The sequence below is a fragment of the Mixophyes fleayi genome, chromosome 4, assembly GCF_038048845.1.
Source record: "Mixophyes fleayi isolate aMixFle1 chromosome 4, aMixFle1.hap1, whole genome shotgun sequence".
Lineage (NCBI taxonomy): Eukaryota > Metazoa > Chordata > Amphibia > Anura > Limnodynastidae > Mixophyes > Mixophyes fleayi.
Genome location: NC_134405.1, coordinates 198,790,640 through 198,862,728, shown reverse-complemented (window position 1 = coordinate 198,862,728; position 72,089 = coordinate 198,790,640). Strand labels below are relative to the sequence as shown.

General features: G+C 37.3%; 1 protein-coding gene across 1 annotated transcript; it reads left to right on the top strand.

Annotated features, from left to right (window-relative positions):
- Positions 1 to 22,172: 22,172 nt before the first annotated feature.
- LRIG3 (leucine rich repeats and immunoglobulin like domains 3) lies at positions 22,173 to 50,908 on the top strand. The gene is made up of 19 exons (XM_075209098.1): positions 22,173 to 22,640; positions 31,885 to 31,956; positions 32,554 to 32,628; positions 37,056 to 37,190; positions 37,456 to 37,599; positions 37,822 to 37,965; positions 39,531 to 39,674; positions 40,251 to 40,394; positions 41,480 to 41,560; positions 41,743 to 41,814; positions 42,369 to 42,440; positions 43,092 to 43,255; positions 44,550 to 44,870; positions 44,979 to 45,260; positions 45,797 to 46,249; positions 46,873 to 47,028; positions 47,389 to 47,532; positions 47,628 to 47,882; positions 50,282 to 50,908. The coding sequence occupies exons 1-19, from the start codon at positions 22,420 to 22,422 to the stop codon at positions 50,509 to 50,511; spliced, it is 3,309 nt and encodes a 1,102-aa protein (XP_075065199.1). The 5' UTR covers positions 22,173 to 22,419; the 3' UTR covers positions 50,512 to 50,908.
- Positions 50,909 to 72,089: the final 21,181 nt, after the last annotated feature.

The following is a 72,089-nucleotide window of genomic DNA, read 5'->3' as shown; positions in this document are numbered from 1 at the left end:
ATGTGGGGATCATAATACAAGTAAATGATGTGAAATGAAAGGAAGGTAAAGATGGCCCTCAAAAAATGTAACAGATATAGAGAACACTTGATATGAAAGATAGCCAATTAACAATTGCAGCTGCTAGTTGGGAAAGAAGCATTATCAGCCACAAATATTAACGCAGCCATTGGCCACTGGTATTTCTGTGCAGCTACTAGTGGTCATGCTTGATTGGAATAAGGGGAGACATTGGAGGATAGAGACATGAAAGATTTATTTGTCAATGTAGAATTCTTAAGAGTCAGCTGCTGACAACCGTGACTGACCTTAGCTTCACTGAACACTACAGTGATCAGAAGGGTCGTTCACATGACCACTCCAGCCAAAACAGGATAAATGTTTAAAAGATTATTCTGTTCATCTCAACAGCAGTTGAATGGACAGCAGGCCATGTGGAGGGACATTGTAGGTGAAACACCAATAAACACATACTTTTGTACAGTGACATTATTAGGTTTACCTAACTAGGGTGCATGCACAAGTTGCTCTCCTATATTGCCTCTTCATCCATTCTCCATTGTGTGCCCCTAATATTAAGTAGAACAGAATTGTACCTTTGTAACACCTCAGTGGAACTAGGTAGAAACAGAAAGAAAGTACTATAAACATAGAGGCATTTACACAATGTCGGAAAAATGAAGGATTGAACATAGACACATCCTGTACAATTTTTATTTCTAAGTTCCACTGTGAATTATATCTGATTTGTTGTGAACATCAATGTGTGTGTCCCTAATGCACCTCATAGTGATAATACAAGCCCCATATAAAGTGCACTTCTGTTCCATTCAATATGTCGCGTAAAGGAGTACAAAACGAGGGTCAGTGAAAAGCATGACATCTGCTCTCGCTGAAAAACAATTCATTGTGTAAGGATTTTATTGCTAACCAAAACAACGATATTCACATTAAACAAATATAAAACTACTGAAGCACAGTACTTTATTATAATATATATATATATATATATATATATATATATATATATATATATATATATATATATATATATAAAGTGTATGTGCATATATATATATATATATATATATATATATATATATATATTATATATATATATCTTTTTTTTAAAAAAAACAGTTTGTATTCCCTTTTTATGTTAACTTTAGATTGTAGCATTGTCTGACTTGCAGAGTGTCTATTTACCTAAGCACAGCTTTACTTTAGTCTTTTATAACTATGCACTAAAGCTAAATGGAGATCATTTAACATTTCAATAAACTGACCTTTTGCAACTCAACACCCCTTAATGGAAAAAGTACTTATGGTTGAATTCTCCCACAGGAACTCATTTTGGACAACATGTTGATTAACTCATTTGCTTTATAAAGGTTTTCAAGTCTTTCTAGGAGAGGTATTGTAGATAAATGGATTCTAATGCAACAATGTTACCTAATCTGGTTAACATAAGTTGAAATGAGTATTTGCTTGGTAAGGTACTATAATGCTTTTTAATGAAATTCTACCATTGTTCCTATAAATCAAATTATAGTTCAATTAAATTAAAGTTGTTGCCTCTGTCTAATTTTTAGATGAATGATTGACTGTGTATCCAATTTGAGCATAAGCTATTTCTAAGATATGAAAGTAAGTCGGCCCCAAAATAAAGAAAAGTGAGCTCCAGCAGAAATGCTACAGTTTTTATTAGTCATATACAGTAATCTGTAACTCTTTGGAAATAGGACGCTATCTGATTCAGTGGTTACTTTGAACATAAAAGTGTTATATATCATTGCAACCAATTGATCACAGATTAGTGCATTAAAGGTAGTCAGGGTTATGTGTATAAACACTAGCTTCAGTTAAGGATGACAAAACGCATTGGGTCAGTGGTTCCCAAACTGCGCGCCTAGGCTCCCTGTGGTGCCTTGGAAATCTCACAGGGGCAGGCGCGGGCTGGGAGAGGGAAGCCAGGGAAGCACACAGGCGGCCGCATCTCATGACAGGGGAGGTGCCCCTGCACAGGGGTGCCTCGGCCAGGGCCAGTGGTAAGCAAGGCAAATCGATTTTACATGTGATCGATGGTCCGATCGCTCGGTCCATGGACTGCATACACACTAGCCTTGTTTAGGACGATAAAGGGAAGAGCGGACGTCCCTTTAGCAACTTTTTACAGCCATGTTGTCGTGAACAATAACTGTAATTTCATACTCCCTGTTGTGGATTAGTCGGAAGTTTATACACACTACACAACGGAAACGAGATTGGAACGAAAATAATAAACGGTACGACCAACCAAATGAGGCGACAATCGTCCATTTGGGCAGACTTTCGACCACCGTGTCACTGCACACACTGACCCGACTTTTGAACGAGCGGTCGTATGTCGGCTGATTTAGCCGATTATTGGATGAAAACTGTGTAGTGTGTACCCAGCTTTAGGCATGATGTTGGACATAACAGCAGTACCAGAAAACTACCACAAATGTCTCAATAAATAAAAGAAAAACTGTGTCCAACAATGGGGTATGTTGCACCTTGATAAGCTGGTTTAACATGAATTAGACCTATGTAAACAGATTCATATCTCACAATAAAATGTAATTTACAGGGATCCCCTCCATTATTGCTTAAATGGTTGTTGTAGTACAAATGTGTTAACAGGTCTAAGCATATTCTACAGGACTTGGTAATATTTTTTAAGAGAAATAATTTTCTTAAAAACTGAGTTGAATTACACAGTCAAGTTTGATCACATTGTACAGAAAGAGATCTTAGGAAAAATAAAAGTCTTATTTGCAGTTTTTAACTAACACCATTATCTCCACATCTGTAAATGTTAATCCCATATGTGGTGAAGGATTTAAACACATGACTATACCACAGTGAGGTGCTAATTAGTAGAGCAATGATTTGGCAGTGATAATCAAAAGCAACTGGACAATCCATGAGTTGTTTGCCTAGATAACACATTGTTATGAGCTAGTTTAGATCTATGATTGAATCAATAATAGTTAATAACATTTTTTGTACATTAGATAATCAATTGTTCTACTAAAACAAACTAGAATAAATCACTTAACACTATAAAATATACCTAATATTAACAAATAGTAACAAAAATAAATAATTCCATTTGTTCTTTTTTGCTTTTTGCAAAGAATGAAAGTGTATTATTAAAATGAACAGCTGTTGTAAATTAAATATTGCGCTGGGGAGGCAGTAAACATACCATGACACAAGGAGTGGTAGTATAGCATTTTTTTAGATACATTTGAATTTTTAAATGCAACATCTATTTCTCTTAATTCATATGAAACTGGTGATAATTCACATAATATATACCATATATGGACATAAACATATTGCATGATACATATATATTACAAATCACATTTTATGTAATGGAGAGGACATTCTTCTACCTTAGGTTACAGTCAAGATAAAGTCTTACTAAACAACAAACAAGGTAACAATTCATAAATATATGAATGCATAATATAATATACAACTAATCGGTATCATATGAAGCAATGAAATGATCTCTAAGGTCCAATATTAGACCTAATACTCATGGAGCTTTCTGAGGCCTTGAACACAAATATCATCCATTTAGTCCAACATGGCTCCCATTAAGACAATCCGTATATCATATCTACCAAAATTATTTAAGACCTGTATACATGGGCATCCTGTACTCTAATTGCCAGGGATTCAAGTTCCGGAGAGTAAGGGGATTTAAAAAGTAAGTAGCCAAATATGCAGTATGTAATCTATAATGCCTAGGAGAGAGGGGGTAGAGGGCTTTTAATATGGATGTATGGAGGAGGAATGGGGGCAGGGAGATAACAAGGGGTAGTTGTCAGGGGTTGGGTACTAATAAACGGCGACGGAAAATCCGACAGCACTTTCTCCGAATTTTGCGACCTGGCCACTCTTCTTATTAAGGTGGAAATTTAAGGCAGTGGTGCATGTACAATCTTTAGTGAACATTGTACACTCGCCGCTGCCTTAAATGACCACCTTAATAACAGTGGGCAGGTCGCACTTCAACATGAAGTTCTGTTTAAACGCCGGACTCTTCATTAGGCAAAATTGTTTCCAGCAGTTATTGCAAGCAGTCGTTATGAACTGAAGGTAGGAATCCTGAAATTCGTACTTCTCTTATCGGTGAAAGTGCTGTCAGAATTTCCGTAGTCGTTTTTGTGACTACCACCGGTTGTCAGAGTCACTATTATTGTTGTGGAAAATTAGGTAATAAAATAATTTAAAATATGACCAAACTGTATGTGATTGGGCACCTCCTGAAGGGCAGGGAGGGACCTGGTAGTCAGTTATAGAGTGACGTAAGACATGTACCTCATTCCGGTAGCCTATGATCTTGGGACAGGTTCATCATATATGGGACAGTTATCTCATGCTCCCATTTCTACCAGCAACAGTTCAACAGTAAAAGAAAATTCACCCCGAGTCAGGCATGTACCATTATGTGAGAGACAAGAAGGAGGTGAGAGTGATGAACTTTGTGACAACATATTTGTCTGTGTCAATTTCAATATTAAAATTTACTCCTGGTAGTGGTTTGGGATATGGTGGACAAGAATGGAAGCAGACAAATGATCCAAGAATTGAGTGACGGGTCCAGGAGGATTGTAGAATAGCAGTGTATTTGTCATAACACAGTGAACTTTGAATGTGGTAAAGAAATAGATGTGTGATTTAGGGTTGGGCAGGGTGCACCCCCTCCCAACTATGAATATTACACATACTTTAAATTAGCCACCCTGCAGCATAACATGGTTTTGCTACGATACAAAGATTATAACGTCTAGCTGGAATCACTCCCAACTTTAAATTAGACCCTATGGGCCTGGTTGAAGTCCTGACATGCACCCGTGCGCGTAGAATATGTTGTCTGATTTCGCACTGTGCATGCCCAGATACCTAACTTACGCAATTGTATGGAAATCATATATGTACTCATATCGTATTTTTCGCTCCATAAGACGCACCTGACTATAAGACGCATCTAGTTTTTACAGGAGGAAAACATACACTGGCCCCTTCACTCACACAAAATACACTGGTCCCTTCACTCACACAAAATACACTGGTCCCTTCACTCACACAAAATACACTGGTCCTTTCACTCACACAAAATACACTGGTCTATTCACTCACAGTGTCACTTGCCAGTGTGGTCTAATGATATTTAAGTGATGGTTCCACACAGAACCCGTGTCCTGTTATACCAAATAATCCAACCGCTACAACATGTTGCTGTAGAAAAAAATCCATCCAGATCACACTAGAGAATAATAAGTAATCAAGTAGGTAGTTCTATTATCAGCGCTATTATCAGATATGGAACGAGCTGGATATAGTGATACTAGCTGTTTGCTCTCTGCTCTCAGTCTCTTCCAACCGCGCGGCAGTTCCGGGGGTGTGCCTGCATCAGTCCGTGTACAGGTCAGCTGACTGGCAGGCTGAGTGTTAGATTGGGGATTCCCGGCGTTCGTGTCGGGTCACAGATGACTTCGGGACTTTTTCAAGGGTAGCGTCTTGTCAGCAGTATTCGCTCCATAAGACGCACACACTTTTTTCCCCACTTTTTTGGGGGGAAAAAGTGCGTCTTATGGAGCGAAAAATACGGTATATGCACTCTACTAATGTAGGCCATGTACAGTAATGGCGTGTTTATATATTGATGCAGCTAATTCAAATCCTGTGATTAGCAAAATGGGTAATATTGATAAAATTTAAATTTGATCCTGTTTTTTTTTAGTTGGTTTGTTATTATATTGTTACCAGACTTGAATCAGTTTTTTGTGTTTATTTTTGGTGTTGCCAACAACCTTCGGGTACAAGGTTCAGTAAAGGGGGTAAAGTGCAGTACCCCATATATTATACTGATAATGGAAGCACATCATTTGAACTGATGAGACATGTTCACATATATTTTTTGTCTCAGATTTATTAATTTATTTATATTTTTATGGTTGATTTTATTAAAAGATTGAAAACCAATTAATTTAACTGTTTGGAGTAACATATAAAAACAGCAAATATAATTTTCTGGACATTAAAACTGTCAAAAATAAGGAGTGTTTCATTATTGTATAGGGAACATACTGTAGCAAATACAATTTTGCATGTGACCAGTCATCACGAAATATCACTGAAAATAAGACTCCAAATGACAATATTTATGGGTTGTGGGAAATCATAGCATTAAAAATGATTTCCACAGTATATTCATCCAGAAACCTTAAATATACAAATGAGAAGATTTTGTTGCATTCTAGAGAGGAACTGTTGTAGAGATCAAATGGCTACAACCGGCGTCTAATGAAAGGAAACAAAGGTCAGATGGGCAGGGCTGGTGGGCGTTGCATGGGAACCTGAAAAGAACCAACCCCTCTGGCGGCATTTTCACTTGGGAAAAAATCTAGTTCCAAAGCTGACCTCCTCCTCTATAAATTCATCTTACAACAATGTCATTTCACCTGCCAAGCAAACCTACTTCACCTCTTTAATATCTACTCTATCTTATAAGCTCTACACATATTTGCCAACTTCAACTGACTTCTCTATAAAAACCTGTACCAGCTCCCTCTTCTTCCCTTATAGCACATGATTTTGCCAGCTATTTCAATGACAAAATCCACACCATTCAATAAGATTTTCTCATACATGATCACACACACCCTACTCACCTTCTCATACAGTCCACAATCCACCCTCAATTCATTCTCCCCAGTAATTGAGGACAAAGTCTCTGAACTCATCTCATCATCCCACACTACAACCAGCCATTTCAACCCTACGTGCCCGCCTTTATCCTTTATCTCACCTTTTCAACCTCCCTCTCTCCACTGGCACATTCCCATCCTTCTTTATTCTCAGCTTACTAAATCCTAAAGAAACCATTCAGTGAATTATATACAACCCACTTTTCCTCCTGTTACTCCCTTCTTGATGCTCTGCAATCAGACTTCCACCCCAAACATTTCACTGAGACTCACAAAAGTGATCAATGATCTATTTATAGAAAAATTGAATATTGTCCCATAGATTGTAAGCTTGCGAGCAGGACCCTCTTACCTCTGTGTCTGTATGTATTACCCAGTATTATCTTATTAATGTTTGTTCCCAATTGTAAAGCGCTACAGAATTTGCTGGCGCTATATAAATAAATGTTGATGATGATGAAAGTCCAGGGGTCAATTCTCCTTTATCATTCACTTGGATCACTCTGTTGCTTTTGACACTGTTGATTAAACTCTTATTTCTCTTTTCAGACTATGCTGTAAACTCTCTCATGAGCAGGGTCCTTCCTATCCTTTGTTTCCATTTCTGCATGTGTCCCTGTTTCCCCCACTGCTCAGCACTGCAGAGCACTGTTGCACTTTACAAATGAACAACAATAATAACAATAATAATAGTACTTTAAATGTTGTAAGGATTGACCCAGATTTTTTACGCTAACTTTTCTAGCAACTGTTTCCGCTAATATTAATTATCAAAGTCCAGTTAGGAAATAAAGAATTGCATAATTGCAATTACAAACAGGGCTCTATCTGCATGGAGGTTGTATTTTCTCTCTATGTTCAAATTGGTTTCCTCCAGTTGCTTTAGCTTCCTCCCACGTTACAAAAACATGTTAGTAGGTTAATTGACCTATGCAATATTAGCCATAGTAATTTGTGTGGTTGAAAATTTAGACTATAAACTCCATTGGGTCAGGGTTGACGGGAATGACTAAGCATTCTCTCTCAAGCGCTTTGTAATATGTTGGCACTATATAAACAAAGTATATTAAATATTTAGTACTGATTTAGGTTTTTCCTACAAAAGAATATAATTTGAGCAAATCTATTGTCATGTACTTGTCTGGTTAACATTTTTATTATAATATTAATATATATAGTTGTTGTTGTTGCTGCTATTTTTTTATTACTATTATTATTAGTTGTAGTAGTAATAGTAGTAGTATTAGTATTATTATTTTTAATATTACTTAAACAGTTAGTCTTTTTAAATTAAACTTTATATTAATATTTTTCTGCATTAAAAATGCAAAAAAAGCTTTTGATAGCCTAAACTCTTTAATTACCCAGGGGACTAGAGCTCAGTCACTGGAACATATTGCTGACAGCTGTGCTGAAATAGCCATCCGTGAGCCTCACAGTCCCTTAATTCTACCTCAATTAAATTGTTTAAAATAATTTAATTATTATTTACATGTCAAGCAGTGATTATTTACATTCATCAAATATCCCTATTAACTAACTAGACAGTAAATTGGAGTTTCACACAAATACATTAATTTAGTGTGTGCTCTATTTTTTAATTATTAACATATACGTAAATGTCACTTTCACAAAATACAACATTTAGGTGGGAATTCAATTGACTGTGGGGTTTTTTTTGGCTCTGGGGTAAAAAAAAATGTACATGCGCAGGTTTTGACCCGCTGGCGCGACCGTTTTTAGCTAACACCGCGTAAAAATCATGCAATTCAATTTAAAAACAGGTAAGGCAGCCCCCGCGTATTAATCATTGGTGCTTGCAAATTTTTAGGGGAATGAAGGGGATGGTTTAACGCAGTCTTCTATAATAAAAAAAAATGCATTGGCATACATTGACAAGCATTTGTATTGAATTACACAACCTTCTATTTTATAATATCTACATAACAATACTTTTTTTACTATATATTTTTTTTTACTTTTTCTTACTATACAATCATTTATACCATGACAAAACACATTAGCACATGCCTATTAGTACATACATACATGCATAGAAATATTAATTAGTGATTATTGTGTTTATTAATTTTTATTATTTTTTTTACATGCTTTTTGTATAAAAAAAACAACTCCTTTTCCAGGTTCTACACTACTGAGAAACATAATTTTTCTTTTTTTTTTTACAATATTACATGATTTCAATAGTTTTCTTATGTTTTTAATTTTTTGCACAGCCATGAGAGGTGCGAAATAACACTGGAGATTTGACAGTTTACCGCACCGCATTATAAAAGAATTGAATACCTTTCAACGCTTCTCCCTTCCTCCCTTCCTATTCTTTAAATGGACCATCTACTTATCTGCGATAGGACCGTTTGAGCAAAAAAAAAGGTGCACTAAAATTTAACTGAATAACGTGTAAAGTTAACCAGCTCCAAAATGAGTGAAAACCGCATTAAAATGACTCAACGCGGTGTTAAAAAAAAAAAAGCGGTCAATTGAATTCCCCTGATATACTGCAATGAATGAATATGAAAAAGGAGGAGCATAATGTTACCCTGTGATGTTATTTCAAAACATAGTTTGGTTTGACTTCAGGCTGTGCACTTATACATGAGTAAAACTAAGGTTTTATCGCTACTTCCTAATTATGTCAATGCACTGTTGTTATACAAGCTATTTTTAAAGTTCGACTAATTTTAGAAGTTCTGCTAAATACAGTAATTTACAGTAAAGTTTTATCGATTGAACAAAACACAATAAATTTTAATCATTCATTTGATAGAAGTAGATTAACTACTACTGATAAATGTGTAGCTTTTTAACAGGTTTTTTTTCTTTTTCTTAATAAAATATGCAAGATTTTCCAACCTGTAGGGAATAAAAAAAAAACCAACTCTTGTGAAAAACAATAGCATAAGTTCTGACCCATTTTATTTAAACTGGTAATATATGGGTTAAAATAATTTTATTTGCCAATAATTTTACATTTTTTAGTTATCCATGTGCAGTGCATGCCTTAACAATGGAAAATGTCTGATATGGGTTGCTTGAGGATAGGTTTATTTAGAAAAGTCAAAGAAGCATTAGTTATTTGGCTGGATTCTTTAAACGTTAAATATTTCAGGCCCTAGGCAACATCCCACAAACTGTTCATATGGTTGTGTTTGTTGCAATCAGTGCACTCAAATTATACTATAATTTGCTCTCCACGGTTCTGAGTCTAAGATCACATAGAGTCAAGAATAATTACTACCAAGATGTGGACGTGTACACGCACCTTGGTATAGTCAACATGTAAGTATAACACATAAAAAAAGATCTAAAATTACTAGGAAATGACTTAAGTACACTTTGTTTGCCTTAGAGGCATTTGTATTAACAATGACTAATAGCAGGAACTCTAGAAAATAGTATGGAGGCCTTTGTTTGAAAGGTAAATTGTATTGGTTAAAATATGTTCTCCCATTGGCAATTTGCAAGTTTTTCATTGTTTTTAAGGTTCTAATCTATGTTTTACATTGTTACAGTTAAGCCAAATCATATTGATAACATAGCCCTATATCATAATTATAAATGCAGGTGTAGATCTCTAAAAATTAAATGATGCTTTGTCAAGTAGCATTACACAATAGATAAAAATAAATATGTTATACTACTATGTTGTACATGTATCTACCTTCCTTATCCAATAATCAAATTAAAAAATAGTCAACAATAAGGTATTTACAGAAGGATTCTCCCTGTGTTTACTTAGTAGTGACACTTTATACTGTCTGTACATTCTAATTTAACATATACAGTCAATAAGGACAAACTTCACACATACCTACTGTTACTGTCACAGACAGGCCATGATATCCTAAGCTGTCCTTATTCCTTCTAAATAAGTCAAGATTCTTCAAAGTGTTATACATTAAACCATGTATATTAGAGATAATTCCATACAACCATTTATAAAGCATTGGTCAGAATTTTACTGCTGGTACATTGTCAGATTGTCCTGCACTTACAGGTCCCATGTAACATAACTACTTTGTCTATGCACAGAATTTTTACAACACATATATGGCTAAATTGGTATAAAGCTCATGATGGTGGGTCTAAGATTTGGCTAGTGTCACTATATATGTAATACAAAACAAAGACAGTAGTAAACTTAAAATAAGAATACCATATTTGTTTAAAACAGTAAAAGGAATGCAGGTGAATAATACACTGCTTCATCTTAGTAACATATTATGATCAAGTTGTATAAGATCTACCAAACATTGAAAAGTATAGGGCCCTGTGGAACACAACCTCGTGTTTTAGCATATTTATTTGAAAATAGTGTCATTTTTGCCCAGCATTCTTCTCATTTTTTCATTTAGCAGAAAATCCTCTTTATGTGATTACAAGGGTTTACTGCCCTGTACCACTTCCATAGAGAGACTATTGTTAGAGTTTCTATTTCAATGACATTTAAGACTATACTATTGCAGATCACACCTCCAAATAAAATACATATATTGCGCACCGCACATATTTAAGATATCCCTTACCGGGACAGCGTATGTTACGTTGAGGCGTGCCACACCCCCCAGGGGCCTAGTGCTTTGATACGTTTGGCCTCCTCTAGCCCCTTCCAGTCTCCTAAAAAACTGCAGCATTTAAGTGGTGGTCATCAGTGAGGCGCATCTCCCAATGGGCCTGTAATCAGGACAAAGGTCTTGATCCATGGGATGGCAAAGCAGTCACCTCATATTGGGAGTGTTCCACCTAAATGGGAACATTGGAAGGTACCAAATATTATCTGCCAGTGCTCAGACATTAAGGGCCTGATTCATTAAGACATGCGAAACAAACATAAATTGCGCTGTTTGTTAAGATAGGGCATACGCATGTCCGTATTCAACTACAAGCGGATCTGGAGAGACATCTTTTGTTGAATACGGGTCTAGATACGCTCTTCTCTAACAGACATAATACACTGCTGGATACATACAATACATATTCGGCATATAAAGTTCCAGCAGAACGTACAGAAAAAAATAAAGATATAAAATTATTGAAACATATAATAGTCATTAATGAAAAAAACATAAAAAAAAATGTCTTTTTTTCACATGATATACATGTATCATGATGTTATTAATGGCTACTGTACATAAAATGCATTTTAACAGTTGATCCTGATTGTAAACAAATGTTGTAGCATGCATATGCCATCACTGTCTTGCTCTTCTCCAAAGCAAGTGGCATCCCTAACAATATGCACTCAACAACCCATTAACTCATTTTACAAAATCAAGACTCAAGAAATACCCCCACTTCACCAAACTCATGCCATCAGTAAAAGGTTCTGCTCCTCCTCAAACACTTCTATCTTGTTTCATGAACCAATGCATAACAAGATCTAGGTGCATCGGTGCAAAACAAGATTTAGACGCATTGGTGCAAAGCAAGGCACGCAATATAACCAAAAAGTATTTTTTATCATGCTTCACCCATTTTGCACTTCATACATTATCTCTACTGTGTCTACCTGTGATGTCTCTGCTAACACTGAAAATGGGCCACTCATGTCTAGTCAAATTCTTAATTCTTAAGTTTATTCATAAGTTTTAATTTTAATATCAAATGTATTGTGGGTATAAATTCTAGCGCATCCTTTTAGTGAGAATTTTGTCTTAGCTACTTTTAGCAGATTAAGTTTGACCATGGTGATTGAACAGAAATGTCAGTAAATAGCTGACCACATTTATAAGTGCACAGATGGTTTATTGTGGACAGTTACAAGTCTCCTTATTATATTTGTATTCACACACCCTGTAATATCTACTGATAATGTATGTGTTGAAGAAAATGTTTCACATTGTGTAAAGTATATAGCTTATTCTGGGCCTGATTCATTAAGATAGGCAGCATGAATATATTTTAAAACACACATAAATCAGGCATATGCACATCCATATGTAACTTGCAGCGGATCAGAAGACATGTCTCTTGTTGAAAACGGATCTAGGCACGCCGTATTGAGACAGACACTATACACTGCAGGATATGTCCAATACATATGGCGAATATATAGTGAAAAGTGTTTTTCATTATTGAAAAAAAGTTATTTTCCATTTTTTTAAAAAAAATACATTTATCAGGATGTTATTAATGTCTAAAGTACATACATTGCATTTATACAGTTGCTCTACGGGGGTACATGCAACTCACTATGAGCCCCTTAATGCATATAATAATTCATAAATACAATTAGGGACATTTATGAAAACTAATGCATAGGAAACTATTTTCTATTGTATTTAATTATATTCAAAATGTCATTTTTGGACTTAAATAAAGAAAAATCAAGCCAACAACTTATTGGTCGCTATAGACAACACCACGGTTTTCTTGTGCATTCATTTATAGAAATGTCCACCAATGATCACAAAATTATATGATATATAATAATTATAATATAATAATAAAATAATTGATCAGTAATTAGTTAATTGGTAGCACAAATTGTGAAGTTGGGTGCGTTTTTGTCCTGAATGTAAGCAGTAAAAAGATGAATGCATGAAAAAGTACATTTACATCTATATGTTCTGTTGCATGCATTTCAAGATGCATCCAGCTGTACATCTCTAGCTTATGAGCAGGGTTTACTTCAGCAGTAACACCAAAAGTAGTTTTTTAATGAGGAGACGTGCGGAGGCTCAGCCTATTTCCATGATTTGGCAATTAAGCTATGGGTAGCAGCGAAGATATGGGAGTCTAGCTTGGCCAAATCAAATGCATTTTTGATACTCAGGTTCGGTTCCCCGAGAACCGAACACACCCGAACTTAACAGATTGGAGTACCGAGTCTGGCTCGGCTCGGTACTTTCGCTCGGCCTCGGAATTGAAAACGAGGCAAAACGTCATTGTTACGTCGCCGGATCTCGGATATCGCGAGTTTTGGATTCTATAAGTACCGCCCTCCACAGCAATCCAGCGCCATTTCACAGAGGGACACAGAAGAGGTAGCACAGTTCTTGGCATTCTCTAATACAGTTGGGCAGCGTCATAGGTAGAAAAGAAAGAGGAGGGGTAGCAGTGTTCTCTATTGACATTCAGGAGAGCTCCATTGCTAATGGTCATTGCTGAAATAGAAATAATAGGTCTGGCAGGCTTGGTCTTCTAAATCTGCAGTCACATTGTACTGTGTTATATAGGTAACATAAAAAGAGGAGAGCTCCATTGCTCCATTGCTAATTTTCATTGCTGAAATACAATTAATATGTCTGGCAGGCTTGGTCTTCTAAATCTGAGGTCACATTGTACTGTGTTATATAGGTAACATACAAAGAGGAGAGCTCCATTGCTCCATTGCTAATTGTCATTGCTGAAATACAAATAATAGGTCTGGCAGGCTTGGTGTTTTAAATCTGCAGTCACATTGTTCTGTGTTAAATAGGTAACATACAAAGAGGAGAGCTCTATTGCTCCATTGCTAATTGTCATTGCTGAAATAGAAATAATAGGACTGGCAGGCTTGGTCTTCTGAAGTCACATTGTACTGTGTTATCAAAATGGATTCACAGCAGTACACAGAAGACCAGTAGCACCAAGCAGCTGCTGGCACCAGTCATGATGTTAGTAATCCCTCTACGTCATCGACTAAAGCCTATGTAAAGGTGTATAGTGTTTTTAAGTCATAGAAGAAAAAAATGTAAAAAAAAACCTTTTACCTTGGTCAAGAAAAAAAGACCTGTAATCCAGGCAAAGTTTTCTGCAGAAAAAAATAAAATTGACAGCATGCCATTCTACACACGCTGTGGCAAGGAAAGAATGAGGTCTTCACCTTTCTCTATGAGTGCTAGTTCTGCAACTGTCACTGAGGCATCTTCTTGTAAGGTCAGTCATGACCAAGCAAGACCTTGTTATTCTAACTCCAAAAGTGGTGTCCAAATACTTTTACGTGTAAAAGCCGAGCTGGAAGAAAACAGTAAGACATTAGTTGAAAATGTATGTTCAGATTCAGAAATGACACAAATCCCTGAGGAGAGTCTATCCACGAGTGCTATGTATAATCCCGACCTGTCTGATAGTGTACCCATAAAGAAGGCCCCTTTCAGCATTTCTGCACGTATGCATGAACAGCCCAAGTGTAGCCGGTGATACACAAATTGAGGATGCCAATTTGGAATTGCAACAGGATGAGGGGCATTTTTGTGTAGCTGATGAGGGCACTAATGAGGATGTTGATAAGGATGATGTTTGTGTAAGTCCTGCACCAGTGAAAGCAGTTCTTGCACATGATAAGAAGAAGGCCATTGTCATGCCTGGGCATAAGACCAAAACATTCCCCTCTTATGTGTGGAACTATTTTTACCCAAATCCTGACAAAAGTTGTCTAGCCATTTGTAGTGTTTGTAAAGCCACAGTCATTGAAGGTAGGGACCATAACCATCTAGGAACCTCATCCATGTTACGCCATTTGAAGCGAGTTCATGGCAAGGTGTTGGGAAAATCAGAAACTTATGCTAAAAAATTAACAACAGTCAGTCCATCATCAGCTAGGTCCCTTCTTTCAGCTAGATCCCGACACCTGCAATCTACACCCACAACACCGTCCTCATAAATATCCTCAGTAGTGATCGGAGTTAGTCCTGCATCCAAGTTGCTAAGGCTAGATGACTCCTCTGCTATCCTGGATTCCTCAGAAGAATTCTTAAGTGTTAGTCCCACTGCTGCTGCTGCTGCTGGGGGTGAATCTTCATCCCAGAAGCAGATCAAGAAGAAGATTACTAATAGTTTACAACAATTGACTGTTAAACGGTCCTTTGCAAGAGGAAGCAAATATGAAAGCTGTCACCCAGTCGCAAAGCGGATCACAGACGCCATGGCGACTATGCTAGTATTAGATCTGCGTCCAATATCCACTATTAATGCAGCTGGTTTTAGACAATTACTTGAGGTCTTGTGTCCCTGTTACCAAATTCCATCACTACACCATTTTACTAGAAAAGCTATTCCTCACCTCTACCAGAAGGTTCGTAAAAATGTAATTATTGGGCTACAAAATGCCATTCTACCCACTGTACACTTAACCACAGATATGTGGACAAGCGGAACGGAGGGGGGATGTATTTTACTCAAGCGCAGTGGAAAAAACTCTCTGTATTGTGCTGAAACCATTCAAAGTCGTCACCTGGGAAGTAAGTTCAGACACTGCTAGCTTAAGTCAAGTGATTCCCTTAATTAGACTTTTTGAAAAGCAGCTTGAGAAACTGAAGGAGGAGATTAAACAAAGCAATTACACTAAGTATGTTGGACTTGTAGATCAAGTACTTTATATGCTTCACCAGGATCCAAGAGTTATCAAAATCTTGAAATCGGATCACTACATTTTGGCGACTGTGCTTGAGCCTTGGTTTAAGAGCTATGTCTTCACTTTGTTTACAACTGACCCAGATCTGAAGAGATGCAAGGAGCTTCTGGTAAGCAAGATGACAGCTCAAGTGTTACATGACAAGACGGCATCTCCTCCTTCAGTTTCTCCCTCAACTGATGTTAGGAAAAAACTTTGCTTTCCAAGAAACCCAGGGATGATGCACAACATTTTGACATCTGTTCTGGTCTAAAAGAATTGACCACAAAATGTGACACCTCTGCCGTAACTCCACCTGATCCTACTATCAACATCCAAAGGATGGTGGAGGATTATTTTCACAACAGCATAGAAATAGACACATCAGACAGTCCCTTTACATACTGGGAGGAAAAAAAGGGAATTTGGAGACCCATGTACCAGCTCATTTTGCATTGCCTAAGCTGCCCACCCTCCAGTGTGTACTCGGAAAGAGTTTTCAGCACAGCCGGGAACCTTGTCAGCGATCGGCGTAGGAGGCTACGTCCTCAAAATGTGGAAAAGATGATGTTCATAAAAATGAACTTCAATTTCCACGAGGAAGGCCTTTCCCGCCAATTACATCAAAATACTGAGACTTCTGTAATGGTGGATTCCAGCGATGATGAATTATTATTGTGTGAGGATGATGTACAAACTGATGAGGGTGAGGATGAGGCTGAGGATGATGACAACAACATCTAGCCACAGTAGAGTTCATTAACAGCACTGTTACCTTAGGTGCCTTAAGCCCATTGTTAGCTTGTTTTGTGGGGGTCCAAAGAAACCAAGCACATCAGCCTCAAAAGTTGTACTCCTTGTCGCTGAAGTGCTTGGTTTGTTAAAGTGTGCATGTCCTTTTTAATATCCAACATAAGGGTGGGTGGGAGGGCCCAAAGACAATTCCATCTGCAACCACTTTTCCTTTCAGCTACTGCTGTGTGCCAATGTTACCTACATGTGCTATATACTGTTGTGTGCTTTGCAAAAATCTTAGACACCCATTGATGATGCAGATGACTCAGCACAACATTTTGACATCTGGTCTTGTCTACTGAAAAAGAATTGACAATAATTAGTGACACCTCTGCTGTAACTCCACCTGATCCTACTATCAACTATCAACATCCAAAGAATGGTGGAGGATTATTTTTAATTTTTTGAACGGTATAAAGACAACAGTTTTATTAACAAAGAACAACGTTGCTTGCAGAAGTAATATAAGCATAGATGACTAAATAGACGTGTATGTATTACCTTCCACTTTGCTGCTGTTTCATCAGTATTGCACAAAGTGTTTGTAATCTGCACTTTACGTCAAAGGTACCTAACTATATTATAATTTTTTGTGAATTGGGGCTGATTCGAAGCTCAGCAATTAACTTGCTTTTTGCTGTGAATTACAATGGCTCTTTTTAGTGCATTGTCTGGCACCCTGGATTGGTCTGGGTGCCAGACCAATAAAAGCACTATTCCCGGGGGGAGAGGGGGGGTCAGCGCTCGTCGCCATGTATTAGCTGTAGAATTACCACAGTTATCCAAGAAACATGTGGAGCAATCAAATGAACCATAACTGATTTCATAATCCAAGGACAATTCCACCTTGCACCACTTTTCTGTACTGACAATGCTGTGTGGCAATGTTTCCTAGATTTGCTATAAACTGCTGTGTGTTTGAGTCATTGCTCTGTCGCTTAGCATCCAGCCAGGCTGTTGCAGTCTTTGTTTGAAAGTGTATGAAAATAATATTGTGACCTGTGAGATGATCCAAATTGATTGCAAATGACTTGAAAGTACTTTTATTGTGGTTAATAATAATGTAGGGAAAAAAAGCAAAAGTATATGATTTTAGAAAAAAAATAGGGATTTTGGAAAAAAAATAGGGATCCAAAACCAAAACCAAAACACGCAAAGGCAATTTGCCAAAACCAAAACCAAAACACAAAGTTAATCCAGATCCAAAACCAAAACCAAAACTAGAACAGGGGGATCAGTGGACATCTCTAATTTTTGATGCACATGCTCAGTACGGAACTACATATTTCATAAAAAAGTCCAACTCTATATGATCCTAATATGTTTTATTTAAGATCAAAGGAACCCACCATAAATGGTGAAAATGTTTTCTGGATGCAAACTGTAACGTATATTACTGTGCAGGACATTTCTTTTGACAAGATGCTGAAACAGGCAGCATATCAATTCTGTCTTATCTCTAAACCACTTGCTCTTGCCAACACTTCAGATAAGACAAGTTCACATAGTGCACACACTGCTACAAGCTACAGTTGTATTACCCAATAATAGCGAAGAGTTTAGCACTCTTAAAAGAAAAATTGCAATTAGGCTCCGTTCCACCAGCAATGCTAAACATAGCTGTTCATGTTACTATAAACTATCCTAATCACAACAATACTTCACTCACTTTTATTCCGGCCACCTTTAACAAATGTAAAATTTAAATTTGAAATACAACCACTCTAAACATACAGCTAAACTAAGGCTTGCATTAGGTATATAAGTGTAGTAAGCATATTTTTAGACTTATTGTTGTGCAGCAATGTGGGTGGCATGCTGGCACAGAAGTTAGGATTGCTGTATTGAAGGGCTGGGACCTTACTGTGGGACTGATTCATCAAGGAACATAAAGTGAGCGCAATTTGCATCCTTCCGAAAACGGATGTAGCCCTGTATTCAAGCAGAAGCAGATCTGAAGAAAAGATTCCATTTGAACATGGGTATAAGTACGCCCATGACTATACGCCACTTGTTGTATGCAGACAGTTTAAGTATATTGGACAGACAGTTTAGGTATATCTAAGTAACTTTAATTTAGGGGAAAAGTGGACAAGACCCTTAGGTAGATGTTATGTTTTTTTAATATATACACTATATGAACAAACGTATTTGGCCACACCTGTTATTTATTGAATTGAGGTGTGTAAATCACAGCTGTTGCCAGAGGTGTATAAAATCAAGCACCTAGCCATGCAGTCTCCATGTGCAAACATTTGTGATACAAAATGGGTCGTTCTGAAGAGCTCAGTGACTTCAAGCGTTGTACTATGATAGGATGCCACCTTTGCAAGAAGACGGTTCATGAAACTTTATCCCTGCCGAATATTCCACGGTCAATTGCAAGTGACATTATTAGAAAGTGGAAGCGATTAGGAAAAAAGTTGCATGCATCTTAAGATGTCTACAACTTAAAATATAGACATTTAAATACAAGTGTTTAGACGCATCTTTGTGACATCTTTATGGTCAACTGTAAATCAAGCTCATAATGTTTAACCAAGTGATAATAAGTCACTAACTCGCAATTGGTATTTATGAGAGACAGTTCAGGAAGTGAAAGATGATCTTGAATTACAAGTGGCAATCACAACACTTCTAAGTGACTTTTTTAAACATGGTAACGGAATTGTTTACAGAGAGGTTCTATTGTGCTTACCAACGCTCTATTCCTTAATAGCTGTTAATTACAAGTGAAACAGTTTCTGCATAAGAATCCTAAATTAGAACTAAAGCCAGAAAATAAAAAACAAACAAATGTAAAGAGTACATGTGTAATGATAAATAAGTATTTTATACTGAGTTACATAAAACACAACTTTTGTTATGGGCCAATATATTGTTTCTCAAAGTCTGTGGTACTGTGCTGTACCTACAGGGCAGGTGAGACATACTACTGTTTGTGTAGCATATATTTGCGCTTTTTCACACTGCACATGCTCAGAAAGTGGACATAGGTAACTATGGCTATTCAGACCTGTGACCTTTTGTCACTTACGGCTCATTACATTTGAAGAGGCGTGATGGGGAAAGAAAGGGGTGTTTTAATGCAGGCAATATACAGTATGGGCATGTTCGGGCAAAGGCATTCGGATTCAGGATGGGACATAGTCGCACCTTAAAGGAGATTTTAATTGTGGGTGGTCAGGGGTAGGTGTGATTAACGGATGATGATGTTATTTGTTCATCCAAGTCTTACTTGAGATATGAGACAGCTTCCACAAAAACATGCCAGGTTTCCATTAGAATCTTCTGTACAATTTTTCAGCAAAGAGCTGATTTGAGTTCAGTTCCACAATACTTAGGGCTCATACACACATTCACTTTGACATCTATTCACAGTCAATGTGTATTAAGTTGAACACAGCACAAGTCAATGTAGCACAGGCAGATGTCAAACCACCAGTGAGCAGGTATAAGGGTTCATATAGGCTAGACCACCCAGTATCAGTTTACAGGGTAACATCTCCTGAGAGGATCTACAACTGCTGCCAATATGTACCCAAAATCAGGTTTTGTAGATAATTACTTATGAAAACACAACATTGTATTTTCCATCAGAAATTCATCTCTACTCATTTATATGTGGAAAAAAAACTTGAATTACGTGTAATTTGGAATGAGTCAAAATAACACATTGCTCTTACTGTGATGTCAATTGTGTTCTATATAAGTTCTAATGAATAACAATCAGACTTGTTTTGATAATTTATTTTATTGTGGAACATTTAAAATGAACTTCACTGATGTTTAGTAGTCATAGTACTATATATTCTCTGTCATTTATATGTTTAGTATACAACAATCATAAAGTAATTGACCCCGTTTGTTTAAAACATCTTAGGATTGAATGTTTGCACAACAACTCCGAGAGCAGTAGTTGAGAGCTGTAGTTGAGAGCAGCAGTTGAGAGCTGCAGTTGAGAGCAGCAGTTGAGAGCAGCAGTTGAGAGCAGCAGTTGAGAGCAGCAGTTGAGAGCTGTAGTTGAGAGCAGTAGTTGAGAGCAGTAGTTGAGAGCAGTAGTTGAGAGCTGTAGTTGAGAGCAGTAGTTGAGAGCTGTAGTTGAGAGCTGTAGTTGAGAGCAGTAGTTGAGAGCAGTAGTTGAGAGCTGTAGTTGAGAGCAGTAGTTGAGAGCTGTAGTTGAGAGCAGTAGTTGAGAGCTGTAGTTGAGAGCAGTAGTTGAGAGCAGTAGTTGAGAGCAGTAGTTGAGAGCTGTAGTTGAGAGCAGTAGTTGAGAGCAGTAGTTGAGAGCTGTAGTTGAGAGCAGTAGTTGAGAGCAGTAGTTGAGAGCAGTGTTGAGAGCAGTAGTTGAGAGCAGTAGTTGAGAGCTGTAGTTGAGAGCAGTAGTTGAGAGCTGTAGTTGAGAGCAGTAGTTGAGAGCTGTAGTTGAGAGCAGTAGTTGAGAGCAGTAGTTGAGAGCTGTAGTTGAGAGCAGTGTTGAGAGCAGTAGTTGAGAGCAGTGTTGAGAGCAGTGTTGAGAGCAGTAGTTGAGAGCAGTGTTGAGAGCAGTAGTTGAGAGCAGTAGTTGAGAGCAGTAGTTGAGAGCAGTAGTTGAGAGCTGTAGTTGAGAGCAGTAGTTGAGAGCTGTAGTTGAGAGCAGTAGTTGAGAGCAGTAGTTGAGAGCAGTAGTTGAGAGCTGTAGTTGAGAGCAGTGTTGAGAGCAGTAGTTGAGAGCAGTGTTGAGAGCAGTGTTGAGAGCAGTAGTTGAGAGCAGTGTTGAGAGCAGTAGTTGAGAGCAGTAGTTGAGAGCAGTAGTTGAGAGCTGTAGTTGAGAGCAGTAGTTGAGAGCAGTAGTTGAGAGCTGTAGTTGAGAGCAGTAGTTGAGAGCAGTAGTTGAGAGCTGTAGTTGAGAGCTGTAGTTGAGAGCAGTAGTTGAGAGCAGTAGTTGAGAGCAGTAGTTGAGAGCAGTGTTGAGAGCTGTAGTTGAGAGCAGTAGTTGAGAGCTGTAGTTGAGAGCAGTAGTTGAGAGCAGTTGTTGAGAGCTGTAGTTGAGAGCAGTAGTTGAGAGCTGTAGTTTCTAGAGATGCAGCAGGGAAGTCTTTAAAACGGATTGCAGTTCTCCCTCCCCCAGTTTAGGGAAACTACACTCTAATCAGTGGTTATCAGCAATCTGTGTAATCTTCTGATTGAGAGGTGTTAGGAAGGTGGAGCACTGTAAATCTCCACTCGTTGCTTTCTTCTCTTTCTTCTACACCACCATCCCCCATAGCGCTGCAAGTACTTGTTTTCATCACGTGAGGAGGGCTGCATTGACCAATAGGAGGAGATCCCTGCACCCTTCCTTGCCCAGCCAGGGGGACGAAAGGGGGAAAGTTTGTTCTCCAAGTTGTACTTCTCTGGTCGGATCTGCTTTTCAAAGTTTTCGTGTTCCTTATCACTTGCGCTGCGTTGTTCGAGGCACGGAAATCTCCGGGTTCTGAGTGCGGATTTACTGCTAGATCTGGATTTTACCATCTGGAATTTAACTGTTCCAAAGGAATACGTGCGCTTGGATTAATGCTGCTGTGTGCCTGGCCGGCTCTGAGGGCTCGAAGAAGGATGGCTGTGATGCTTGTAGTTGTGGTTATACTGGGGTCCCTGGCATCTGCACTGGGGCTGAGGACTGATCGGGGCTCCTGCCCTGCTCCCTGCCGCTGTTTTGGTGATCTGCTGGATTGCAGCCGAGGGGACCTGCACATGGTGCCGGAAAACCTCCTCCCGGGATGGGCTGTGCAGCTGTAAGTATCTTCATGCTGTGATTTTATAAGGAGAGACTAAATAGGCGCTAGCACTGTAAAGATGGGGCAGAGGTTTATTATAAGTAGGGACCTTTCAGTTGAGTGGGGGCAAATAAGCATTTGTGTGATCTCTATAAACATATTGTAGTGACAACCATGGGGGGAAGGGTTCCAGAGACAGGGACTGGGCATGTCACTGTTGGCATTGGAAGAGGTGCCATTCCTGATCTTATGATTTTGTCATCTACTAGTAATGAATGTGACCCAGTTTGCTAATTAATATCAACCTGGTGTTCTTTCTTTCATGCTAAACGTAATTTATCGTTGGAAGCAGAATTATTTGTCGAATAGTCCACAAATAAGTAATACATTGCATTCTTCTGCAGAAATATTCACTTGTGTAATTTTTTTGTTTGTGTTATATGATAAAAGTTGCACATACCTTTAATATAATGTCCAGGGTAGGTGTATGTTTTTGTAACATGTGAGTTTCCATCTAAAATCTTCTTGCCTTCAATCTATTATGAATCATTGTTTTTAATTTTCTTTCAAATGCTTGAATATTAAATGGAATCTTGTGGTGTGAGAGTGGTATAAATCTGAGGAGTGACCCCAAATTGTATTTCAAGTGTAGTTTAAGTGTTTATATTGTGCTGTATTATGTTTTCGTTGTGTTCACTTATAACCAATGATTTCTTTAATTTACAATTCTTATCAGACACTTGTGGCATTCAACACTTCATTGTTTAATCACAAAAAGACTCTGAAAACATTAGTGATGGATTTTGGCACTAGCATGTAAATTAAGTAACACTGCCCATTATTTAGTTGTATCCACTCTGTTTACGATAAGATACATTTCAAGTTAAAATACCAACTATAGGCCTGATTTTGAGTTTGGGCCAAAGCAAATAAAAAAGGAGCAACTTTGCACCCGGACAAACCATGTTACAATGTAAGGGGTAAAAATGTATTTATTTTTTTGCACACATGAAAAATTTTGGCTGTTTTTCATGTAGCACACAAATACTCAATAGCTTTATTTTTACACTGAAATAAAAGTTGATTTATGACATGCTGTATCCCAACTATAAATCTGCCCCAGCATTTTAAATCTACCTCACCCTCTCATGCAACATGGTTTTGCCAAGGTGCAAAGTTACTACTCTAACTCAAAATCAGGCCATATATATATATATATATATATATATATATATATATATATATATATATATGGCCTGATTTTGAGATATATATATATATATATATATATATATATATGAAAGAATCTATAGGTCAGAGCACACCACCTTTATAATGTGCACAGACTCAGACTAGCAGTGTAGGCATTTTGTCAACTAAACTCTTACCACACCTTGGTAATGTAACCCAAAACCTTCAGCTAGAGAACAGTTTCCTTTGCTGCACATATCTACAGTTGTGTTCATTTCATGTAATGAAGTTACATCTCCATAAAGCAGATGTTTTCATTTCAGTTATTACATTTTTTCTGCCATTTTATTCAGAAGACACATTTGTTCCTGAATGATTTGTCTGCTATAGAAAGCGGATTGTTACCAGTCAGATATTGTAAACCTCTGCAATACATTGTTTCCTGTACACAGACATTTTCTTTAATGAGGGTGACGGTACTGGAATTTAGTACTTAAGATTTTTTTTATGAGGCTTTTTATTGTTGCTGAGACAAATGAAGGTTTCAATGTTTACTAGCGAGAAGTGTTTTTAGTGGTTTGCTGCTTTTAATTACACTTTGCTATTTTGGTGGAATCAAAATACTCTATTGTAAGTGTTAGTTTTATTGAGGGCCTGATTCATAGATGTAGATTGCAACAATATATCTGTTTCTGATTTACCTTATTTAAAAACAAATAAAAATTATTTCAACAAATTTGATGCCTATGCTAGAAACAAGGCAATTGTAGAAAGTCTGCCTTCAGTGATGGCATTATCTTATTATGTGTGTGTACTTCTAATAATTGTCCCATCTGTATTTGAGGTTTATGTAGTACCTTTAAAGACGGGATAAGTGACTTTAATTTGCATGTCACCTCCTGCTGTGTCTTACAGTAGGCTCCTGCATAGAAAATACCCAGGAATTGAATGGTGGATAAGATCCATTGTAAAGAAACTCATTCTTTTCAACATACTTAAATTCTAGAAAGTTATGAAAATGTGTATTATTGTTGCACAAGATCTATTTTTTTGCAGCCATTGAAAAAGAAAGTTAACATTAAAACTGATAAATGTAACAGTCCAAATTCAATTAATGAAAGTAATTTGACAGGTCATTGTTAATGATCAGAAAAAAATATAAAACTTTCATGCAATAGAATGTAGGTCATTTTATTAGAGTTTTATCATTAGTTTCACTTCAGCTTTTTTGAATTTGCTGTAGCAATTGTAAAACTCCGATAAGGGATTTCAAGTTAAACTAAGCAGGAAGTCTTTCAATTAAATGTGACTAGTTCTGTTCAATTACCTCATCTGGATGTCTTATTCATGAGAGAATAGCTGTATTGACAACATATGGGATAGATTTTTTAAGTGACCGTGAGCACTTGTAATCCAATACATAGAGCAGATATCCATTAAAGTCTAGTCGAATACCTGAATTTGGTTGAAAAATAAATTTGTTAAACCTTGTTTGCCAAAATGGGGGGGGGGGGGGGATCACAAATGCGTGGCAGTAAAAAGGCTTCCTTTTTAATTTGATTGTAATTAATTACAGTAGTAAGGCCCAAGGCAACAGAAAATGGAAATGTGTGACATACATAGGTGAGCACATGGAATGCACTGTAATCATAACTGCAGTATATGTAAACAAACCTGGTCACAAGTAACAAGGATGCAGAATGAAAGAAAATGATGTGAGGTCCAGGCATGAGTGGCAGCTGACTAAGGGCAGCCCATACATAAGTTGTTCTTTAAAAAAAACATTTGAATTACTCCACATTAGCTCCCATCTTTTCCCTGCTCTGCCCCCTGCTGTGTCTCTGATTGGGTAGCCAGGAACATGGCAGAGGGGACATGCAGAGGAGGAGGAGGCATCTGGTTTCCTGGTGGTAAACAGCATGTGTGGTGTGGACAACTCACACTGAAAGCACTGCAGTGAGCAAGCACTTTCTCTTCATTTCCAGCTTCAATAATTATCCTTCCTCAAGACCTAATCTAAACGTTGGTCCATGATGTGTCTCCCTCCACTTCACTGTTCATTTCTGCTCCTGTGATATCCCTAAACACCCTAGTGTTTGACAACTTACATTTTTTTTTTAAAACTGCCAGGTCATTTATTTAAAGTTATCACTCAATTAATTTTTGTTGGTCACTTAGTAGTAGAATTACAGCTCAGACATGCCATGCCACTCCCAAGGCTTGTAGTGTATATGAAGGTACTTTTTTTTCCAGATAAATGACTATAAAATGTTGTGAAATTCATGAAGAGTGCTTCTGGTGATATTAACAGCTGATTACATCAAGACATATGGCACATGTTGGCATATATATTCTTTTAATAAGGTTCAGCATCATGATGATGATGATGATTTTAATAAGGTTATAACCAATTTACAAATTCATGAGGGACTTTGGAAATGTGTATAATGAGAAGGAGCCTTTGGCATGTCCATGAAACACATTGTTCCGTGCCATGAATATCCAGGTTAAAATAGTCGGAGGAGAGAAAATGTACTTTAGCTTTGTCTATTCTGTACAGAAAATTTAATTTATCTTAATTTTTATAACATACAAAACGTGACCAACCATGTTACTAATTTAAACAAAGTAAAATATTATAAGTCAATAGAAGATTTACCAATCAATTAAAAAAGACTCTCCGGCATGGGAGTGCCCTTGTTTTTCTGTGTTCGACAAAATGCTTTTTTGTGTCTCTTCTTGTGCTTTAAATATTGTTTTAAGTATAAAATATTTTTTATTACATTTTTTTTACTTCTTCTGAAATATAAGTATATCTGCACATATGAAGTACATGCTGCATTTTTGTATTATGACAGTATACTTGCTGTTATCCTAGCTGCAAACTTGCATATGTGTCACACACATCTTGAAAAGAACAACAGAACTGAATCTGCCTTGCAAGTTAACATTCCTAAAATTCATTCAAGAGCATTGCATCTGTGTAAATAAGCCCTGAGTTGAAGACAGAAACCCCACTGTGTTTACTCAATTAACAGCTGTGACATTTGGCCCTGGAGTCACAGGACTACATCTCTGTAGGTGTGAGGGACACATGTGGTCAGACTGTTGCACAAACAAAGTTCATTTCATGCAAAAAAAAAAAGTGTTAATAGAATTTTGTAAATGAAAAGTATATACTAGAAAATAAAATGCATATTGCAAACTTTAAGTAACTAAGATATTTTCTTGGGGTTTAAATAAATTAGATTTTTAAACGTGTATACTGGATTATTCAGTTTTTGATGACCATATTATCCCCCACAAAACTTGTTCATTACAGATGCATCCTTTTGGTTCACTCAGCAGTCGCTCTCTTTCCAATGTGATGTTTTTTTTAATTAGCAATCTAAAGTAAATTATGGTGGGGAAAAAAAAGTGTCAAAATGTAACACTCATCCTTGCTGAATCTCTCCCTGGGTGAACATGCTGACATTGAGTGTAACATATCTGTGTAGTGCAAGTCAGACAATGAATGCAAATGTCTAGTTGTTATGGTTTTATTGAGGCTGAGGCTAGTCGTGGAGCAATATCGAAGATTTCAACCTAGGAGTCCGATAGCAATCTTATTATGGGACAATTGTGAAGTGCTAGATAAATAAATGTTGGTAAATACAGTTGGAAGATGACTGAAATCAGCCTGTGTGTGCATGGTACGTGCAACACCTGAAGTAATCCTACGTGTGTGGCTAAATTGGATATTGATCCTGTTGCTTAGATCAAAAAGACGTGATCTGATCATGTATGGCTGGTTTTAGTGAGTAATGTTAAATTATAGTCAAAGTACAAATTCCTGATCTGATCTACATGCATGCATTTGAAAGACTCTGGGACTGATGTGAATAATTAAATATTCACTATAAAGCACTGCATAATATGTAGGTGATATATAAATAAAGCATAATAATAATAATTATTATTTTTAGTTTTTCACAAGTACAGTTATCTACATTTTGGAGTTTTCTATTTATTCAAGAGTAAACCTAACTTGTAGAGATAAAATTAGTTTGTTGGAAAAAAAAAAGTGCAAATCCCATCTGCTTCCCAAGAATGTATGCTTTATTTTCAGTTTCAATACATTATTCTAGACATTTTATTTTCCGTTTTTGTATAGCCATTTAGCATGCATTTATAGTTGACAAATTGTGGTTACAGCTGCTGGTTTATATGGAATAAAGATTGAAGTTGGAAAAACATGTGTGCTAGCTAGACCACCGGAGTAGGAGGTATTTTAAATAATGACTTTTACAGATCCAGGTGCATTGTGAACAGTGTATCTGTTCTACCAGTACTTACCAGCTATTCACACGATTGAGGTAGCTGATGTTGTGTTTTAAATGAGTGATTTTGAGGAGCGTGGCATTTGCTCACTTGGTGTCAGTGGCTGTAAAATCCTTCTAGTGATCTTTTTTTTTTTTTTTTTGTATGTGTGATTCATGTAAAATTGTAGAGCTGTACATATTTTTAGTGTTAAAATACCAGAGCCTGTTAGATGCCTAATGGAACTTGTTACGCTTGTGGCTGCAGTGATGGAATCCAGATGGATGGGGGCTTGGCCTTAGAGTAAAAGTGTCTGGCTCCACTGTGGTCCATCATGCAGTATTTTTTAGGTTTAAAAGCTCTGTTCTTTTGTGTGTGCACCTTTAATCCCTTGAGAACAGATTTTCTCACCTCTTCATGAGGTTGGTGGTTAGGCAAGAATCTTTTTTCAATTGCAAGTTTTTTTTGTTTTCTTTCCTGAAACTATTTTTTTTTGTTGGGGGGGATGTGATTGTAAGATTTACTTTCCTTTACTGCACAATTTTGCATGACTGGTCACATTTGCATGTTTTTTTTTGTACTTGATGCATGCTCTACATAATACATCTTAAACTATACTTATAGGGCCTGAATCATTAAGGACGGTAAGGCAAAAAAAGGAGTAGATGTTCTCTGGGACAAACCATGTTAATCAATGTAAGGGGTGCAAATTAGTTTATTATTTTGCACATCAGTTAAATACTGGCTGTTTTTTCATTTAGCACACAAATACATAATAGCTTTATTTGTACACTGACATTTAAAGTTGATCTAGGACACGCCCTACCCCAACTATAAATCTGTCCCCACATTTTACATTTACCCCCCCCCCCCCCCCCCCCCAATGCAATATGGTTTTGCCCAGATACAAGGTTACTCCTTTTTTATGCTTTACTCTCTTTAATGACTCGGGCCCGTAGACTATATATAAATATATATTATATCATTATATTATTAGAAGGCCTCAAATATGGACTGCTGAAGTTTCATATGCAGATATGAAGGCTGCTGGTTTGTTGCATGTTTATTCATTAGAAAATGTTAAGTCAGCACCTCTTTGCCTGTTCATGGATCAGATGTTAATAAATTCCAAATCATGGTTTCATTGACTGTCTCCAGCTTCATCTGGATTTCATTAATTGGCTGCATGTAGTGCTACATACAGTGGAATAAGCGATGCGAGGGATAACACGAAAAATTCCATTTGCTTTCAAAAGTCTATATTATGATGTAATGTGATCGGAGCAAAGCTTTATTTTCTTTTCCCTTGCAAATTTTAGTTTAACTGTTTAACATACACATACATAAAACTTTAATAGTTAGTTTTCTGAATTTGTGTTGATCAGTGTGAAATGAGAAAGGGCTCTAACATTTACATCTCTATGTACACATTTGTATTGTTCTGTACAGTTATTTATGGCATAAACTTTAGACAACTTTTTGCTGCTGGTTATTTGCTTGTATAGATCTTTCAATGACTGGAACCTGGAAATTTTACAGGTTTGACCGGAGACTCAGGATTTCTAGGTAAATATTGTGGTGTTGAGTTTATGGACAAAACCTTAGAATTAGTCATCCTTAAAATCCTTAAATTAAGTATTTGGAGAATATGTTGTCAAAGTGCAGCAGGGTCATCATTACTTACCTTTTAATCCTCATCAGTACTGTTGGAAACTAGTGAAGTGGTGATTAGCATCATCTTTGAAGTGTCTGCATATTTCTCCATGGATTAAGCCTACTAGTGAAGAGATCTTTAGTATGTTTATTGTGGAGAGGAAGCTTGCAGTGAAATAATGCAGTGAGTGAGCAGAGCCAGTGTCATTTGTGCTGGACTGTCACATCCTCCGCCTTGGACCCTTTACAATGTAAGGTTTTAGGTTGTTATGTTGGTCACCCAAGGGCAGACCTGATTATGCCTAATAATACCATAGGGATCTTCATGAAGTCTATTAGTGATCATTAGTTGATTTGGATTTCTCGACTTGTACAAATAATAAATATCTGGTCCAAGTGATTTATTTTTTTTAAATTGGTTTAATTGATCATCTTGAGTTAGACACATGGACCGATTTTTGTGGTAGTTTTGTTAATAAGGACCGAGTTGCCTTATATAAGCTCTTTGAGTGACCAGTATTCCAAACAAGGGCATTGTTGCTTTTAGTGAGCGATATAGAATAATAAAATTTCAGACTGATGTCCTTTGATATAATATAAAGGCTGAAACACTATCAAATGGGAGGGAAATTAGCTTGGTAATATCGTTATACTAGAAATGCTCAAAAAATTCAAACTTGTTTGAAATTCAATAGAAAATGTCACCTGTTTAAAGGCCCTGAACATATCCCACTTCAATTGCCCATAAACACCGATTTGAACTTGCATGGTCGAGCCGGTTTGGAACTTGGTTGAATCTGTTCGACTTTCTCATTTTTGTTTTTTATTTTTAATTGTTCAAAATTACAAGACAATCTGTAACTGGCAGTAAATGTGATGACTCTAAGTATTAAGTCACAAATGCTTGTCTTCTGCACATTTACTTCAATGTGTCTGACAACTTGTCTAGAGGCATTGTACTCAGTTACTACATTGCAGCTTTTAGGCTGGATACACACTACAGAAAATTTCTTCCAATGCGACCTCTTTAACAATTTTTTACCAACGACAGAAAGGAAAAAAAAAGTCCCTATCAGCATTCTGATTTATGTGTACACACTGTACATGTTTTACAAAATGTACCTTCTGATCTGTGCTCTTCATCTGTTATAACAGTCAGCTGCAAAGATCCTGACTCTGCACACTCCATAGTGTTCTATGGACACTACTGGTTGTTAGTGCATACAAACAGCAGAAGTGTAACAACATCGTTCCATCGTTGAACGATTTTTTTATTCCGGTCTAAAAATCAAATGAAACGATACGATTTGGAACGATAATAGTCCATTGTTGCGGCGCACACACTAATGCGATATCAGGCCAAACAGTAGTTTTATCATTTTGATTGGGCCAATAATCAGCTAAAAACTCTGGAACTCACACAGTTGATTCTTATCCACCGTTTATTTGAAGTGGACGGACATGATTTTTGTAAACATTGACATTCAAGAGATGAGTAATGGTATTTTAATTTTACATAGTTTTAATGCTGCGCAAGTGAAATTGTTATCAAACAATGCTTAAGGTGTATTTTTCGAACAAGCTGTGTACATCTCGAAACTATAATTGACCATATGTTGGTTAGGAAAACATGTTAGAATTATAGCCAATGAAAAGTGTTTTCTTAACTGACCTGTTAAACGTTATTTAAGTGATTGATGACCCTGAAACTGTTATTGACACCTCTCCTTTTGTCTTTAACCTCTTTGTTTTTGCTGTGATTAGAGTTCTATGCTCTCCCAGTGCTTTGATGTAAACACAAAAAGTAATCTACCAAACAATGAAGGCTGTCATTTTGTAGGCCAAACTAGTCATTTTGTAGGCCGAACTAGTATTTATATACAACTTGGCTTATATACAGCTTTACTGGAAACCAACAAATTGGTTCTCAGTAAATTCATATATCATATATATTTATAATAACATATTACTGATGTCACTGGCTTCTACTGAATTTAAGAAAATGCTTTCCTGGGAATGTTGGTTGAGTTTACAAAATGGCTGCCTCCACTGTGAGAGGGAACAATAGAACAGTCTCTTGCATAATCTTTTCTGAGCATTTTTTTTCTTCCTTTCAAAGGGATTTAAGCCACAACAGACTTTCTTCAATCAAAGCTAGTTCAATGGTCCACCTCCATAATCTGCGTGAATTGTAAGTTTTCTAACTCTTAATGTGATCAGGCTTGGAATCTTTGTGATTATAAAAATGATTTATATTACTATGTTTGTTTGTGAAAGTGTAAAAGAATTGAACGTTTTAAGGCATATTCACATATGTGCCCTGAGTAAATGGCTAAAATGCATGGAAAATACTGCTCGCTTTAGTTTGGTTTTTAATTATGAATCTTAACATGTTTTCTCTGAACTTTTCATGTGCTGCACTTTTATGAATACAATCCATTGTACTGGTGGTGCACATTAACACATGAGAAATAGGTTGTGCCATGTTCTAAAAGTGTAAACACAATGTCCAAATTTTAATAATGGTAAAAATACTTTAAGAAACCATGCAAACTATTTATTTTTATTTGGTATACGTTCTTCCGGCATTGGTTACCGTCTGAAAAGCACAGTAACAGTGGATAGGTGTGAATAATACTCAAAGAAGGGCTCTTTAAATTATAATGCTGTGTAATATTATTTTATATTCATTCTATATATGCACCTGAAGGGCATGCTTTAGGGTTTTATTTTGAATTCCTGTTAATTATGCCCATAAATGACCTTTTAATGTGTTTCATTTAAACAGGAGATTGAATAGAAATGACCTGAAGATCATTCCCAATCTTGGTTCTTTGTCAGCAAATATAACACTCCTTTCCTTGTAAGTATAGTTATTTTATATATGCTTTATTTAAATGTATGGTGATTTAGCAATCACTTTATATACTTAAGTTGACCATAGTAGGATCAACCCTGTGTCTGACCAAACACTTACATTTCTGTACATTTATATACAATTGAGGCACACAATGCAATGACATCTTTAAAAATGCAATAGTTTTTGCTCAGATGATCAAATAATTAGTGATTGCTGCTATACATACATAACAATTTTGATCTGACACAACAGAAATGCATATTAAGGGCCTCATTTAGGGTCAGACGCAATGTGCATCTAAGACGTACATGTGGGAGTGTGCCGCAGCTTGGTAGGGTGTTACCAGTGGCATGCAACCCCTGTTGCATTCCACTCGTAATACCCTACTGAGCTGCGACCAATTCCCACAGCTAGCTAACTACATTGCGGCACATAATTCCTGTCGCACTTTTTCAGTCTTTTTTGATGTGTGTTCCGTCTGTGTCTTGATCCGTCTAGGGCTGTTTTTGCGGGTAGACACCCATAGTACCTAAATTATTCATGGTCACGGCTACATAACTCCATGTTCCACCCTTTCACTCGTACTGAGACGCAAGCTGTCGTAAGTGTACACTGCGTCTGAAAAGCAGACGGAACTGATGCTTATTGTGCATGCGCGTCAGTGGAAATGTGTACAATGCGCCTGAAATGGACTTTGCGTCCGACTCTAAATGAGTCCCTAAGTGTATACACTATATAGAACCAATTTGGTATCAACATTTGATCACATAGTATAAGTTCATGAAATGCAATTTTAAACATTGAAATGTGTTGCATTAAAATATACCTAGTATTTGTTTTGCCCATTCTACAATCAAAATCAAGTAGCAGTTTAAAAAGCAAAAGTTAAAGAAGACAATATGCAGGGCAGCAGTGGTTAACACTTCTGCCTTACAACACTGGGGTCATGAGTTCAATTCCCAACCATGGAGTTTGTATGTACTCCCCTTGTTTGCGTGGGTTTCCTTCGGGTGCTCCGGTTTCCTCCCACACTCCAAAAACATACTGGTAGGTTAATTGGCTGCTATTAAAATTGACCCTATTCTGTGTGTGTGTTAGGAAATTTAGACTGTAAGCCCCAATGGGGCAGGGACTGATGTGAATGAGTTCTCTGTACAGCGCTGCGGAATTAGTGGCGCTATATAAATAAATGAAGATGATGAATATATTTTTTTTTTATATTTTCTAATTAAAAGCGTAATAAACTTCAATTCCATTTTATTTTACAGTGTATGTAAAAAAAAAATGGTGTATCTTTATATTTTTTTTTTTTTATTTTTTTTTTACTAACTCCTTAAATGTTCTACCTATATTTCATCCAGTTGTTGAGAATAACTGTTTTTAAATTGAAATGCAATCTTTTGGCAAGAAAATAAAGAGCCATTGTAGAAACTGCAACCTGTTTGTTGTCAGTATGTAGAGATCACAAAAGATGTAAAAAATTGAAACCCTTACTATTCATAAGAATGTAGCCTGTCTAGGAACATGTAAAACAGTTAAATGAATTTACATCTGCCAAATTCTAAGTGTGCTGGACTGTTTTTCCTTTCCACCTGCAAAGAATGAGGTGGTTTTATTTTCTCTAATGCCTTTAACTGCTACTTTGAGTTTTTACACATATTACTTAAGGTTAAGTAGCCAGGTGTACATTTCTTGTTTAACTGTGAGCTATGGCTGCAGTTGTTGACTTCCACCACTTATTAATTGAGTAGATGACTCCAATCATTGGATAAAACGCATTGGAAATCAATGCCACCGGACTGAGCAGAGGAACTTAAGTAGTATGTTTGGTAATATGTAATAAATCATAACGCCATATTGGCTTTTGCGATCATTTGTTCTATACACTTCTTTTAAGTTCTTTATACGTATTTAAAATGTATTTCAAACCATTCCAAATAACTGGTTGGTATTTTGAAATGGTATTTGGGTGCTGGATCTCTAAAAAAAATAAAATAAAAAAAAATGTAATAACTGTATTTAGTGATGTTTTTTTTATATAGTGCCAACATATTACTCAGTGCTTTGCAGAAAATATTTAGTCCTTTACATCAGTCCTTGCCCCAGTTGAGCTTCCTGTCTAAATTCTCTAATACACATACCCCATACTTACCAACTTTTGAAAGTTGGCTTCCGGGAGCCTGCCGGGGGAGGTAGGCGTGATGGGAGGCGGGGCTCCAAAATTTGCGTCATTTTGGACCCGTCCCCGTGACGTAATGGCGCAAACGCGTCATCTTTTTAGCAGGGCCTAACGCCGCGATTCCCGGTGAATTGTGGCGTTTTGGACCTAATTGTGCCCACTTCACTAGGAAATGGGCAGATCCATGAGACTCTCGCGAAATGCGGGAGTCTCCCGGACATTCCGGGAGAGTTGGCAAGTATGACATACCCCAAACCAGAGCACCCGTAGGAAACCTAGGGGGAGAACAAACACACTCCAAACCTATAGTGCCCTAGTTGGAATAGAAGCCATGGCACCAGCATGTGTGATAGCGTGGTTGATCAACATGCCGTAAAGTAATTTGTCTTGCTCTGAAAGTTGTATCTATAAATTGCTAGTTGAAAAAACTCCTAAATGCACTTCAAAGTTATTCAGAATTTTTAGTGTAAAAAGTATATAATCTATTTATTTATTTTTGATCTAATTAATTAATGCAGCGCCTATAATGTGAATTTGCAGAAGCCTGCTAAAGATAATGCTGTTTTCTGGAAACCATTTTGATTTTATTTGAGGACATTAGATCATGTTAATGTTTTGTAATACAGAATCCATTATCCATTCAGGCATACAAAATATCTGTGTTTTATAAAGAAAGTGGTGCACAAAGGCGTCACTGTGCACCAGGCTGGATTATAACTGAACACTTTCAGGCTGCAATTTAGAGGGTGTGCAGTTCAGGAAATTGCTGGCCCCTGCTGTAACAAGCAATGCTGCAAAGGAAAGTTTATCACTGGCGTAATTTATGGCTTTAACGCCTTGTCAGTAATTACCTCCTTAATAAACCAGTATTGTGCCCTGCTGGTTTTGAACATTACTTTTTCGAGAAGATACACCTGTATCATTTATTACGGTTTTGTGTGCCAAAATTGGCCTTAATTATGGTGTTAAAATAATAGTAATATGCCATCTGTAATCATCCAGCTTTTTTGTTTTTGAAACCATTTAACTTCTAAACCGTTATTGAAATTGTGCAGGAAGTCATGGTACAAAATTTCCATTCCAAATGTGAACGACTATAAAACACAGCTGTTCTAGCCAAGCTTTTTTCTTTGGCCTTCAGAATCAATTGCTCTTAACTTTTTTTTCTCAAAACAGCCCACTTGTTAAAAAGGTGTTGTTTATGTTTAGTCAGAGCTTTTAAAGTGGACATAGTTTTCGCACAAACGGCTAAATTTGTACAGTTTCATTGTTGAAATAGTTACATAGCTCAGTATGTTTTTGTGTTTTGTTTTTTTTTTTGTTTTTTTTCTTTTCCTGTTATAGGCTTGGTAACCTGAGCCACTACTGGGCTTTGTCCACTTAAAATTATTGTCCTTATTTATCTTGAAATTCTTATTAGCAATTCTTTTCTGTTGCTACATGCAAGTGCTTGTAGAACGATGCAAGTTTTCGTTACACTGATTTACATTGGCAATAATCGCTACTTGTTTTAGCCGTTGCACCCCATAGATGTGCGCAAGAAACTCAGCGATGTTCAGGTACTGCAGTACCTGGAATTGAGCGCAGCCGTACATCCTCACGGCATTGAATTCCTCCGTAAATGTCTCTATGGGGTTTCCGGTACAGTGGAACCTGCGCAGTATTGACGGTAACACTGTACCACAATAACGAGGTTTTTCCTACGCAACCATATGGGGTGCGCACAAAAATCCACGTTATTGCGGTACCGTGGATTCACTTCGCGTCGCGTTCCCGTGGGAACGGAAACCTAATTGCATTGCCCCTTAGAAGCTAAGACATATTGCCCATGTGGATGTATACCAGATCACCAGGTAAACACAGAGCTATGTGAGACTCTTTATAGAGACACCATTAGACCTGCACACGGAGATTCCAAGGTAAAAATAAACATTGATTGAAATACCATATACTTTTTCAAGATACAGTAGCATCCCTTTCAAACAACTATAAACTATTGCTCTCATGAAAACATTGTTCATCCTTTCCTAAAGTGTTAGTTTTGTACTAAATTATCTGCAAAGAAGCTACCTTTCAGATTAGTACAGTACGGGACCCATTGATGGCATTGAAATGTGGCAGCAGATTCAGTATCATATAATATAAGTGACTTTGAAAGTGGCGCTTTTTAAACTGATCTTTGAATATGTACATTGGCATAGGCTTCTTTTCTAATTTGTTTTGTTTTTGTTTGTTTGTTCTTTGTTTTCAGGACCAACAACAAGATTGATTTAATTTTGCCAGAACATCTGGAACCTTATCAATCATTGGAAACCTTAGATTTGAGTAACAATCTTATTAATGAGCTGAAAACGCCATCATTTCCTATACTGAGACTCAAATACTTGTGAGTGATTGCAATTGGCTATATAATATTGTTGTACATTAATACGTATATGTATGTTGGGGGTGTGCAATGTAATATGCATTCAATTTTTTTTTCTTTTATTGTTGATAAAGTCTGATCCTGTGGTTGGATTGGGCACAGCAGAAGCTGTATTTTTAAGACCTGTGTTTTATTGAACTCAATGACAGTGAATAGCATATGTTACACACAACATCTTCAGATTAGTGAATGTTTTATCTAATTCCTGTCTTCTTTTTTTTTATAGGTACATTAATAAGAACGTTATAACGTCAATGGAATCTGGTGCATTTGACAACTTATCCCCTACTTTACAAGTGTTGAAACTCAATAAAAATCGGATTGGCCACATCCCACCAAAGATGTTCAAACTTTCCAATTTGCAGCATCTGTAAGAATATAACCAGTTTATATTGACTAAGAGTATGCCTTTTTAGTAAATTTTCGCCCAGTAATTTTAATAAGCCTCCAAAGGGATTGTATGCTATGTAGTTCTATAAAATTCAGACCTTTTTAAACACTTAGTAAAAAACTGGTGGATTTATTTTAATTTAATGATTGTATTGTTATTCTAAAATTGTATAATACCAGGCGTTTCTGTTTTATGTTACAGGGAACTGAAGCGTAACCGGATGAAACACATTGATGGACTCGCTTTCCAGGGTCTTGATGCTTTAAAGTCTCTGAATATTCAAAGAAATGGAATCACACGGCTTATGGACGGGGCCTTCTGGGGATTGAGTAATATGGAAGTTCTGTAAGTCCCTTTTCTATGACAGAATTTTGCTCTATGTATACAGGGGATTATGGCAGGGATGGTACAAACAGCTCAAATGTTATTTAGCCTAAAGAAACCAATAAGGTATTTGTTTGCATTGAAATTGCTTAAGGCTAGATTTAGCAGGACTTTCAACCTATCTAGGCTACTCCAAAATAATTTACTTGCTGATTTTAAGTTGTAGGCATTTATTTTAATGTATTACCCTCAAGTAGATGTCTGGTTGAAACATGCAAAGCTAAAGTCAAAGCTGTAGCATGCATTTTATGTATGTATTTCGGGGGCAAACGCAGGATTTGTAGAGGGGTGTTTCCACACCACACCACCAGTGGGCGTGACCAGCATGCATGGGGGCGTGGCTATAATTTTAGACAGTGCTTAGCTGCTCTCCAACTCTTCCTATCCCTATAAATATACTTGGACAATTCTGCATGCACTACTGTTAGGTGCACGCAGCTCTCCCTTTTCAAGCAGAGCCATGTGAAGCGGGGGCAGGGTCCAACCACCTCAATTATACAGTGCCCCAGGCTTGGAGGGGGTTTCAGGCACTAGGAAACCCCCCCATCGGTTTGCCTATGTATTTAACTATGTATTATTTTGACTTCAAAAATCACATATTTCAAAATAGTGATTATATTGGGGCTAGTTTAATTATTGCCTTTTGGTTAGTCTTGAAATGATGTTGTAATAAAATGGGAATTATACTACACAATCTTGTTGTACACAGATAAAGGCTAAGCCCCATTTGGTTGCTATGATTTGATATTTTATTTATAAAGTCTACAGCACTGTGCAGAGTAAACAGTACATACGGGGCATGTGGCTGGCACAGTGGTTAGCATTGCTGTGTATCAGCGCTAGTGTCATGGGTTTTATTCCAAACAGGGCATCATCTGTGGGACCATGTTTGTGTGGGTTTCCTCCAGGTGCTCCAGTTTCCACCCACAGTCATAAAAAGCAAAAATAAAAAATACCAACGAGGTAGGTTAGTTAGTGTGTGTGTGTGATGGACTGTATACTTCACTGGGACAAGCAATGTTGTGAATGATTGAACATTCTCTGTAAAGTGCTGCATAATATATTTTTGTTGTATTAATACAAAATATATTTATAGCAATTTACATATTTTTAAACATTTTCACAAACAGGAGAATAAAAGAATGAGAACCCTGCTCAAAAGAGCTTACAATCTAATACAATGTGCTTATTTAATACCATGGCAAAAATAAAGTATAAATAAAATACACAGACAACTTATCAGAAATCATTTTAACTTTTGATATATTTTGCATATTGCAAACTAGGAGGTACTGTTACAATCTGGACAGACTTTGTTGTGACACTGCTGGAAGAAAAGCTTAGAGCCATGTTTGGAATGTTTTTATAGTGTCACATGACCTGATCTGTAGAACAGTCCTTTCTTGGTATCTATCTAGTGATCCAACATGTTATGGGGAAACTTTATAGTATTATTATCTGGATTGTATCACATGTTCAGTCAGCAATCGGTTCACCTTATGTTTGCATCTTTTCATTTTTTTTAGGCAATTGGATCATAATAATCTGACAGAGATTAGCCGAGGCTGGTTGTATGGCTTGCTTATGTTACAGAACCTCCATCTCAGCCAGAATGCCATCAGCAAGATCAGCCCTGATGCCTGGGAGTTTTGCCAAAAACTCAGTGAGCTGTAAGTTGCTTTTATTTAGTTCCAGTTTTTAGTACAGATTTCATGCCAAAACATGAGTTTCTTACCACAGATTTTAACTTTTTTTTTTTCTAAAAACAGTCTCACTAAGGCTAATTTTTTTTTTTTCACTTCACTTAGGCTTATTTGTTATTCAGACTTACTCTTTATAATGCATATTGTTTCAATTAAGAATGTCCTGTATGAAAATATATCATACTTGCCTAATTTTTTAAATCTGTGCTCCGTGAGATGCCGGAGTACAAGTCATGTGACAGAGGGTAGGAGGGGGCGTGGCAGCGTTGTTGCATCACTATAGCCCCACTTAAATTACAGCAATTCACGCCATTGGATAGCAGGGGCGGGGCTTAATGACATGATTAAGCCCACCCCTCTCTATTCAATACTGTGAATTTCAGCATTTTATAGGACCCGGGAGGTTTGCCTACTCTTCCGGGAGGACTCCCCAAAATTCGAGAGCCTTCCGGAAAAATCCGGGAGAGTAGGCAAGTATGAAATATATGTGTAGCAAATGCTGGGTACTGAGTAACAGGTTTGCTTGTTATTTCTATTTTGCAGAGACTTGACCTTCAATAAACTAACAAGATTAGATGAATCAAGTTTTATGGGATTAAGCTTACTTGGTCGACTGTTAATAGGCAAAAACCAAATTAGTAATATCGCGGATGGTGCTTTCCATGGACTGTCCAGTTTGAACACATTGTAAGTGTCTTGTGATATTACAAAGCATGTTTTTTAGGTAGTTATTTGTCTGATAACTATAGTGTGGAACACCTCTGTGTTCTCTAACAATGAGAGTGCTAGGAGGTATTGAGTATTCCAGAGATCAATGGAAAAGTAAAGCTCATGCTGACCATAGATTGACTTGTGAGGAAAATCTTGTTTAGAAGTAATGAATGTGATCCTATTTGCATTTCAATCAGTGTGTACAGCATGTATCCATGCCTTTTGTGTAGATTAGATTGAACTTTGATGAAGTCATTTACTGTTAATGCTTCAGTCTTACTATCTTGTGACATGTTTAATACTTTTATTTGTTAGCAATTCAGTTGCTTTGTTCACACTTTTTTTTTCCTCATCTTCTACATTTTTTGTATGCTTTATAAATGCAAATTATTGTTACTGCTGTTATCACATTGGCTTACTGAAAGTACCCTAGAAATGTACGAATGGCTTTGCAGCTGTCCTCAATTGGAAGCAATTCCCTTTGTGCATGTGACCAAATGAGGCTTATAATACACATCAAAATGGAAATTAAGTTTATTGCTCTGCAATGTACCCTTTTTACCTTTAGTTCCCACAATTTCTATGTGAATGTTTAAGGTTCTATTTAACAAAAATTCTTTCAGATTCAGGTATAAGTAATTATGACATTCTACATTTGGCCTTTGTTGTGCATTCTGAACTTAAAGGAAATAGGAAAAAGTTAGAGGAAGAGCTATGCAAACTGCTAGTAAATAATCATTGTCCTATCCTCCAAAGAACTCGCCAGGGGGGAAGCAATCATGGGTATCATTTGTTATGTAAGAGAGGTCAACTAAGGGCAATTGCTGGTCTGTTCCAAGATCTAGTGATTGTTATCATTGCCTAGGGTTATGTAGCCTCACCTCTTGTTGTTGGAGTAACAATACTTGTGGATTCAGTACTTGAAAACATGATTAGTTCTTGAAAAGACATATGCATATGGTATCTTCCAATTTTATAGGACTCTTCTGACTCTTTTTTTTGTAATATTTGCCTAAACTTTTCAATTACATCCCATTATAACATACACCATCTTTTAACAGGGATCTAAAGAATAATGAAATTTCTTGGACCATTGAAGACATGAATGGAGCATTCTCTGGACTAGAAAAACTTAAAAGACTGTAAGTAGTTTAGTATTGGTTTATAATTACATTGTTCTAATATAACTTTTATATATGCAGCTTTTGAATTTGTCTGAGGTTACTAGTGAACTTTTCTGAGGTTACTAGTGAACAATTAGTCTTTATTTTTTTAACATGCAAGTTTCATCAATTTAAACATTTTTTTTTGTTTTTAATTTAAGGATGCTTCAGGGTAATCGTATAGGATCGATAACAAAAAAGGCATTTTCTTGGTTGGATGCACTTGAATACTTGTAAGTAATTGCTTTCCAGTAATCACCTTTTCATTTTTGAAGAAGAAAGTTATGTTTCTAGATTTTTATTTTTTCTATTGCAGCATTTTATGGAAAATGTTTTTATTTTTGTGCTAGAAATTAAGTATTGCTTTTACTGTGGTATAAGTACTTGTATGGGACACACTATCGTCCTATTGGCTAGAATGTATTTCTCATCGTATGTAATCGCCAGTTCTCTTTTCCTAAATTTCAGACACATAAAGAGGAAGATCTAGTGATCCCTCATAAAGCAATGCTTTTCTCCAGGCTGGTTTACGGTAGATAATAAATAAATGGCGGTGATGATAATGATAATAAAAATCCCCAGTGGTCACCAAAATACCAGCTGTGAGACACATAGGTGATGTAAATTGTAGTATGCCTTTTCTCTCATAGTTAAGGGTGGCCATATCTTTATAACTTCTAGTGGTCTAAAATTAATTTTACATTAATGCTTTATTTCCCTATTGAATAATCATTGAATTATGTGAATGTGCACTTTAACAATATTTTTTTCTTCTTTATATACACAGAGATCTAAGTAACAATGCTATTGTGTCAATGCAGAGTAATGCATTCTCTCAGATGAAAAAGCTTCAGCAACTGTAAGTTGATATATATTTAAACTTAATGTAGAGTAATAAGTGTTTTCCTGGAGGGCCAGATTATTGTCCTACTTTTAAATTATATTCCCTGTATCTGACAAAAGGGTTATGGTTACTGAATGCGAAATACATAACACAGTTTACATTTATTCAGTTGCTTTCTTTAATTGCTTGCACGGTGGCTAAGTGGTTAGCACTTCTGCCTCACAGAGCTGGGGTCATGAGTTCAATTCCCGACTATGGCCTTATCTGTGTGGAGTTTGTATGTTCTCCCTGTGTGTGCGTGGGTTTCCTCCGGGTGCTCCGGTTTCCTCCCACACTCCAAAAACATACTAGTAGGTTAATTGTCTGCTATCAAAAATTGACCCTAGTCTGTGTATGTGTATGTGTGTGTGTGTGCTAGGGAATTTAGACTGTAAGCTCCAATGGGGCAGGGACTGATGTGAATGAGTTCTCTGTACATCGCTGCGTAATCAGTGGCGCTATATAAATAAATGGTGATAATGATGATGATTGCTTGACTGATATTAATGCTATCTCTGACCTGTCTTTCATGTGGGAGTCTCCTTAACAGGTTTCCAAGTTTATAACCTACCTTCATGTGATATTTATTAATTATCTAACTTGCATCCCTTTTCTCTTTTGATACAGACACCTTAACACTTCAAGTCTTTTGTGCGATTGTCAACTAAAATGGCTGCCTCAGTGGTTAACCGAAAATAAACTGCAAGCATTCGTAAATGCAAACTGTGCACATCCCCAAAGTCTCAAAGGCAAAAGTATCTTTGCTGTGAGTGCTGAAGGATTTGTGTGCGGTAAGTTTTTAGAACATTCTCACTTTCATTTTTTTTAAACTAAATGTTGTAATTGATGTGCATGTTTTTTAAGCAGAATGTTTTTTTAGTTTTTTATGGTTTTTATCCAGAAAGGTATATGCATTATAATGAGGAGCGATAAGTGAGATGTTTCCTCATCAGGGGCCTGATTTATTAAGGATTTTAACTTGAGAAACTTCTTATTTCAGTCTCCTGGACAAAACCATGTTACAATGCAAGGGGTGCAAATTAGTATTTTGTTTTGCACATAAGTTAAATACTGCCTGTTTTTTCATGTAGCACACAAATACTTGATAGCTTATTTGTACACTGAAATGTAAAGTTGATATTTGTGTGCTACATGAAAAAACAGTCATTATTTAACTTATTTGCAAAACAGAAAACCAATTTTCACCCCTTGCATTGTAACTAGGGATGTGCACCGGCCACTTTTGGTGTCTCGTGTTTTGGATTCGGATTTGCTTGATGTTTTGGGTTCGGATTTGTTTCGCAAAACACCTGACGAAAGGTTTTGGTTCGGATTTAAGGTTTTGGATTCGGATTTATTTTGAAAAAAACATAAAAAGTTCTAAAAAACAGTTTTGTGGTTTTTTTTTTCACTCCTACGCTATTATTAACCTCAATAACATTCAATAACAATCATTTCCAGTCTATTCTGAACACCTCACAATATTGTTTTTAGGCCAAAAGGTTGCACCGAGGTAGCTTGAGCACATAATGCCAAAAATAGAGGTACAAGATGGAATTGTTCTGGGCCCTCCCTCCCACCCCTCGCGAGATTCGACGCGAGACTTGGACGACAGAGCCTAGTTTTCAATTTTTTGCCCGCCGGAAATATCCGAACAGTGCTCGGATCCCGTTCGGATCCGCACTGTTCGGGTGGGCTCGGATTAGCGGAATCCGAGCCCGCTCATCTCTAACTGTAACATGGTTTTGTCCAGGAGACTAAAATAAGATACTTCTTAATTTAAGATGCTTAATGAATCAGGTCCCAGATGTGGAAACAGCACTGTGTAGATATAGTTAATAAAATAGTTTAAGTTACCTAAAACTGACCATAAACATCTGTTTTGAAATGGACCCTAGTCTCATATTTTCTGTTTTGAAGGACTGAATGTTAATTATAATAGTATTATGATCACAGTTAAACATGCCCTAGCTGAAGACCCTCAGCTTGCCATTTTTGCAAAGCTTAACGACTTCATTATAATATACAATATATAATATATACTTTATATACATTGAAGTTTTCTTTTGTCTTCTTATAATGTAGACGATTTTCCAAAACCACAGTTCACTGTCCAGCCTGAAACGCAGTCTGCAATAAAAGGCTCCAATGTGAGTTTTATATGCTCGGCAGCCAGCAGCAGTGACTCCCCAATGACTTTTTCATGGAAAAAAGACAATGAGTTACTGCTTGATGCAGAGATGGAAAGTTATGCTCATCTGCGGGTACAAAGTGGAGATGTGATGGAGTATACCACTATCCTGAGGCTGCGGAATGTGGAGTTCATCAGTGAAGGAAAATACCAATGTGTCATTTCCAATCATTTTGGAACTTCGTACTCTGTCAAGGCCAAGCTAACCGTTAACAGTATGTATTCTTCTCTCTCGACTTATGTTCATGTTTTAATTCTGATTTAATTTCTTCAGGTGTGTGTGTATATATGTTTATATATAAATCTATTGTGGCTTCTTTCAGTGCTCCCTTCATTTACAAAGATGCCTATAGACCTCACTATTCGAGCCGGGTCAACGGCTCGACTGGAATGTGCTGCCATTGGTCACCCGACACCGCAGATAGCCTGGCAAAAAAACGGCGGCACAGATTTTCCAGCAGCTCGTGAGAGACGGATGCATGTAATGCCGGAAGATGACGTCTTCTTTATTGTGAACGTCAAAATTGGGGACACTGGAGTGTACAGCTGTACGGCCCAGAATAGTGCAGGGACCATTTCAGCCAATGCCACACTGACCGTACTAGGCAAGTGTCTTTTACACATTTTGTCATAACTGAGCGTTGTAAGCTATATAAAATGATGGCAGCTAGCCAATGCCTGAGCAGTACTATTAGTATGGTAAACATTATAGAATTTTTAGTGTCTTTATGAAAAATGTTCCCTCATTTATGCATTGCTCTCTTATTGATGCTGGAGCATTTATGTCATCCAAAGTTTTCCCCTGAATCACTCCTTTAAGGAATGAGACTTGTCCACCTTGGCATAACCATTTCCAAGGACATGACTGTGGCCTTTGGGGTCCTACTTAAACTTTGAAAAGGCAGTATTCTGGGAAATAGGCAAAAGGAATTAGTGTTATATACAATGAAATGCTAAGACAGAATATAACATACTAAAGTAGGCAATAGTGGGTCAAAGTTGAGGGTTGAGGGGGGAGGGTACAGTAGGATTTTTCCAAGATTGGTATTGTACTGTCATTCATTGTAAATAATATTTCTATTCTTGTTTACTTTAGGAAAGTATCGTATTAATAACATTACTTTTTCTCTCAACAATATAGAGACTCCATCATTTCTGCGCCCTCTAGTTGATCGAACTGTGTCCAAAGGAGAAACCACAGTCCTGCAATGCATTGCAGGTGGAAACCCTATACCAAAAGTAAACTGGACAAAGAATGACAACCCATTGGTTGTAACGGAGAGGCATTTCTTCGCTGCAGGGAATCAGCTTCTGATTCTAGTGGACACAGACTTTGAAGATGCTGGAAAATACACTTGTGAGATGTCCAATATACTTGGAACTGAGAGAGGCAACATTCATCTTTCTGTTATTCCTAATCCAACTTGCGATTCCCCTGCTAATGCCACACCATCCTTGGAGGATGATGGATGGGCCACGGTTGGTGTTGTGATTATAGCAGTGGTTTGCTGTGTGGTGGGAACCTCCCTCGTGTGGGTGGTCATCATATACCACACACGGAGAAGGAATGAGGATTGCAGTGTTACAAACACAGGTGGGTATGATGGCAGATCAAGCCAGGAAATAAAAGCCATTACTTTTCACTTTTGGTTAATTGGACTGGCATTCAACATTGCTTAGAAGGAGACACAAATCTGAAAAGCATATGTTACAAAGTGAACTTAGTTTGGCAGGCCAGCTGTTTGGTTTCTAAAGGGTTTGTGGTTCATTTTCAAACAGCAGTGTGCTCAGTAAAAATACTTACACAGTAGCACTTATATTTTTCATAAGACTTCTAAAAACCACAACAATTCATACAAAATCTATATATGAGCTAAATACACAATATTTAGCTGCAAGCTAAGTTAATTTATATAACTCTTTAAATTAAAATCTTAGAAGTCTAGTGACAACATCTATAAAATTGGCAGCACTTTTATTTGCAAGTTTGATTTGTTATTATTAATGGACTCTTCTCTGTTTAGCACATTTTATATTGTGCACAAATTTGGTCAGTGCCAGTTAATTTAATTTCACAAAATGTAAAAAAATCTAAACATGGAAAATTAATTATACAATGTTTTGTATTGTAAATTTATTTTTGTTACCTTTCAACATTGTATTGTTATATTGCAGTTTATTATTTAGTAATGCTTATTGCAAAACTTCATTTTACAGATGAGACAAACCTACCTGTGGATACTCCAAGCTACTTATCTTCTCAAGGTACTCTAGCAGAGAGACAGGAAGGATACATCTGTTCTGAAAATGGAAGCCACCATTTCATAACCTCCTCCATGAGTGGTTATTTCTTACAGCAAAGAGATGTTAATGGTATGATATTACCTGATCCTCTCGCTCTGTACTCTCTTGTACTAGCAAATATGATGTGTTTTGCCTGCAGAAGGTGATGGTCAACACCATTACCATAATCCACTCGGTCTGAACAGCTAATGTAGCACCTTCAATGTTTCTTTAATGAATGGATGTCCCATTTGTTATTTGTTGACCATTACCTTGTCAGCTGCTGGGTAAGAAGGACTGTCTAGATTTTTTCACACCTGCTGCATTATAATTATTATTTATATTAATAAATAATAATATTCAGTATGTCTTAGCGTTCCTTTTCTTTACTCCTATAATTTGGCTAGATATAGCTGAACATGTTACCATGTATTATTCTTTTATTTACAGGAGTTTGCCATTTGGATAATGGAAGTGAAACTGACTTAGAAGGAGCAACCGATCCCCTTCACTTTCATTACATGGGGGCGCAGAGCTCATTATATTTAAAGGGAAATCTTTATAGCCCTGAAGGGTGTGAAGCCTATCATGCAGGTTAGTTTACAGTACAAGCAGCTGCTGTTCAACTTAAGTTGCGCTGAGGTTGTATCTAATGCACACATTTATTTACTTATTTTTTCTTTTTGAAGGTTACAATCCAGATCAAAGATCTGAAAACTTAAATGCTTATGAACCTGATAATTTAAAGCAAAAGGACTTTGGGTCATATACACAACAATGTGATGAACCTTTTATCAAAAGCACTGATACCCATGGAGCATTTCCTGTTGTCCATGGATTAGTTGGCTCCATCTGCAATCAAAGTGAAGATAACCGAGTTACAACAGATTCAGATATGGACCTTTTTGGCTTGAAAAACAATCCGGACAAAACTTCATATATGGGTAAGTATGTGGAAAGTTGGCGGCGTGATGGCTCTTAGTAACTTATTGTGAAATAATGTGGACATAATTAAAAGCTAGTTGTAATTTACTTATGTCCAGAAAGCAAGTGTTGATGAGCTGATGATCATATCACTTCCCAATACTTTTATTGTGTTCACCGATATCTGACAGTTTTATGCTAAATAGGTTGGATATGGACAAAGTTCTGCACCTCCTGACCTGTTTCTAGCTTATCCTGATAGTTAATATTGTTCTTCTGCGTCTTAAGTAAATTAACATATTTTTGCAAATGCAAAAAAAGTTTAAACAAAATGTTTGTCAGTTAATAGTCATTCATTTATCATTTTACTAAGTTAATATTTCCTTATAAGTTGACTGTAAAAAACACACAGATGAACCATAGGAATGCTCTGGATGTGTATTTTTTGTGCCTGCTGCTGACCCCCAATCCCCCCCAGCATTGGAGTACTCTTAGAACTGAAACCACATTATGATTTGGTGATAGCGTCCTGGACATATCTAGATAAACCTTTAGTATTTCACATCCCAAGGATTAGTCTGTGTAAGCGAGACAGAAAGGAACCACCAGGGGCAGACTGGGCAGGGGGCATATGCCCCCCAGGCCGGTCCCATGGTAGGCTACCTTGGGCTGGGTCACTGGGCCACATGCATTTTGTTCCTTTAAAATGTTGCTAATAGGCTGTTGAGTCAAGTCTTCCACCTGGGCTAAAATTTGCCAGCCCTCCCCTTGGAACTACTGTAACAACCTTCTCTTCCATCCCCCAGACCTGCATTTGTAAGGTTCATGCATTTCTTTAAAAAATGTTGCCATTTTTAATATCTATTATATTTCTATCTCTTACATGGCAAGAGGGAGGGACGGTTGGCTAAGGTCATTGACAAGGCAACAAATTGATACGTAACTAAATAAACAATAAGGGTTTTTAGAACAAGAATCTGCTCATTTTAATTAGTTAGTGTGTGCTCTAATAGGTTATTTTATTTAGCATTTTAAAGCTTAAAAGCTTATAGTTTATTGGTTACTGTAGTGGACTAACTGAATACAATCATTTAATACAAAAGTGATGCTAATACATTATATGTGAAAACCCCTGTATAATATGTATGTAAAGGGTGAGTTCTCATGTTATTTCCGAATTCATTAGGAAAACTTGTAAACTATAAGGAAAAACACTTTCTCTACTGGAAATGATTACACGTGTAGAAATCACTTTGGTTATTCATGATCTTTATTAGAAGCACACTGCCCCATAGCATTGTGCCTTTATATGGTTACTGAATGCTTCAGTGATTTCTGCTATAATTTACAGTAGGGTTTCAATATCCCATATATAATCATTAAAAAAAAAAAATAATTTGCTAAATGAATAGTAATCACATACACACTAAGAATGATTCTAAAACTATTGACACACTTCTTTTCACAATGATAAAATTTGCCAGCAGCATATGATTCTTTTTCCCTTTGGTGTTACAAATGTATGTTTTGCAGTGCTTGTGTGTGGTTTCAATCTGTATTTGATTTTTCCATCCTATGTTCTCTTTATTTTTTCCGATAGTATAAATAAATTCTTCTATCCAGAGTCAGGAACAACTTTAACTTTGTATTGTTTTTTAATGATGCTTTGTTCTCTTGGAAATGTTCTGTTCTGAATAAGTCTTGTTTCATCTCCTTGGGATTTCTTTATATATTGTATTGCGAAGTGTAATTTTAAGGCAGGTTCTTAACAATTTTTTTAATTACCTTTTTGTCTTATTATAAACCTTAGGTTCTTGGTATACAATGGCATTTCACAGCCAGTAGTTACAAAATATCATTAGTCACCTCATTAAGAGTAATATAATCTTTAATTGTTCTTTTAAATACATTTACATCACAAGAACAAGGCATTTTTTATTCCTCTGTTCTCTCACATTATGGCCCATATAATCCATTGTTACACATGTGACCTTGGTTTGTTTTCTCATTGGCTTCCTTCCAAAATTGATGCTAAAGGCACTTTTTTGGTGGTTGTAGCTTCCCTCTTATGAATATCATTACTAAGGAAGTAATGTTTTGTGATAATGGATATATAGAGATTGCAGAGGTGTACCGTCAAAAGCCATATGAATATATACTCTACGTTCTAGAACTTTCAGTCATGTGTCGTACTGCCCAACGCACCGAATTATCAATATTTGATTGTTTAAATGGGAGGGTGTCACAGATCAGCAACCCCTACAAAAAAAAAGATAGAGGTGGTGGGTGGTCATGTATGTACAGGCAGCCCGCAACCTGCTCTTCTATATGACGTTATATAGTCTATTGTAGTAACCATTTGGAGAGATTTATAAAAACACTATTTGCATTAACAATCCCTTTCTTTCCTAATTTACAGGCACATTTGGGAAGTCTATGTGGAAGCCCTCTCCTGATTCATTTCAACAGACAATGGGTTATGTGACATCCCATAATAGTGAACACTCCTCTTTGAATATACACTTGGACTGCCAAAAAGAAGAACCAACAACAGTTATTTCAGATGAAACTGGAATAGTGTCCCACAAACAAAACCTTTCTGAAAATCACAGGACTCCTACATTTTACTGCTATGACCTGGATACATAGCAACTTCACGTTAGTTGTATTTCTTACTCCAAAGACATTAACTTGCTACCTCAGCCACGAAGAAGAGGCATAGTTCTATTAAACTTAAGATTGATGCCAAGACCACAGAAACGGATTAAGGAACTGATCAGATCTGCAATAAACAAACAAAAGCTTTGCATAAAAATGTATATGCTTATTTTAGAGCTTTGTCTAAAAACAAAAATGACAGCCTTAATTTAAAAAATTGTAAATAGTGATATAATATTTTTGTATTTTTATATTATCAGATTTTTCTATGAAAAGTTAATACTAATGTATTTTAAAGACATTGCCAAGCCTTGTCTTTTGGCTCCTTGCAGGTATTGTAAATTTGCACAATATATGGAATAAAAAAGCTCTGTCATGTGTTCTTAAAGTGTTTCCATAAAAACAATCCAGTTTTGTTATGGATACTAGGTAGGTAAGTGTTACATACAAGGAAATATACTTAGATATGTTTCAGTGCAATGTTTTGGGGAGGGGGTATTCATTTAGTTATTCTTTTGAGGCTAGATACACCCTGAAATGTTCCTACTGACGTGTTCTCTACAATGACTTTACCTTCGACTGAAGTCCGATCGCTCAAGCGATTAATGCATACACACTAGTCACGTTTTAGACGATTAACGAAAGACCAACCGTCCGGGCACAGCCATATTGTCGTGAACACACGCCCTAACAGGAAACGCAGCTCGAGGAAGTAGCAGTTGCTCGTGGAACGATCTGAAATTTATACATCATCGTTGGGTGATTAGGAGGAAAATATTAAACAGTACGACCAACCAGATGAGCCGTCAGTCGACACTTTAGAATCGCTACATACATACTAACCCGACTTCCGACCCAATGGTAATATGCCTCCTAATTGGCCAAATAATTAGACAAAAAAACTCCAGTGTGTGTTCAAGTTTGAATGTGACCTCCAATCAATCACCATACAATTAAAAAAAGCATGGCTTGGGCTGACCTTTTGCCTTCACAGAGTGGAGGCAGCCATTTTATTTGCAGTGCCAATGTTCATAATAATGTATTCTATTAATTTTACTAGGAGCCAATGATGACCAAATATTCATAAAGCTTAAGCTGGCCATACAGAGGTTGAGCCACCAAGCGACCAAATCTCTTAACGATCCACTTACATACTCGTGTGGCTAAATTTTTAAAAAAACAGCCAATCATTATATATTTTTTTTAATGTTGAGACATTTTTATACTGAATACACAAGAATACCCTCATGTGGTAGGTCCTTTGTTATCTTTGGTAAAGCATGGCAAGTATTTCAACTTTTTTCATATTCATTTTTACCACTAGACAGATGGTTCAATAGAAGTCTATTAAGGTTATTTACATACTTGGGAAAAAATATGAAGGCTTTTTTTTTTGCCAATATGAGACTTTGTGCTTGGTACATGCCCATATTTCAGGGACATTTTGCAGGCTTGCCGTTTGAGATAGGAGTGAGCATGTCTATGTCACCTCAAGTTACTGCCTACTATCACTTTTTGACTAAGCCCATAACTACTACATTTTTTTCTGCATTTACTGCCAGTTGGAGCAAATCAATGTCTAGCATTTTACTATTCAATGTTTTATTGCATTGTTTTATGTAGGGGTGTGCACCGGGCACTTTTTAGTGTTTTGTGTTTTGGGTTCTGATTAGCTTGAGGTTTTGGGTTCTGATTTGTTTTGCCAAAACACCTGACGAAAGGTTTTGGTTCTGATTTCGGGTTTTGGGTTCTGATTTATTTTTTAAAAAGCATAAAAAGCACTAAAATCCTGTTTTTTGGTTGTTTTCCACTCCTACGCTATTATTAACCTCAATAACATTCAATAACAATCATTTCCACTAATTTCCAGTCTATTCTGAACACCTCACACCTCACAATATTATTTTTAGTCCAAAACGTTGCACCGAGTTAGCTTTCTGGACTGCGTAGTGGAGTGGGCCCGGTACCCAATTTGGTACCAAGGCCACAATACCTCCACCTTCAAATGGTCTCAATTCCACTGCACAGCTGCCTGCTCCTACATCCTCTGCAGCATATACAGGGTGTAGTTCGAGTGCGTCAATGCCTCTTGTTTTTGACGATGACAGGTCATTTTCATTAATTTTGGATTTGGACCCAACACTGAATGTAGTTGATACGCATCTATCTGGACTGCGTAGTGGAGTGGCCCTGGTACCCAATTTGGTACCGGGGCCACAATATATCACCCTCAACTGGTCTGAATTCCACTGCACAGATAAAAACAAAGAACATAGTATTAAAAATGGCAGTTCCCCTTTTTTGGAACTACAGAAACAAAGAACGTAGTAATAGAAATGGCAGGTCCTCTTTTTTTGGACTGCAAGAGTATATTTAGCCTACTGTTTGTGCTGTGTACGGCGCTGCGGAACTCTTGTGGCGCCTAATAAATAAAGGATAATAATAATAATAATAATATTGCTCTATAATATTTTTTATACTTTTTCAATTATTTTTTTAATATTTTTTTTATATATATATATATATATTTTTTTTTTTTTTTAAAAGATTTTTGGCTGCTTAACAAATTGCTATGGACTTATCAGAAACAAATACAGGACAAAAGCACCACTTGACTCAGCAGCACAGACACTGGCCAAAGCACCACTGGAATCAGCAGGACAGAGCACTGGAAAAAGTACTACTGCACTCAGCAGGACAAAGCACCACTTTAGTAAAGTTATCAGCAGGACAGAGCACATCAACCTCCCTCTTCACTAACCACAGGGAGAATGAAGATGGCGGCCGCGAGCAGGGCATTTATGAGATCCGAGTCTCGCGAGATCCGACGCGAGAATAGCCTCAGTTTGGCTTCATTTGGCGCCCGGAAGTTCCCGAACAGTGCTCGGATCCCGTCGGATCCGCACTGTTCGGGTGGGCTCGGATTAGCGAAATCCGAGCCCGCTCATCTCTAGTTTTATGTTTATATACTAAATATGAGCAGATGGTGCAAAAGGTATTGCAGTGCAAAAGTCATGTTTTGAATGTGTGCAGAAGCTCTGCTGCTCCCACTTAAAACAGTGCCTCCAAAACGTGCAGTCTCTATCCCCATGAAGTTAATTATAACATCTGTGCTGCTAAATGATTTCTCCTTTTAGAATTTGGATACAGAATAATACACATTGCTGCAGTAGTCTCCATCTTCACAAAACAACCCATACACATAGGAGTTGCTGCAGAAGTAAGCTTGTCACTTCACAAAAGAAGAAATCTAACTTGTGCAGCACCTCTTGAAGATTTCACATTTTGTCCCTGCAGTAAAGTGATTTAAGTTTACTGCTGCTGAATAAGCAGTATGGCAGCTCCCACTTATTTCAGTAAATGTAATTATGTTGCATAATACAGGTGATCGTGAGAAATAGCTTATGTTAGTAGAAAAATAAAGTGATATTACATTAGAGTAGAGAAGAATTAAAAGAATCATCACATTTTTGAGTTTCAACTGTGTATAGTCATAACTTACAGGAACCAATCATTGAGAAGCAAGGTAAGGCAGAGGAAAGCAGGAAGGAATCTTCTAGAAACTCTGCAGCACTAACCACAAATTAATGATCTCATTTAGGATCTAAATGAAAAAGAATGAACATTATTCATTAAAGTACACAACTACAAAAATCTAATTTACAGACTTACAGAAACCATTTACATTTGGAATGTTTTAAAAAATGTAAACCTTTTTCTCCTCGTGTTGTTACAAGGAGAATGAGGCAGTTCACATTTTCCATACTTGTTCTTAAATTCATAGGTGCTTCTAAAAGTTTTTTTTTTATTATTATTTAAGTGAATTGACAGGTTAGAAATGACAAACATTTACCTGAATACGCCCGAACTTCCCCCAGGCTTTCCCAGAGGATATTGGAAAGAGTAATCAAAATGAGAGATTTGACTTGTTTTAACTGCACATTTGCAAAAGTATTTAGAGTTAGATAATTACAGATATTCAGAGATCCTGAAACATGACAACTTGTTGCTCATCTCTGGCTAGAGTTATAATTAAGTGGTAATAAATATTCAATCAAATGTTACATTCCACATGATTTTTCATGGTGTGTAATTTATCAACACAGTACATAATGGAACAATGAACTGCTTTACAGAATTCATCATAAAAGGAAGTACAGATTAACTTACTAAACAGTACTAATGAAACCAGTGTCAACTCTATGAGCAGCAGAGCTATTTTCCAATCACAGTGAAAATGCTGATAATTTATGGGCTATTATTGGTCAATAGACATACATAACAAGTATTGTTTTTGGATAATAGTCATAGATTGTTTCAACACCATAGAGGAAAAAAGCACAAGAGAGTTGCTTTTTTAACATCAAGATAATTCATCAAGAAATTGAAGAGAAAGAATACTTTAGCATTTGAAAGAAGCACCAATTTGTATTAAATGTACATTTTTAACTTGAGGGTAGGTGTTTGTGGGGGTGGGAGAATGGAGTTGTCTTGTTATAATGAAAAGACTAGGTTAAATAGCCAGTGTACAATTGATATTCAAAAAATGGAAACGTATGTAGTGTATGGAATGTATAATGGAACGAGTGAGATTCTGTTAGTGTCTTGGAACATCTTATAGCCCTTCTGAACAAAAGTCATGGTTCTTTGGGTTGGACTTACAGCTCTCCATGAGAAAAGTTTTGGTATCACAAACCATTGAGGTTTTTTTTTTATGGGTGCCAGGGGTGCCATTGTAATTGAATACATTTGTGGACTCACTCATTTTTCAAATCTAAATAGTTATTGGTGTGAAAATCATGTTGAGGAGACTGGTGGAGATCTCTTACTGCAGCTCTGATTTGTGCTTATGGGGCCTGAGTCAATTAAGGAGAATAATGCATAAAAAAGGAGTAACTTTGCACCTGGGCAAAACCATGTTGCATTGGAGGGGGAGGTAAATTTAAAATGTGGGGACATATTTATAGTTGGTGCAGGGCATGTCCTAGACCAACTATTAAATTTCAGTGTAAAAATAAAGATATCAAGTATTTGTGTGCTACATGAAAAATCTGCCAATATTTTTCTGATGTGTAAATAATAAACTAATTTGCACCCCTGGCATTGTAACATGGTTTGTCCCGGAGAACATTTACTCCTTTTTTTTGCCTTACTTTCCTTAATGACTCAGGCCCATGGTGTGAGCTGTTGCCTGCATTATACTGGAAGTTTTTTCTAAAGTAATCCCATAATATGAGTTTCCATATCTGGTATAAAACATGGAGATTTAACCTAACTTTGTCTTGAAATGGCAAGAAAATGTGCCACATAATATATATTACTGCAGTTATGTGCATCATTTTGTATTGTGTGGTGGTGCTGGTGGTTTGTGGCAACAAAGGTTTCCAGTCAAGGTAGGTACTGACACTTTTATATGAGAGCAGAATGGCCAAAGAGGCAGATTCTGTTTAGTACTCAATGCAATTTCTGAGAGCAAGTGTATGTAAGGAGAAGGGCAGTACTTACATAAAAGTGTCAGTACATAAGTGCCTCGTACTAGCAAGGCTGCCAAGACCAATTTGGGAGCATAGATGACAAGGATATATCCGCAAGGGGAGAAGAGAAGAAACACAGGAAGAGAAAGAGCAAGAGACATTGGGAAACAAAATTAGGAAAGGACAAATTTGTTGGTGAACTGTGGTGTCCTATATATTATTGCAGCTTTCACAGCATGCTGCTGGTTTCTTGTCTGGATACAAAATACTGATCACACAGTGTATTATATATACATTATAATATAATATGCATTTATTACACACAGTCTCTATAAGCTCACAAGAAAAATCTGTGGTTGGTGGATGACAGGCAGGGGAGGGATGACAATTTTGGTCTGGAAAGCAAACACAAGAAAAGTCCCAGGCTCTTTTACCAGTGTGCCAGCAACATCATCCACCACAGAACCTCATCACACTGTCATGCTAACCATAGCAACCTCATGCTGCCACCCCCAACCACACCATTGTGCTACTCCCAGTCACACTGTGACAGTCTGTACTTACCTGTGTCAGGCTGTGTGTTTCTTGTGACCCTCAGTGTTGAAGCTTCCTGCAGACTGCGCAGTACTGGATATAGTCATCTTGTGAGAACAAAGCTCAATGGCCTGCTCTGTCTGTCGCTGTTTCCTGGAGAAAAAGGAATACTCAGCATTGTCATTGGGAGCAACCCCTATGGCTTGGCAGCAAAAGGCATCATTAAAACTACCCAAACCCTTCCGCCGTTATTTGAAAAACATAACAAAATAAAATGGTAAGAAAAGAAATAAAAAATATACTTGTGACAGGCTCCAGTGCATGTCCGGGCCCTTCTCTTTCGTACCTCCTCTCTTTGTGTCCCTGACTAGCAAAAATCAGGATTAAGGCATTGTACCATCTGTGCCATGCTGTGCATGGAAGAAGCTGGCAATGTTCCTGTCTACAAGACAGAGCTCATAGGACAGATTGCACCAAGCCGTTTCTGCATGATGGAAATTTGGATGTCTAAAGCTAGTGCATGACATATTACTATGCACCCTAGTGGAAATGTTGGTTCTAAGCGTAAACACATGCATTATTTTATCAAGCTAAAATATACATTATTTACGTTACTATATAAAAATTACATTTTATAAATAATTGCACTATAGCATAGTTTAAATGTTTTCATACTTTCACACATTTTATATATGATGTTGCATAATGGAAAAGCACTACTTCTCACATTAACCCAAGTACTGACAGACAGATCACAACAATCATTTTGAGAAAACACTTAGCTTCTGGATTCTTGATTGAGTATATTTAAAACAAAGTGTTATTAACTATTATTGTCAGCAATAATTCACTCAAATAAAATAAATGAAAATAATAATAAAAGAGAGTCAGATGACTAATTTGTTTTTGCTTAAGGTGTAATGAATAATGTTTTTTAATGAAAGCTTCAGCTAAGTGTTTTTTGTTGACTTTCAGAAAAGGTAATGAAGATAAGATTGTAGAAATGGAAGGGATTACAAACAAAACTGTTTTTCTTACGTATTATTTAGCTTACATAAATATTTATATAGGAAAAATGTAATTAAAATGCATTAAGATAAAATAAAGTATAACATATGTATTATTAGGCAATATTTATAAAGTGCCAACATGTTCCACACTGCTGTACAATAAGTGAAAGTGCAATTTAATCACAATAAAAAATAGCTTAAAACATTGAAATAGGAGGTGTGAAAACCACATATAGCCCCTTCAGTGAACCCACACATTATCACAGAACTGCTAACCCATACAATATAACAGCACAATGTCCTGCCCAACATTATACACTATATGGGCAAAAGAATTCAGACGCTTGACCATTACCCCAACTGCGACTGTTATGACATTGTATTCAAATACATATACTTTAATATGGAGTTGGTCCTCCTTTTGCAGCGATAACAGCTTCCACTCTCCTTGGAAGGCTTTCCACAAGATGTTGGAGTGTTTCTGTGGGAATTTGTGCCCATTCATTCTGTAGAGCATTTATGAGGTCAGGCACTGATGTTGGACGAGAAAGCCTGGCTCACAGTCTCTGTTCCACTTCATCCCCAAGTTGTTCAATGGGGTTGAGGTCAGAGCTCTGTGTTAAATTTCACAAACTGTCTTATTGCAAAGGTGGCATCCTATCACAGTACCAGGCTTAAAGTCACTGAGCTCTTCAGAACAACCCATTTTGTATTGCAAATGTTTGCAAATGGAGACTGCATGGCCAGGTGCTTGATTTTATACACTGCTGGCAACGGGTCTGACTGAAACACCTCAATTCAATAATTAACAGGTGGGACCAAATACTTTTGTCCATAAAGTGTATATTGGTGCAGTGAACCTGTGCAGAGCCCATTCCTTTTACCAGTATACAAGACAGACCCAATACTCTGCTGGCTAGTGTACAAAACAGACATTATAATTCTTTAGTGAGTATTGTATAATATATAGCTCAGTTCCTGGTGTTTAAATATACATTAGAGAGTCCATTCCCAGATGCTTAAGTATGTAGTGGACTTATCTTAAGCAAAGATGGCATTGGGTTAGCGCTTGCTTAGGATTGGAGCAAGTAGTTTGGATGCTGCAATAGACTCTAAGGGGTTGTCTTACTTCCCCTTTTTTTTAAATATTAAAAAGGATATATGGGTAATAAATGAAATGGGTAGGAGTGGGTTACTTTCTGTCTATATTATGTATCTTAAAATGCAAAATGGATCTGTAATTTGGGAAAAAAAAGTTGAATAGCAATAATACAATGCAGTCTGAAGTGTGAATTCAAATAGGCCACAATAACCCAAGTAGGCAACTTGGTTACTGGATTGTTTATGTAAAACGAGATAATTTACTGTGGCCTATTTGAATTCCCTGATCTATTATCGACAGAACATGTAATCAAAACAACTGCTGGGGTATGGTGGAGAAGTGCACACGCAGTTAAGTCACTTCCATGCATGTGTCATAGAGTGCCCATGGAGCTTCACGGTGCATATGCAAATTCAGGGCATAGGTGTGGTATAGCTCCCAGCACCGTCCCTGGGTGTAGTGAGATTTACTCACTGCTCCGGAGAACCGTTGCTCTTTTAAGTAGGTGCAGATGGTGGAACTTGCAACATGGGCTACCATGGTATAACCCTTGGCATATCAACCCTAATTTTGCTGTATGGTGAGTCAAGTGCTAGAGTGATCAATGGTGAGGCAAGCATAGTGGATATTTATTTTCAATATATTTTTATTACAATTAATTAAGAAATAATTGTATTAATAATTTAAGGCAAACATGTACATTTGTGGGCTTCTAATTGTCACAGGTTCTTCTTCCTCAAGAATGAGTAAGTTTTTAGGAAGAGAACAGTTCAAGTTATGGATAAAATATTTCTCATGAATACTGCATAATTTAAAGGTAATGTACATGTGCATTAGACAGCCTATAGAAATGATTGGCTCAAATAACTTATCATCATCACCATCACAATCCTCTTACTATTTATTCTTCCAGAAGGATACCATTGAGGAAGTTAATTTATTTATTTACCAATAGTAAGTATCATGTACCAACTGCTATAATAGACATTTTGTCATTTTCCCATATAGTTCCTTTTACTTCTAACTGATGTACCTTTCCCTGAGATAGTAATGGGAAAAATTGATTTGAGGAACTACCTGACCATGGATCTGGGGTTGTTTACTCTTCATCTACTTGGTATTGTGGACATACTGAAGTGAAATAGAAACCCAGGAATTAGGACTGGTGGATACATTTAAGTCTCTTTGTTTTTATATAGTTTGTAACTAAGTTGCTGCAGCACTAGTTTCAGTTGCATAAAGTTGCCTGTCTTCTTGGAGCCAACATCATCTTCTTATTTATTCATCCAGAAGGATAGCATTGAATTGGGCACCCAGTCAGTACTTAGTAACACCTACATTGGCAGAAATCACAGATTCCAAATGTTCCTGTAGCCAGCTAAGAGTCTTTCTATGCTTGATTTAGGATTTTTCCTGATTTGAAATATATTCAATTTGGGGGACTGTGAAGGCCATTACAAAACTGTATTTTTATATTCCTGAAAGCACTTCATGGTTAGTGTTGTGGTATGTTTTGGATCATTGCCTTACTGAAATATCCATCTTCTTTTCAGTTTCAATTTCTTCACTGACTCTGACCCATTTTTGGGTATTTGGATATTTAGTGGAATTAATTTTTCCTTCCCTTTGAACACCTTGCTGTGCCATTGGCTGCCACACAATCCCAAAGCATAATAGATCCATCTCCATGCTTAGCATGGCGTCCTCTTCTTCAAATGATTCACCTGTTTTTCTGCAAATGTAATATTTGAGTTTGTGGCGAAAAAATATGTTTTTTGTTTTATTAGTCCACAGTACTTTTTCAAAAGTTTCTGACAAATCTAATTATTGCACTGCATAGTTCACATGTTGACTTTTGTTATGACATTATAGGAAAAGTTGCCTTCATAATTCATTCATGTAGAACATTTTAGTTTAAGTAGTTTTATATTGCGGACCTGTGGACCACTATTCCGGTGTCAACTAAACCTTTCTGCAGATCATTCTAACATAGGCCAAGTGCATTGGGCATATATGGGTGTATTCAATGAATTGCATTAAGTTGCACAGTTGAACACCTTTTACACTTTTTACAGCTGTGTTATTTGCACCAGTCTATTTGGTTAGAGCTATGTTTGTGTGTACATTTTTGGTCCAGAAATTATGCTCCAGTTGAGTTCAAATTTGTATTCATTTTTGGAATAGTCTCCATTTGGCTTCTAATTAACTGTTACCTCCTCCTGGCTGGCTGGTAAGGCTACAGTCCATATGCACTGATGAACAGATGTACTCATGTCTAACGCAGAATACTGTCCATGCTTCACTACTGTCCAGGAGTAAATACAGGATTCATAGGAGGACTCCAAATGTTAGATTTCAGAACAAATCAAAACAAATCACAAACCTGCTACACACTGACATGTCCCCCGCTGCCCACCAGCTTTTCTCACACATGCCCACTGCCCACCACCCCCTGTCACACATTCCACCTCCATTTTACCAGCTTTTCTCACATGCTTCCCTGCCCACTACCATTTTTTTCATATGCACCCCTGCCCTAGCCACCCTAGCCAGAATTTTTCATACATGTCCCCCTACCCACCAGCTTTTGTCGCACTTGCTTCCCTCCCCAGTAACTTTTCTCTTAAATGACCACCCTGCCCACCAGCTTTTCACAAATAAGCTCTCTTGCCAAACAGCTTTTTTCTCACATGCCCTCTTGCCCACAAGATTTTAATAAATAAACAGCTTAATGTTGCATGTATATCATTTAGGTTACATTTGTTTATGTGTTAGTGTATTTTGCAGATGTAAAATTAATTATACTAATAGATGACAACAGGTAAGAGCCAAATAGTGTGCAAATAATAACAAAATAAATGGTTGCTCAAACCTGAAGTTCCTTTAAATTAATAGTGTGTAACCAATGGAGATTTCTGAACATAACCCACCCCTCCTCTCCCCTCCCCCCAATTTTCTCCAGCTTCCTCTCCTCCAATTTTCTCCAGCCACCTCTCCAATCTTTTTCTCTAGCTCCTCCTGCCATTTTCTGTAGCCCCTTCTCAGCCTGTTTTCTCCTGTCACCTCTTCCTTCATTTTCTCCAGCCCCTTCTCTCACCCATTTTCTCCAGCCACCTCTCTCCGTGTTTTCTCCAGCCCTCCATTTTCCTCTTCACATTTTCTGTAGACCACTCTCCCAATTTTTTCCAGCCCACTATCTCCACATTTTGTGTAGCCCCCTCTCCCCATTTTCTCCAGCCCCCTCTCTCCACATTTTCTGTTACCCACTCTCCCCCCATTTTCTCCAGCCCCCTCTCTCCACATTTTCTGTTACCCACTCTCCCCCCATTTTCTCCAGCTCCCTCTCTCTACATTTTTTGTGCGTAACCACACCCACCCAAATAAATTGTACACCACGACCCATGGCTCTTTCAAATTGCTGCTCACAAGAAAAAGATTCCATTCACATATTTCAAAACATATCTTTTTCAATAGAAGAAATATTGACACTAGATAGACAATTAGACCTATTTGCGCAACTAGAAAGACTCTGTAATTTAGCACTTTTATAAATGACTTTTAATGTGTCCAATGCATGCTTTATACAATATATTTCATTTTGGAACAGTTAATGTATTTGAAATGTGGTAAATTTATAGCTGTCACTGTTCTTTTGAGTGGTAAATGAGAAGCAGCTGTTGGAAGAACTATCTGTAGACATATTTTCTGAAGGATAGAATGGGAGCAAAAGGTTTTTCCTGTTTAACTAAGTATAAGTCTTCTGTTTGTAGTCAGAATCCTTGTGCCCAGAATGCAGTTCATTTTTCTCTTTAATTTAGGCGCCAGTGTTTTAGACAGGAAGCTGATCCTACCTTAGACCACCAGTAAGTTAGGTCAAAGAATGGGTTTTCTGCACAAACATACTGTTGACATTTTTTAGTTTTGTTAAACTGTATTAATCGCATGCTTTTAGTATTGGTTTCATATGCTTTGAAACATACCTAATTGAAAACATCAAAATGAAATAAAAAATCAGAACATCAAACAATATATATAAACATACAACTATAAATAGGAAAATAATAAAGTTTATACTTATGAAACAAATCAAGTGAATAGAAATATTAAAAGTACCATGTTCTGTTGCTCACTGACAAATCACACAAAAACATAAATATGTGAGAAGATAAAGGAAATTGCATGGAAATAAAGATACTTTTAGCATACCATTGTTCTTTAAAACGTTAGTACATTTCTGTTGACCATGACCTAATCTACTTCTGACTTAGTTTATTGCATGTGCATAACATCTGGAAACCAAAATCTGGCAATAATTATCAGCTATAAAGATAGTAGTCCATGTAGGTTTACATTTAAATTATTTTTTCTATCAATGTCCTTACAGAGACCGTCTATATAAGTTTGTATTGGCAGCTGCTAAAATAAGTGAGCAATTGCATGACCAGAATTGGACTTCTTATAGGTATATGCTCATAGTCGGATTAAGGGGGGGGGCACAGGGGGCAAGTGCCCCGGGCCCCCTCTCTCTGAGGGCCCCCCGCCGCGCGCATAACCTCTTCTGATTTTCTTTTTTTTTTCTTAATGGCGGCGGGGAGCCCTCTGAGAGAGGCGGGGTTGCGGTCGGGTTCGGAGCTCCCTGCATTGGTGGGGGGAGCAGGATAGTGAAAAAATAAATAAATATAGATACTACTCACCTCATCGCAGCGCCGGCGTCCCTTCTCTCTGCACTGTTAACACTGAATGACAGGCATGACGTCATCAAGTCACGCCTGTCATTCAGTGAGGAGCAGCGCGGAGAGGACCAGGAAAGAAACAGGAAGACAGAAAAGAAGAGAAGAAAGAAGCTACAAGAAAGGTAGGTAAAAAAAAAAAAGGGAATAACGAACAAAGGCACACTATGTAGGAAAAAAAGGAGAAGAAAGGAACACTATGTAGGAAAAAAAGGAGAAGAAAGGAACACTATGTAGGAAAAAAGGAGAAGAAAGGAACCCTATGTAGGAAAAAAGGAGAAGAAAGGGACACTATGTAGGAAAAAAGGAGAAGAAAGGGACACTATGGAGGAAAAAGGGGGAGAAGAAAGTCACAGTATGGAGGAAAAAGGGGGAGAAGAAAGGCACAGTATGGAGGAAAAAAGGAGAAGAAAGGGACACTATGTAGGAAAAAAGGAGAAGAAAGGAACACTATGTAGGAAAAAAGGAGAAGAAAGGGACACTATGGAGGAAAAAGGGGGAGAAGAAAGGCACAGTATGGAGGAAAAGGGGGGAGAAGAAAGGGACACTATGTAGGAAAAAAGGAGAAGAAAGGGACACTATGTAGGAAAAAAGGAGAAGAAAGGGACACTATGGAGGAAAAAGGGGGAGAAGAAAGGAACACTATGTAGGAAAAAAGGAGAAGAAAGGGACACTATGGAGGAAAAAGGGGGAGAAGAAAGTCACAGTATGGAGGAAAAAGGGGGAGAAGAAAGGGACACTATGTAGGAAAAAAGGAGAAGAAAGGGACACTATGTAGGAAAAAAGAAGAAGAAAGGGACACTATGTAGGAAAAAAGGAGAAGAAAGGAACACTATGTAGGAAAAAAGGAGAAGAAAGGAACCCTATGTAGGAAAAAAGGAGAAGAAAGGGACACTATGTAGGAAAAAAGGAGAAGAAAGGGACACTATGGAGGAAAAAGGGGGAGAAGAAAGTCACAGTATGGAGGAAAAAGGGGGAGAAGAAAGGGACACTATGTAGGAAAAAAGGAGAAGAAAGGGACACTATGTAGGAAAAAAGGAGAAGAAAGGGACACTATGGAGGAAAAAGGGGGAGAAGAAAGGCACAGTATGGAGGAAAAGGGGGGAGAAGAAAGGGACACTATGTAGGAAAAAAGGAGAAGAAAGGGACACTATGTAGGAAAAAAGAAGAAGAAAGGGACACTATGTAGGAAAAAAGGAGAAGAAAGGGACACTATGTAGGAAAAAAGGAGAAGAAAGGGACACTATGTAGGAAAAAAGGAGAAGAGAGGGACACTATGTAGGAAAAAAGGAGAAGAAAGGCACACTATGTAGGAAAAAAGGAGAAGAAAGGGACACTATGTAGGAAAAAAGGAGAAGAAAGGAACACTATGTAGGAAAAAAGGAGAAGAAAGGAACCCTATGTAGGAAAAAAGGAGAAGAAAGGGACACTATGTAGGAAAAAAGGAGAAGAAAGGGACACTATGGAGGAAAAAGGGGGAGAAGAAAGGAACACTATGTAGGAAAAAAGGAGAAGAAAGGGACACTATGGAGGAAAAAGGGGGAGAAGAAAGGAACACTATGTAGGAAAAAAGGAGAAGAAAGGGACACTATGGAGGAAAAAGGGGGAGAAGAAAGTCACAGTATGGAGGAAAAAGGGGGAGAAGAAAGGGACACTATGTAGGAAAAAAGGAGAAGAAAGGGACACTATGTAGGAAAAAAGAAGAAGAAAGGGACACTATGTAGGAAAAAAGGAGAAGAAAGGAACACTATGTAGGAAAAAAGGAGAAGAAAGGAACCCTATGTAGGAAAAAAGGAGAAGAAAGGGACACTATGTAGGAAAAAAGGAGAAGAAAGGGACACTATGTAGGAAAAAAGGAGAAGAAAGGGACACTATGGAGGAAAAAGGGGTAGAAGAAAGGAACACTATGTAGGAAAAAAGGAGAAGAAAGGGACACTATGTAGGAAAAAAGGAGAAGAAAGGGACACTATGGAGGAAAAAGGGGGAAAAGAAAGGCACAGTATGGAGGAAAAAGGGGGAGAAGAAAGGCACAGTATGGAGGAAAAAGGGGGAGAAGAAAGGGACACTATGTAGGACAAAGGGGGAGAAGAAAGGCACAGTATGGAGGAAAAATGGGGAGAAGAAAGGGACACTATGTAGGAAAAAAGGAGAAGAAAGGGACGCTATGTAGGAAAAAAGGAGAAGAAAGGGACACTATGTAGGAAAAAAGGAGAAGAAAGGGACACTATGTAGGAAAAAAGGAGAAGAAAGGAACACTATGTAGGAAAAAAGGAGAAGAAAGGAACCCTATGTAGGAAAAAAGGAGAAGAAAGGGACACTATGTAGGAAAAAAGGAGAAGAAAGGGACACTATGGAGGAAAAAGGGGGAGAAGAAAGTCACAGTATGGAGGAAAAAGGGGGAGAAGAAAGGGACACTATGTAGGAAAAAAGGAGAAGAAAGGGACACTATGTAGGAAAAAAAGGAGAAAAAAGGAACACTATGTAGGAAAAAAGGAGAAGAAAGGAACCCTATGTAGGAAAAAAGGAGAAGAAAGGGACACTATGGAGGAAAAAGGGGGAGAAGAAAGGAACACTATGTAGGAAAAAAGGAGAAGAAAGGGACACTATGTAGGAAAAAAGGAGAAGAAAGGGACACTATGGAGGAAAAAGGGGGAGAAGAAAGGCACAGTATGGAAGAAAAAGGGGGAGAAGAAAGGCACAGTATGGAGGAAAAAAGGAGAAGAAAGGAACACTATGTAGGAAAAAAGGAGAAGAAAGGGACACTATGTAGGAAAAAAGGAGAAGAAAGGGACACTATGTAGGAAAAAAGGAGAAGAAAGGGACACTATGGAGGAAAAAGGGGGAGAAGAAAGGCACAGTATGGAGGAAAAGGGGGGAGAAGAAAGGGACACTATGTAGGAAAAAAGGAGAAGAAAGGGACACTATGTAGGAAAAAAGAAGAAGAAAGGGACACTATGTAGGAAAAAAGGAGAAGAAAGGGACACTATGTAGGAAAAAAGGAGAAGAAAGGGACACTATGTAGGAAAAAAGGAGAAGAGAGGGACACTATGTAGGAAAAAAGGAGAAGAAAGGGACACTATGTAGGAAAAAAGAAGAAGAAAGGGACACTATGTAGGAAAAAAGGAGAAGAAAGGAACACTATGTAGGAAAAAAGGAGAAGAAAGGAACACTATGTAGGAAAAAAGGAGAAGAAAGGAACCCTATGTAGGAAAAAAGGAGAAGAAAGGGACACTATGTAGGAAAAAAGGAGAAGAAAGGGACACTATGGAGGAAAAAGGGGTAGAAGAAAGGAACACTATGTAGGAAAAAAGGAGAAGAAAGGGACACTATGTAGGAAAAAAGGAGAAGAAAGGGACACTATGGAGGAAAAAGGGGGAAAAGAAAGGCACAGTATGGAGGAAAAAGGGGGAGAAGAAAGGCACAGTATGGAGGAAAAAGGGGGAGAAGAAAGGGACACTATGTAGGAAAAAAGGAGAAGAAATGGACACTATGTAGGACAAAGGGGGAGAAGAAAGGCACAGTATGGAGGAAAAATGGGGAGAAGAAAGGGACACTATGTAGGAAAAAAGGAGAAGAAAGGGACGCTATGTAGGAAAAAAGGAGAAGAAAGGGACACTATGTAGAAAAAAAGGAGAAGAAAGGCACAGTATGGAGGAAAAAGGGGGAGAAGAAAGGCACAGTATGGAAGAAAAAGGGGGAGAAGAAAGGCACAGTATGGAGGAAAAAAGGAGAAGAAAGGGACACTATGTAGGAAAAAAGGAGAAGAAAGGGACACTATGGAGGAAAAAGGGGGAAAAGAAAGGCACAGTATGGAGGAAAAAGGGGGAGAAGTAAGGCACAGTATGGAGGAAAAAGGGGGAGAAGAAAGGGACACTATGTAGGAAAAAAGGAGAAGAAATGGACACTATGTAGGAAAAAGGGGGAGAAGAAAGGCACAGTATGGAGGAAAAATGGGGAGAAGAAAGGGACACTATGTAGGAAAAAAGGAGAAGAAAGGGACGCTATGTAGGAAAAAAGGAGAAGAAAGGAACAGTATGGAGGAAAAAGGGGGAGAAGAAAGGGACACTATGTAGGAAGAAAGGAGAAGAAAGGGACACTATGTAGGAAAAAGGGGGAGAAGAAAGGCACAGTATGGAGGAAAAAGGGGGAGAAGAAAGGAACACTATGTAGGTAAAAAGGAGAAGAAAGAGACACTATGTAGGAAAAAGGGGGAGAAGAAAGGCACAGTATGGAGGAAAAAGGGGGAGAAGAAAGGGACACTATGGAGGAAAAAGGGGGAGAAGAAAAGCACACTATGGAGGAAAAAGGGGGAGAAGAAAGGCACAGTATGGAGGAAAAAGGGGGAGAAGAAAGGGACACTATGTAGGAAAAAGGGGAAGAAGAGAGGCACAGTAAGAAAAAAGGGGGAGAAGAGAAGCACAGTAAGGTAAAAAGGGGTAGAAGAGAGGCACAGTAAGGAAAAAAGGGGGAGAAGAGAGGCACAGTAAGGAAAAAGGGGGAAAAGAGAGGCACAATAGTGGGGACAATTAATTAATTAATTTAAGATGGGGTGGTTTGGGCGCTACTGAATGTGGGGGTGAGTTTGGGGAGAATGAGGTCCCTTTATTAAATGTGCCTATGAATTATTTAATGGCAGTGACGGTTGCGAGAAATAGGTATATTTCTGAAATGTAAATACTATTAATTTATTGCTGGGGCTGTTTGTAGGGAGGGAAATAGGTTTATTTATTAAATGTGAATACTATTATTTTAATGTTGGGGCTGGAGGAAGGCCTAATTATTAATCATGGCTGGTACTGATTTAACGCCGGGGGTGGCTGTAATTTTCTAAATTTACCCATTTTTTTTTCCAAGTAGGGCCCCTAACATTCCAGGATCCAGACAAGCCACAACTAAAGAAACCTGCAGCACAGGTGGTGAAAGGGAGAAGAACAGGTAGGAGAGAGCAGCAAAGTCTGTGAAATGTTGTGATTCTAGTGTGACAATCCCAATTTTTGGTGACCGTTCAATGGTGTACACAACAATGCAGGTTTTTTGTCTGTAGGAGGGTGGCCTGGCCATGCCCAATGATGCATTATCAATGGTATTTTAATTTGCGGTATCATTGCTAGCTTTAATGTGCATTATAAATTTTATTTTTAAAGTTCGGTATCATTGCTAGTTTTAGCGTGCAGTATCATTACTAGTTTTAGTGTACGTTATCAATGGTATTTTTAATGTATGATATCATTGCTAGTTTTAATGTGTGGTGTCAATACCCATTTTAATGTGGTGTTTTGATGATTGTTTTAATGTACAGTATTTTAGTTTGTGGAAGCAATGATTTTTCTTATGCAGACAACCTAAGCGAGCCCTCAGGGAGAGCTGTAAGTGTCATACTGTGGGCTGTAGGTGATGTAATGCAGGATGTGTCACTATGCCCTTAATTTTAGATTTTAGGGGCCCCCCTGTCTTAAGTGCCCCGGGCCCCCCGAAGCCTTAATCCAGCTCTGTATATGCTCCAGGTATTTACAATAAAATTTGGGTCAACACAATTTTAGAAACATTGCACTATGAGTTATATTAATCCTTTTGAGGACCACATACCTTAAACTTCTGGCTTTGTGGTCTCCAGTGACATATTTCATATGGCCAAAGCTCCTGTACTCCAATGTGTCTTTTCCATATAAATATATTAAACACTGGCAAAATGTATATTTAAACACAAACAAAAATCAAACAAAAATCAAAATGGGGTCCTAGTTTTAAGAATGCAACTGTTAATAGGTCCACTTGAGTCAAAGGCTCAGAGCTTATATTATGTGCCACTTACATTACTCCATGACATCATTATTATTATTATTTTTTATTTATAGGGCGCCACTAGGTGTCCGTAGCGCCGTACAGGGACAAACAAAATTACAATACAAAGGTGAGACAGCACGATACAGTAAACAAAACGCACAGTAACTCAGTGAGCTCAAAGCACAGCTAGAGGGGCGGGGGAGGGGAGAGGGGAAGGTCCCACATACGGCGGAGCCCAAGAGGGCACGGAGGGCAGGGAAACCCCCAGAGTGGAGAGGAGGGAGCAAGAGGGAAAGGGGAGAAGAAGGTCCTAGAGGAGGAGGGCAAGGTAGCTGGAGAGCAGAGTTAAAAGTGGTGAAAACAGGAGGAGAGATGACCCTGCTCAAAGGAGCGTACAATCTAAGGTCGTACAATCATAAGCTCGTCTATATTGGCTTGTACCATGTATACCTCTCAGTGGAACCATATTCTGTCCATAAATGTAGGGCACTGCTCTGGTTTAGTTTGGTATACTATATGGGATAAAGCACTGCTTGTTGTGAAATATAAGGATATTAGAAACCACAGAGAAATTCCATGACGAAATGAAGGCACACGACTGCATGTTGAGGTGACTTCCAAATCCTTACATTTCAAAATTGGCAGTGTATTATTTTTATAATACATGAATAATATTTTTTGCCCAAAAAATTTAACATTTTAGTATTGCCTTTACCATTTTATGTCTGGCCAAGCTATTTTGGTGGTTCTGTGCACTTGGATTTGCACAGTTGCTGTTAGATTTTTGCAAAAGCGTGTGGGCCTCCGGATTGATATGGTATTTATGGAGGAGTAGACATTTGCATAGGCTGAATGCAGAAGATGTTACTTGCTAGGTACAGAATAGGTACAACAGTAAACATAGACCATATATTTTGAAGTGCAAGATAAAATTAGATAAAGGGTTGAAAGGACAGATTTTAGGGGTGTTTCCTGCTGTGCGGTAGTCATTCCATTCTGCAAAATTACTTGAATTTTGCCGCAGTTTTGCACATACCAGTTGTACTTTGTCCTTAATAAAAATTGCCAATTCACCCTGATTTAAATTTGTGGTTGAAAATGTGCAACTTTTGGGGGATTGCTCTGTATGTGATTTTACATTTGCCAACCTCATTCACTGTTCATGTTAGAAATATTTTTAAACACTAAATAATATTTTTAATGGATAAATAAGTATTTTAAAACATTTTTATTTTGAACTGCAAACACTATTGTATTTGAAGTCTGCTATTCACTGATCTCATTAGAGGTTCCCTGTTTACAAGGAAACTTAACTAAACCTAAGATGCATTGGATGGTTCTTATCATTCTTTGGTACTGGACATTTTTCAATAGCTGAAGTCTTAGCAGGATCCATTTCAATTTCATTTTGTGAAATAATATGTCCCAGAAATTCTATGGTTTCAATCTGAAACCTCAAACACACATTTCACAAGGTTGGCATATAAACCATGGGTAGACATTCCAGGACTATTCGTACATGAAAGGGCCCAAGCAGGATTCATAGTATTGGGCCAGATCATTTTATAGTGAATGTACACTAATTGTGACTTTGATGATGGACCCCTGTGGCTGGTGACCATGGAATAAATCTTCTCTAACAACAAGCCTGGTTCACTACTATATAGTGACAATAGTAGAGGTGTTCAGCTCCTTGAATGGCAATGGAGAGAGTAATGAGCACCTGGTCTTCTGATAGATAAAATTGAATTCACAGTCCAACAGGCAGTATTCTGCAATAACATGCAACCAATAATATAACATAGACATGTTACCAAAATATCAATATATATTATGGTCATGTTCAAAGGCAAAGGTCTTACTCCGTGAATCAGAAATCATTGTCAATATCAAAGCCAAGGGCTTGGTAGACTGAAATTCAGCAAATACATTTGGCACAACTGGGTTAATTTAATTTCCAATTTTCAGAGTGTAAGAAAATCTGGGAAAGGCAAAGTTCTAAGTCAAGGGAGAGCCGAGGATCTAGAAAATTTAATCTGGACATATGAAAAAAACACTATTGCAAAGGAAGACACACAATAATCTGGCAACATCAGGTTGTTGAGTAAATATATCACTGCTCTTATAAACGTCTCCCTATTCTGATCTACCATTTGATATGTATATGTAAGTGACCAGCTCTGTCGGCCGCTGCCTGCAGCCAGAATCTGTCACCCCAACTCCTCCTGCACCTGAGTCCACCTGCCAATTCAACAAATGTATGCGGCAGGCACCACAGCAGAAGCAGCCGTTTGTGGCAGTACCTCTAAATATCTAAATAGTGGACAACATTGTATCATCCTTTTAAACATTTGATTGGGCCTCCTTTCACCTCATCAATAATTATTTTTTGGCCAAAAATTTAAAGTTTTGCTTAAGGTGTGTGATGGTTCAATATGAGCTAGTCAATTCAATATTTTTTGGCTTAGCAATAAGAACTATATGTGCTTCTTTGAAGCTAGGGTATGGTATGTTTTCTATGTGGATTTCTTGAATAGGTGGTGTTGAATTCATTTTCAAAATAGATGAATATTGTCCATATCAATTGCAGAGGTTGTAGCAAAATGAATTTTACTGTTTACAATTTCAGTTACAGCAAATAGTACAGTGCAAAGCATAGCTTCAATACTACCTGCAAACCCAAGATTTCTTGGCAGAGAGAGAGAGTCAGGTCTGGTTACAAGCCAATTTATAAACTTTTAACAATAAGGGTGTGTTTACAAAATGATGTAATCACAGAAGTCACATGAACAGTTTACAAGAGAGTAATGAATCATCATTCTTTTACGGATCTTTATTCTTGTGTTAGCTATTTTGGAGATCAAATATATATATATATATATATATATATATATATATATATATATATATGTATGTATTTTGTCAGTAGTATATA

Bases quoted from the DNA above. Each gene is read 5' to 3' on its own strand.
- LRIG3 (XM_075209098.1), top strand. From the start codon at position 22,420: ATGCTGCTGTGTGCCTGGCCGGCTCTGAGGGCTCGAAGAAGGATGGCT. The intron at 31,957-32,553 runs GTAAGTTTTCTA...TCATTTAAACAG, and splicing joins CTCCATAATCTGCGTGAATT to GAGATTGAATAGAAATGACC. The intron at 47,029-47,388 runs GTATGATATTAC...TTTTATTTACAG, and splicing joins ACAGCAAAGAGATGTTAATG to GAGTTTGCCATTTGGATAAT.